Source organism: Oryx dammah, unplaced genomic scaffold, assembly GCF_014754425.2.
Source record: "Oryx dammah isolate SB20612 unplaced genomic scaffold, SCBI_Odam_1.1 HiC_scaffold_29, whole genome shotgun sequence".
Lineage (NCBI taxonomy): Eukaryota > Metazoa > Chordata > Mammalia > Artiodactyla > Bovidae > Oryx > Oryx dammah.
Genome location: NW_024070213.1, coordinates 16,664,078 through 16,735,929, shown reverse-complemented (window position 1 = coordinate 16,735,929; position 71,852 = coordinate 16,664,078). Strand labels below are relative to the sequence as shown.

Below are 71,852 nucleotides of genomic sequence, written 5' to 3'. Positions count from 1 at the left end.
CCAGAAACTATAAAACTCTTAGAGGATAATATAGGAAGAGAACACTTTGACATAAACCACAGAAAGATCCTCTATGACACACCTTCTAGAGTAATGGAAATAAAAATAAGCAAATTGGGCATAATTAAACTTAAAAGCTTTTGCACAATGAAGAAAACTATTAATATAAGCAAGGTGAAAAGACAACCCTCAGAATGGGAGAAAATAATAGCAAATGAAACAACGACAAAGAACTAATCTCCAAAATATACAAGCAGCTCATAAAGCACAATACCAGAAAAAAAACAGAATCAAAAAGTGGGCAGACGACTTAAAGAGACATTTCTCCAAAGAAGACATACAGATGGCTAATAAACATGTGAAAAGATGCTCAACATCGCTCATTATTAGAGAAATGCAAATCAAAACTCCACTTTTAGTATATGATTAAGATAAACAATTATGCATGGTCCTTACTTAAATGTAAAGAAATACAGAGCAACCTTTTTCATAATGGCAAAAACACTGAAAACAACTAAATTTCCAATAGAGACGGTTGCTGCTGCTGCTAAGTCGCTTCAGTCGTGTCCAACTCTGTGCGACCCCAAAGATGGCAGCCCACCAGGCTCCCCCATCCCTGGGATTCTCCAGGCAAGAACACTGGATGGGTTGCCATTTCCTTCTCCAATGTATGAAAGTGAAAAGTCAAAGTGAAGTCGCTCAGTCATGTCCGACTCTTAGCAACCCCATTGACTGCAGCCCACCAGGCACCTTCGTCCATGGGATTTTCCAGACAAGAGTACTGGAGTGGGGTGCCATTGCCTTCTCCGATAGAGATGATTAGGTGAGTATATTGCATTTCAGCCATATAATGAATTAACTGGAGGCAATTAAAATTTTCAATAGTATTTCTATGATATCCTGTATTTTTAAATTCTGCAATAAAACATTTTAGTGTGTAAAAGAATAGGTAATGATATAGAAAAATGTCCAAAATATATTACTGATTGTAGAAACAGTTTACAAAATAATATATATTAATACTAAATTATTTAATACTGAGGGTTTAAGCTTTTGTATCTAATGGCATAAATTGCATCTGTAGGATAATTTTATGCCTACATCCAACATGAATTTCAATAGACTTCTATAACATGTACCCAGCTCAGAAATCATCAGATGCTCAGAAAAGCCAAGACTATCATATTAAAAGGAGCAACTCCAATGTTGTATGAAGTAGAAGACTAAAATTTTAGTAGGATAACTCTAAATGGTATTGTTTCAAAGAAAATGAAGAGTGCTTGCTTTGGTGAAACACTCTTGCTTCTTATAAAGCTACTGAGAAAATGGTCTACAGTTTGCCTAGTAAGGGCAGGGAGCTTGTATTAGAACATCCATTATCTTCCTCCTCATGGAACCAAAACCCACCTCTGCCCACCAGAGGCCCTCAGAAGGAGACTGTTGAGCATCTGCTCAGCACTCAAGGAGTAGATACTAAAAGAGAGGGGGCTTCCTGAGGAGAGCTGTGGACTGGAGGCTGAGGTCTAGGGGACAACAGTGAGCTCTGAGATGAGACAGGGAAGCACTGAGTCTCAGCAGACCAGCACCCACATCTGAGAGCCACCTCCTCCAGGCTGGAGACCAGATTCTCTGCAGCCCCATCCCTGACCCCCGCCATTCTCTCACTCGGGGAAACCAGCTCCAGGGAGGGACAGGAGAGGGCACGAGAGAGAAAGAGCTCTACAGAGTCACAGCAGATCCTGGGAGGGGAAAGGACCATCTCAGTCCCCCAGCACATCAGGAAACAAGTCACAGGAACCAGGGCAGGGACTCGGGAATTTATACACCTGGGGCTGCACATTAACTGATCTCTACAGACAAGAGGTCCCCTCTCCTGGCTGTGGGCTTCTCTGCTCCGTAATGGACACCTGGTGGGGACAGGCGAGGCCAGCAGGCAGAGTCTCTCACAGAGCCCAGTGCTGGGCAGACACTTCAACAAGCAAAGGAGAGCCCAGGGGATGGGGGAGAGGAGCCAGAGAGAGGCAGACAGGTGCAAAATATCTCTGATCTGGTTACATGCAGCAGCCATGACCCCCTGTGGGACCCTGTGTGCTTCACAGACCAATGGCCACAGTCCCTGCTCAGCAGCCCAGTTCCTCTCACACAAACAGGCTCCACCCCCCTTACAGACACATACACACACACACACACTCACCCTCACACACTCCTCACTCACCCTCACACTCTCCTCAGTCACCCTCATACACATACTCTCTCTCTCTCACACACACACACACACACCACACATACACGCAAGCACGCACACAAGCACAGAGCCTACAGGAGCACAGACACAGGAAACACGGGGACCCGGGGGCAGTGCTCACACACCAGGCACGTGGAGCGTGTGGGAACAGCCCAGAGTCCCCGCTGGGGTCAGTCGCTGGACCTTCCACACACTGGGAGCCAATGGGACTCCTAGAAGCTCCCTGAGGACAAGGGAGACAGTGGAGGGGACTCAGGGTGACCCAGCTCGGTCCAGACCAAACCTCACTGCTCTGTAAAATCTGCTGCTATGACCAGTGGACCCCGCACAGGAGACAGACCAGTATTCACAGTCACCGTGGCTCCTTTTTAGTCAAAAACACTGAGGCTCGACTCCAGAACTCCAGACACCTTTCCCTTCACCGAGGGGTCCACTCCCTGCTGTGGACCCAGGACAGAAGGCAGCTCTTAATTGACCACCCACCACAGTGCCGAGGAGGAGGACACAGAGTCCCCGCAGGGAGAGGCCCCTGCCCAGAGCCATCCTGACCCCACGTCCTCAAGGTCACAGTCCCAGCTGCAGGATCAGCCTGAGGAGGCGTCAGGGTGCCGACTGGGGTCTATATAGACCACCCCTTACACCCTCCCTCCTGAGAGCCAATAGCGACACCTCTCACCATTTCAGGCACTATCGGAGGCTGCATCTGCCCCTTTCTGCAGCTCAGACACCAATGAGCTTCTGCATCTTCAACATCTCCTTGTATGAGCAACACAGTCCAATCCTTTGACCTCCTGCTTCCATGTTCCCTGAGAACCAGGTGCCATGACCAGGGTGGTGTAGAAAAGTCACATCAAAAAGCATGAGTGATTCTCTCTCCCCTGATCATCCTGGCCGATCCCCACAAACTATGAGATCTGGTAGGGTCAGGGTGTGTGATTGGTTGGCCTGTGTAGACTATCTCTGGTGGAATCAGGCACTGATATTCCCTGGGACTGAGCTCTGGGTGGAAGCAGAAAACTCCAAGAAGGCTTGAAACTCCAGAATAATCAGGCCAGCAGAAAAAAAAGCATGGGAATTCACAGGTGAGTGTGGAGAGGGAGAGATGGGAAACATCAAGTTGGGGGGATGAAATTGTTGGTCTCTCCCTCCTTCTCAGAATGACCTGGAGACTGGGTCCTGGATCACGTACATGTGGGCTCAGTCATGTCCAACTCTTTCGAGACTCCATGGACTTTGGCCCTCCAGGCTCCTTGGTCTATGGGATTCTCCAGGCAAGAATACTGGAGTGGGTCCCATTTATCCCTTCAGGCAATCTTCCCGACCCAGGGATGGCAACTTCATCTCATGTGTCTCCTGGATTGTCAGGCAGACTCTTTACAATTGATCACCAGGGAAGCCTATACTCTACACAGGTACAATAAAGGACACAAAAGCACAACCACTTGTAGAGGATGCACACGCCTGACAATGTACAACAAACAGGTGAACTACCTTACGTGTTTGGACATGGGAATGCATGTCCACATCTTTCAAAGTTCACAATTTGAAGGTTCATATGTAAGGGATTTACTGTATTAATAGTTAGCTTCATTAATGGTAATAATTTATCAATCATTATCAGAGAGAAGAAGGAAGAAATGAATAAGGATATGAAGGAAGATGGAAAGGAAAATTCCATATCTTCATTTTTATATAATTAATCTAATGGTAAAGAACTCACCGACCAATGCAGGAGACTCAAGAGACATGGGTTCAGTCCCTGGGTCAGGAAGATTCCCTGGGTCAGGAAGATTCCCTGGAGGAGGGCATGGAAATCCACTCCAGTATTCTTGCCTGGAGGATCCCATGGACAGAAGCGTGGTGGGCTATGGTCCACAGGGTCACATAGAATCGGACACAACTGAAGTGACTTAGCATGCATGTCCTGTTACCATAAAAATCGTTTAACATAACTTTTGCCACATTCCAGACTATTTACTTGTAACTGATAACTCAGAATAAGAATTATTATATTTGCAGAATAGGAATTCATTATTTTTCATAAATATTACATTTTTTTTTACCATATTGCCATATAGCACCCAGAAGTCTATATGTTCTCCTGTGAATCACTCAACCTTCTTGAAAAAGGAAAAGGGAAAAATAAGCCTCCCTCTTTCACTTCACTCCAGGTCCAGGTTACTGTCTCTCCCAGGAGTGGTGGGGTTGGAGTTTTCCAGGCAGAGGAGACCTCTGTGCTGATGGTTCCTTTCAATCAGTACCCCTGACATTTTCCAGGGCTCACTGCTGGCCCTCCACTCAGGTAGACATTCTATATAGTCTCTACATAGTTCTCTACATAGTCCTTGGTGGACACTAGCCTTCTGAGTTCTGAATACTTAAAAATTAACTTTTACAACAGAAGTCCAAGGTCAAATCATAGTCCACTCAACTATATCAGTGCACTTGCCCAACACATGAGGGTTTCAGCTTCTTACATGGATATTGATCAGTAGCTAAGTCATGTCCAACTCTTTGCAACCCCATGAACTGCAGCACGCCAGGTTTCCCTGTCCTTCACTATCTCCCAGAGTTTGCTCAAGTTCATGTCCATTGAATCAGTGATGCTATCCAACTATCTCATCCTCTACCACCCTCTTCTCCTTCTGCCCTCAGTCTTTCCCAGCATTAGGATCTTTTTCAATGTGTCAGCTCTTCACATCAGGTGCCAAATTATTGGAGCTTCAGCTTCAGCATCAGTCCTTCCAATGAATATTCAGGATTGATCTCCTTTTGGATTGACTGATTTGATCACCTTGCTGTCCAAGGGACTCTTAAGAGTCTTCTCCAGCACAATTCAAAAGCATCAATTCTTCAAAGCTCAGCCTTCTTTATGGTCCAACTTTCACATCTATACATGACTATTGGAAAACCTATAGCTTTGACTACACAGACCTTTGTCAGCAAAATGATGTCTTTGCTTTTTAGCACACTGCCTAGGTTTGTCATAGCTTTTCTTCAAGAAGCAAGCATCTTTTAATTTAGTGGCCGCTGTCACCATCCACAATGATTTTGGAGCCCAAGAAAATAAAATCTGTCACTGTTTCCACTTTTTCCCCATATATTTGCCATGAAGTGATGGGACCAGATGCCATGATCTTAGCTTTTTGAATGTTGAGTTTTAAGTCAGCTTTTTCACTCTCCTCTTTCACTTTCATCAAGAAGCTCTTTAGTTCCTCTTTGATTTCTGCCTTTAGAGTGGTATCATCTGCATATCTGAGGTTGTTGATATTTCTCCCAGCAATCTTGATTCCAGCCTGTGATTCATCCAGCCTGGCATTCTCATAATGTACTCTGTATATATGTTAAATAAGCAGGGTGACAATATACAGCCTTGATGTACTCCTATCCCAATTTGGAACCAGTCCATTGTTCCATGTCCTATTCTAACTGTTGCTTCTTGTCCTGCATACAGGTTTCTCAGGAGACAAGTAACATGGTCTGGTATTCCTATCACTTTTAAAAAATTTTACAGTTTGTTGTGATTCACACAAAGGTTTTAGCATTGTCAATGAAGCAGAAGTAGATTTTTTTAATTCCCTTACTTTTTCTATGATCCAATGGATGTTGGCAATTTGATCTCTGGTTCCTCTGCCTTTTCTAAATCCAGCTTGTACATTTAGAAGTTCTCAGTTCATGTACTGTTGAAGCCTAGCTTGAAGGATTTTGAGCATTACCTTGCTCAACTAATATCAATAGCTATCAGGTTCCACTTTGTAAGCGTGCAGTTTACAGGAATACCACAAGGCGGCAGAGCTGGGAATGACAAATTCCTGGAAGATATGGTCAAGTAAAATCTAAGTGCATGGTATTTTTTAAACAATCACAATATTATTTTCATATTTAAACATCTTAGAATGGTCTGTTGATGAAGACATTGGAATTTCATTGTTTGAACTATAAAGAAATAAATTACAATAGAAATGTAGATACTAAAGAAATTGATTAGGTGGATTTAAGGATGGATTGATGGTGATAGATTAATATATTGATACATAGATACAGAGACACAATATGTATATATAAGGGGCTTTTTAGACATGCTAAATCTCTTTCCTTTTATTACATTTCAGCTAGTCACCAAATGAGGTTTCAGGGAGAGAAAGAGATTGTTACAGGAAATGAAGAGAAAGTAGGAGTCATCATTCAACTCTAGCCCTCCAAAATACGATTCTGGAGTCCGAAGAATAAAATACATAATTTAGAAAGATGAAGCATTTGTAAACTTCACATTTTCCCCCTTTGTATATTGAGGGTTTGATTTGGTAGGATTCTGAACACAGCTGTACTATAAAGCATACCTAAAGAAGACACAAAATATAAGTTAAAGGAACTGCCCCAGACAGAAAAGTGAATGTGAAAGCATTAGTCGCTCAGTCACTTTGCAACCCCAGGGACTGTAGCCCACCAGGCTCCTCTGTCCATGGAATTCTCCAGGCAAGAATACTGGAGTGGGCTGCCATTTCCTCCTCCAGGGGATCGTCCAGATTCAGGGATCAAACCCACATTTCCCAGTCTTACAGGTGGATTCTTTACCACTGAGCCACCCTGGAAGCCTGTGCCACCATTGTACTGCTCATGAAACTATCTTGCCATCTGTGCACTGTCATGAATTAAGTTGTGCACTTGCTCATTTTGCTTTATAAGCTGGAATATACTTGGTAAAAGTTCTGTGTCTAATTCAACCCCATATCCCCAGTGCCTGGATAATTTGAAATGCGAAACGATGTATGTTGAATAAATGAATGAATGGTACTGAGAAGTGTTTTACATAAATCATCCCTATCAGAAAGAATTGTTTTGAAAACATAATTCAACTTGTTGTGAGGGCTTAATAGCCCAATGCAATTTGCATCATTTGTTGTAATAACATTTCAATACTATTAAATGGTACGAGCTATGTACAGTTTACTATAGCTTTGACATTTCTGCAATGAATGCAGTAAATTCCAATAGCCAGAAACAAAGGTAACTCCATTCTCAGAGCAGTGCTGAGACAGCCAGTTCTAAAACTGTATAGATGCAGCACATATCTGTGTATCCAAATATACAGCTGACAAACCAGAGCTCACTGACAGGTGAAGACCGTGAAGTCTCGTGTTCTGGTCTTAATCAGATATGGCCAAGAGGGCAGGATGTTGATATATTTACCATTTGTCACATTTTCAATCCAAACCACACAAGACTGTAACAGGAAGAAAATTTTGTTTTAAAAAAACATTTCGTTCAACAGTTTCTGTACTGAGAAGTGCAGAAGTAAAGAGCAGAGAGAATTCTGTTCTTTGACTTAGGACAACTTTAACTGGCCTAGTGGATTGGAAGGCAGTACAATATGTTACAACAACACTGCAATGTAGCGGTATTATTCCCAGTTTGCACATTCGAAAATGGAAGTTTAAGATGCTAAGTTAATCTCTTTCCTGGGGAAGGTAATAATTAAGCATCCTTGCGTGAGCAGCATTCCCTCAGGACCAACCAGTGACTAAATTACAAAATAGTTTTGACTTAAAAATGATTTATATAACTTTAAAAGGAAATAATTAATTGAGATATTATACCAAACTATTGGAGACCCTCTTCACCATCTGTGTTCCTTGCATGGATGGTACCAGGATTAGTAAAAGCTCCTTTACCAAAGACCACTTCATCACAAAGGCATGAAGGAAAGAGCAAGGTCATGAGCTGGCTGAGGTCCAGCCCATCATCCTTGTTCAGCCCTTTGCACTCTATGATCAGCAACATCTAACAAAAAGCTTGGCCCTGAATTGACCTCATTCATTTCTCCACAGGTCCAGCATCAGATGCCCAGAGACCAGACCAAATTAAACCTACTAAATCAAGACAAGCAGACTCTAAGTGGAGAGCACGCAGACCAAGGACCCTTCCCCACTGCCAATGGAGAGTAAGAAACCCCCTTGTCCCAGACACCATCTTGGAAGGATAAACAGCAAAGATGTCTGCTGAAAAATTGATTTCAGCAGGGAGTGTGAACCTAGAATCGGCGAGGTAATTATTACCAAAGGAGTCAGAGACACACCAGCCAAAGGAATCATAGAAAATGCCTTCAAATCCTACTCGGGGAGGGTCAGATCATGTTCAATTTCTGCACAAAGTTGTACCTCAGAAGCTTCTCCAAGGCAAGAAAAAGCTGACAGCAGTGCTACCAAGAGTTGTACTGAAGGATGTGGCTTAGACAGTAATGCTCATCAAATAGTTATTTTTCTAGTCCTCGGTGATTCATTCTGGCCAGTGAAACGTGGGTGGTGTCGCCTGTGTCACTTGTAAGTGGAGGCATGAGAAGTCTGAGTATGACTCCCTAGTGTCTCTCTTTTCTGCCCCAGAAATTTACAGCTCATTTTGTTATGTGCCACTTAATCTCCCAAACCAGATATCGAGGAGACTGGCTCTGTATTGCCACTCTCTATAATTTAGTAGATGCTCAACTAGAAGGCAGTGGCACCCCACTCCAGTACTCTTGCCTGGAAAATCCCATGGACGGAGGAGCCTGGTGGGCTGCAGTCCATGGGGTCACTGAGAGTTGGACACGACTCTGTGACTTCACTTTCACTTTTCACTTTCATGCATTGGAGAAGGAAATGGCAACCCACTCCAGTGTTGTTGCCTGGAGAATCCCAGGGACGGCGGAGCCTGGTGAGCTGCCGTCTATGCGGTCGCACAGAGTCGGACACGACTGAAGCGACTTAGCAGCAGTAGCAGCAGTAGCAGCAACTAATGTCGGGGGGCTTCCCTCATAGCTCAGTTGGTAAATCATTTGCCTGCAATGCAGGAGACCTGGGTTCAATTCCTGAGTCAGGAAGATCCCCTGGAGAAGGAAATGGCAACCCACTCCAGTATTCTTGCCTGGAGAATCCCACGGACAGAGGAGCCTGACAGGCTACAGTCTAGGGATTGCAAGAGTTGGACACAACTTAGCAACTAAACCACCACCACCACAACTAATGTCTGTTGAATAACTGAATGGCACTGTGCTAGACATTTAAAAGGAATTACCTTAAATAAGAAGGAATATTTTTAGGACATTACATAGGTTATTGCTATTTTCACTTTAAAAATATAAGATTTCAGGGGCTTCCTGGTGGCTCAGTGGTAAAGAATCCACCTGCCAATGCAGGAGACACAGGCTCTATTCCTGATTGAAAGATCTCACATGCCTTGGAGCAACTAAGCCCGTGCACCACAACTACTGAGCCTGTGCTCTAGAGCCTGTGAGCAGTAACCACTGAGCCCGTGAGCTGCAGCTACTGAAGCCCACAAGCCCTACAGCCCGAGCTCTGCAACAAGAGAAGCCACTGCAATAAGAAGCCCGTGAGAGAGTAGCCCTGCTCACTGCACCTAGAGAAAAGCCTGTGCAACAACAAAGACCCAGCACAGTCCAAAATAAAAATAAGTAAATAATTATTTTTTAAAAAAACATAGTATTTTAGCAATTAATAAGGCAAATTTAATGTTCAAAAACAAGCAGCTTGTTGCTAACATAACAACCAGTTCTGCAAATCTCAGGCTCGAAAGATATACAAGACAAACCGCAATATACCAGAAGGTGGAGGCCATGTGGCTTCTTGTTAAGTCTTATCAGATCTGATAACGGAGACAGGATATTTATATGTGATTTATCATTTGGCTGCTTTTCAAGTAAAAACCACACAGGAACATCACAGGAAGAAAAACTGCAATTAAAAAAGTACTGCAGCCTCGTCTATAAGACATCAGGAAGAAGATGAGCAGGAAGAGTTCTTTTGCTTAAAAACGAAAACAGCTTCATTAGTCTTTCACTTTATGAGAGGAGAGCCCTCTGGATCTGATCTCAAAGGATGCCGTAGAACCCAGACAGCTCAACTGCTCTGCACAACCCATCAGAGGAGGAGCAGGAGGGTCAGGCTACAGAGACAGGACATATTAGTCCTGACAAATTGCTAGGATTTTCCCAGGAGACTCAGTGGCCCAAGAAATCTGGACCTCCCTGATCTGTAACTTATTGCTGTTTTCCCAAGGCAGAAAGAAATTAGTCATTAAAGATGAAATTAAATGCTCATATACACACATCCCTACATTAACTCAGGTCATGTAGCAGGATGTAGCCTTAACTGTGAGAAGGGAAGGAAAGAAATAAAAGTATGAGAGAGGGCCAGGAAACAGGGGCTTTGAGGCATCCATCCAAGTAAGACTGCAGAGACAGGAAATCTTATAGGGAAGTTAATAATTAATTAGTTAGTTAATTGACTGATTGGCTCTATCGTCTGGATTTCACAGATGTTCATGACCAAATACAGGAAGTTTGGGTTCTTTTTTAAAAAAATGATAACCTGTTTTGAAGTCTCATATCCCCTTTTTTATAATTTACTTATTTGGGGTTGTGCTGGGTCTTTGTTGCTACGTGATCACTTTCTCTAGTTGCAGTGAGAACTCTTCATTCTGGTGCGCAGGCTTCTCATTGCGGTGGCTTCTCTTTGCAGAGCAGAGCCCCTAGGTTGCCCAGGCTTCAGCAGTTGTGGCACTCAGGCTCAGTTACCCACGGCATGTGGAATCTCCCCAGACCAGGGATCAAACCTGTGTCACCTGCATTGGCAGGCAAATTCTAACCCTCTTTACCACCAGGAAAGTCCAGTTTCAGTTCTTTTTGGCTATGAATTTGCATGACTTTCCAAAGTTTAGGAAACAGAGTGGCTGGTAAGGCTTTTCTATATAGACTTTTCCAAAATTGGTAAACTTTAAAATTTATATATAGTAACAAGAAACCAACTTAGCTTACCAAAGCATTCAGTAAAAATACCAAGAATACGCCACCATGCCATCCACACTCTTCGCAGAAAGGTACTTGTGGGGTTTGGGGAAAACAGTCAGGGAGATTTAGCACAAAGAATTATGGGTGCTAAATATGACTTTCCAGAGACAAAGAGCTACAAGGACAAAGAAAGAATCAAAATATTGAAACCCAGAAGAGAGCGAATTATAGAATCCAGCTAGAAATCCAGAATCATCTTTTATATGAATTTACCAGAATGATTCCTGTAGGAAGAGAAAGCCCATGGAAATCCTCACATCACACAAAATACATGTTTTAAAGAAAGTAGTATTCCTCAAGTGGAAGGAAGGCAGATGCCTGAATGGTATGGTCAATATGGACAGACTGCAGCTAAAACTGAATCTGCCTCCTCCCACCATAGGACGATGGGCTGAAGCCTGGGTAAACAATACAACCAATGAAGCATCTGTACCAAACCTCATCAATACCAGAAGCTCAAGATTATTTAGAGGATGGTAGAAAAAGTGTCAAGTCAGAGGTAAGAAGGATATAAACTGTGTGTTACAGAAATGGAGTGCTTTAGTCCCTGGAACACAGGTTAATAGTGAAGAACCTCTCTCTGTCCTAAGAGTGCTTCACTGGAAGAAAGTGAGGACGTTGGGAGGAGGCTAGGGTGAGGAATCCAACCTGTAGCTTTCTGGAAGCTGCATGGCTTAGGACCAAATCCGTTTCCTGATGCCCTGAGGATTTCTGAATTATTTTCTGGTGAAATTCTCCAAATGCAATCCACTCTGGTCCCCATACTAAGGAGATTTACCATTGTAACACTTTAAGGAGGAGGGCAACACTTCACCTTCCAGTACTTCAATGATTTTGTCTCACCCATGAAGAGAGGGTCTCTGACCATAGATGCCCCTTCAGCCATTGTCTCTATTCCCTGATTCTTTTATTTTGATTGAGCTACTGAAGAGAGGGTCTCTGACCCTAGATGCCCCTTCAGCCATTGTCTCTATTCCCTGATTCTTTTATTTTGATTGAGCTACAATTAACATATAATAGTATGTTCATTTCATGTGTACAACATAATCATTTGATACACAGCAGTCTCCCCTTATTCTCAGAAGATACATTCCAAGACCCCCAGAGAATACCTGCCACGATGGACAGTATCAAATCCTATTACAAACTGCTTTTTCCTATACATACCTATGTGTGATGAAGTTTAATTTACAAATTAGGCACAGTAAGAGGATATCTGAATTGCAAGCATCATTATTCTTGTGCTGCAGGGCCATTATAAGTAACATAAAATGAAAGTCGCTCAGTCCTATCCGACTCTTTGCAACCCCATCCACTTACACAGCCCATGAGATTCTCCAGGCCAGAATACTGGAGTGGGTAGCCTTTCCCAACCCAGGTATCAAACACAGGTCTCCCTTATTGCAGGCATATTCTTTTCCAGCTGAGCTACAAGGGAAGCCCAAGAACACTAGAGTGGGTGACTTATCCCTTTCTCCAGCGGATCTTCCTGACCCAGGAATCAAACCAGAATCTCCTGCCGTGCAGGTGGATTTTTTACCAACTGAGCTATCACAGAAGCCCTTAAGTAACATAAGGGTTACTTAAACACAAGCACAATGATGTCCAGACAGTCAATTTGGTAACTGAGAATGGTTGTTAAGCGATGAATGGTGAGTAGCACCTACAACTGCATACACTGAACAAAGGGTTGATTCATACACCAGGTTGGAGGAAGGAAGAAGGTGCAAGATCTCATCACCCTACTCAGGACAGTGAACGGTTTGCAACTTATTAATTTATTTATTTATGGTATTTTCCATTTGCTATTTTCTGGTGGTAACTGAACCACCAGAAAGGGAAACTGCAGGTAAGTGGGGACTCCAAAATGTTTAGCACCAGCATGGTTAACATCCATCACATTGTAGTTACAGTTTTTCCCTTGTGATCAGAACTTCTGAGAGCTACTCTCTTAGCAACTTCCAATACACAACACAATATCATTCAGTTCAGTTCAGTTCAGTTCAGTCGTGTCCGACTCTTTGCAACCCCATGAACTGCAGCACGCCAGGCCTCCCTGTCTTTCACCAACTCCCGGAATTCACTTAAACTCGTCCATCGAGTCAGTGATGCCATCCAGCCGTCTCATCCTCTGTTGTCCCCTTCTCCTCCTGCCCCCAATCCCTCCCAGCATCAGAGTCTTTTCCAATAAGTCAACTCTTCTCATGAGGCAGCCAAAGTATTGGAGTTTCAGCTTTAGCATCAGTCCTTCCAATGAACACCCAGGACTGATCTCCTTTAAAATGGACTGGTTGGATCTCCTTGCAGTCCAAGGGACTCTCAAGAGTCTTCTCCAATACCACAGTTCAAAAGCATCAGTTCTTCGGCGCTCAGCTTTCTTCACAGTCCAACTCTCACATCCATACATGACCACTGGAAAAACCATAGCCTTGACTAGATGGACCTTTGTTGGCAAAGAAATGGCTCTGCTCTTGAATATGCTATCTAGGTTGGTCATAACTTTCCTTCCCAGGAGTAAACGTATTTTAATTTCATGGCTGCAGTCACCATCTGCAGTGATTTTGGAGCCCCCAAAAATAAAGTTTGACACTGTTTCCACTGTTTCCCCATCTATTTCACATGAAGTGATGGGACCGGATGCCATGATCTTCATTTTCTGAATGTTGAGCTTTAAGCCAACTTTTTCACTCTCCTCTTTCACTTTCATCAAGAGGCTTTTTAGTTCCTCTTCACTTTCTGCCATAAGGGTGGTGTCATCTGCATATCTGAGGTTACTGATATTTCTCCCAGCAATCTTGATTCTGGCTTGTGCTTCTTCCAGCCCAACGTTTCTCATGATGTACTCTGTATATAAGTTAAATAAGCAGGGTGACAATATACAGCCTTGACGTCCTCCTTTTCCTATTTGGAACCAGTCTGTTGTTCCATGTCCAGTTCTAACTGTTGCTCCTGACCTGCATATAGGTTTCTCAAGAGGCAGGTCAGGTGGTCTGGTATTCCCATCTCTTTCAGAATTTTCCACAGTTTATTGTGATCCACACAGTCAAAGGCTTTGGCATAGTCAATAAAGCAGAAATAGATGTTTTTCTGGAACTTTCTTGCTTTTTCGATGATCCAGCGGATGTTGGCAATTTGATCTCTAGTTCCTCTGCCTTTTCTAAAACCAGCTTGAACATCTGGAAGTTCACGGTTCATGTATTGCTGAGCTAATATCATTAACTATATGTTAATAGTCACCATCCGAATCCATGGGGTTCTCAGCCCTCTTAAGCAGCATGACTAGCCCAGTAAAACCTCCATACCCAGGCTGTCAATACCCAGAAGCTTCTGCCCCATGCAATATAACATTTCCCCATCCTAAAACAAAATAGGAAGTCTTTTTTTCCAGTTCTTTAGACATAAAATTGACATATTTGTAAGTTTAAGATGTACAGCATGATAATTTGATATATGTAAATATTGCAAAATGTCCCTGGTGGCTCAGACAGTAAGGAATCTGCCTGCAATGTGGAAGCCCAGGTTTGATGCTTGGGTCAGGAAGATCCCCTGGAGGAGGAAATGGCAACCCATCCACTATTCTTGCCTAGAGAATCCCATGGGCAGAGGAGCCTGGCGGGCTACAGTCCATAGGGTCGCAGAGAGTTGGATACAACCAAGAGATTTTCACATACATACAATACAATAATTACCATTTTTTAATTTTACAATGATAGCTTTTAAGATCTACTCAGCAGCTTTCAAGTATATAAAACCATATTGTTACCTATAGTCACCATGCTGTCCATTAGATTCCCAGAACTTATTCATCTTATAACAAATGGTACCCATTTGTCAAAATCTCCACATTTCCCCCAACCCCAGCTCCTGTCAGCTAATATCCTATTCTCTGTTTCTATGAATTTGGCTTTTTTAGATCCTACATATAAGTGAGAGAAATTAAATAGATAGTCTTGTTTAGGCTTCAGAGGCAAAGCAGAGCAGGCCTCAGACCTTGCTTCTAACCTGCTTGACCCTGCCCTGACTACTCGTGTGTCAGCCATGCCTGCTGTGAGTGCTGGCTGAGAGGCACCATAGATAGACAGAGGGTGGATCTCGGAGTTTGTTGAGCCCCTGGAGAGAATCTAGACAACTGGGGACTTAACTACATTCCAAGATTTGCAGACCAAAGCAAACAGCATTGTAAAAAAATAATAATAATAATTAACATAATAGCAGAGCTGCAGTTTTGCTCACAAGCTGATGATACCATTTGCAGCCTGGAGATTGTAAGCGGGAGCCCACAGACAGCAGTCTGAAGCCTCACCCGTGGAATGGACAGATCGGCTGCCTAGGACCTTTTCCCAGTGAGGATTCCAGATGTGCTGTGTCACGGGACTTCCCAGCGCTGTTTAAGTCTGGATGTTGGTCAAAACCCAATTTAGTGATGTGTCCTCTTCTATTTCTCTTTTCTTTTAATGTTAGTGTGTTGACAGTAAGCTAGATAATTCTCTAAGAAATATTATTTATTTGTACAGAATGAGTGGCTTATTTTGCTAATAAATCCTTTGAACCTGAGACAAAAGTGAAAACGTTCTGCAAAACAATTGTATTGCATTTTTATTTCTTTATGTGTATATATATATATCAGTTTGTTTAATTTTTGAAAACAATAGTCATAGGGTCTGCTTTGTCCTATTTAACAAAAAAAGTTACACATTTACAAACTGAAGCAAAAATGGATAGTACAGAGATTTAAAGGAAACCTTTAAAAGAATAAAATTGCTTTTCAGTCCACTGTGTTTTCAAAGCTGATTATCATCAAACCAGGAAGAAAGCTGTGAACCCCAGACCACCTACGTCTTTAATAAAAAGAATGTTTAGATTATTAGCAAAGTAATATCTTTAAATATATCTTCACACAGTTGGAATTTTAGTATAAATTTGCATATCAAGTCCCTTCCCATTATCTATTCTACTTTAAAAATATATACAGCTAATGATGTTTAAATAAGTATTCTCAGCCATGTGTCCAAATATAAACATTTGAGAAATTCAAACTATTGCAACAAGTTATCAAAAGATTAAAAAAAAAAAAGATGAGCTACAAATTATATAGGAGAAGGAAAAGCTTACGTAGTAATCATATGTAGGTAGATATGTATTTTCTAATTTTTATATACATACCTATTAAGTATAGACAAGCCATCCAACTTTAACAAGTTACAGACTAGATTAAGTCAGTATTATTTTCTACAACTAACAGTGGTGATTTAAAACTTTTTAATATACCTCAAAGGTTTCATCACAAGTTATTTGTGGTAATAGTCTTTAAATATCATGAAGTTTTGATAGGCACAGATTAAATAAATGCATTATCTATGCCAAACTCAGCACTTTGATGACACCCAACTCTGCTTAATTATGGTGTAACTATCTGAACACAACAGAATAGGCAGGCAACCAGAAAAGGACATTTAACATACTCTCAGGTTTATCACTTTAACTTTACTGTTTAACATTTGCAGATCTAAATATAGAGGGACACTTAAAAAGCTGTAGGACAACTCCAATATAAGAACCCCAACAAAGAAATCTGCAAAATCTTAAACTTCAGTTCTTAATCCATTGATAAATATTGTTCAAGGAGCAGCTATTTGGTCTTCAAACATTTTAGAATTAAAGGGTTGAAAATATGTTCATCCTTTGCTACACTGTAGCATTTTAAATTAGCAAGCAGGACAACCTGAATTCAACTTGCCCTTATATGTAGACGTGTATGTGCATTTTAAGACAACTAAGAATTAAGAGTTAACTTCTAGTGCATGGTGGTAAGTGACTAAAATTGCTGTCCAATCAGTGTTCTCTGGTACATACCAAAGTCCTAACAATATGCCATTCATATTGCCAGCACTCATCACTTCTAGGTGGGGAAGAGAAACATGGAAAAAGTAGTCGTAATTTTTTTAAAAAACAGCATAAGAGCTTTAAACACAATTTTGCATCATCTTGTATTCTATCCTAGAATACTTGGAGCAAAATCTTATTTCAATCAGTTCAATCTATATAAGTTATAAAATACAAACACAGACTAAACCCTATGGTGTACAGAAAATGCACCATTTAATACTCATTAATGCAGTACAACCCAAGGAACCCAATGAAGATTACCAAATAAGAAAACCACATACAACATTCTAAATTATTAAATCATCTTCAGTTCAGTTCAGTCGCTCAGTCATGTCTGACTCTTTGCGACCACATGAACTGCAGCACTCCAGGGCCTCCCTGTCCATCATGAACTCCTGGAGTCCACCCAAACCCATGTCCACTGTGTCAGTGATGCCATCCAACCACCTCATCCTCTGTCATCCCCTTCTCCTCCGGCCCTCAATCTTTCCCAGAATCAGGGTCTTTGCAAATGAGTCAGCTCTCTGCATCAGATGGCCAAAGTATTGGAGTTTCAGCTTCAACATTAGTCCCTCCGATGAACACCCAGGACTGATCTCCTTTAGAATGGACTGGTTGGATCTCCTTGCTGTCCAAGGGACTCTCAAGAGTCTTCTCCAACACCACAGTTCAAAAGCGTCAATTCTTTGGCGCTCAGCTTTCTTTATAGTCCAACTCTCACATCCATACATGACCACTGGAAAAACCATAGCCTTGACTAGACAGAACTTTGTTGGCAAAGTGATGTCTCTGCTTTTTAATATGCTGTCTAGATTGGTCATAACTTTCCTTCCAAGGAGCAAGCATCTTTTAATTTCATGGCTGCAATCACCATCCACAGTGATTTTGGAGCCCAGGAAAATAAAGTTAGCCACTGTTTCCCCATTTATTTGCCATGAAGTGATGGGACTGGATGCCATGATTTTAGTTCTCTAATGTTGAGCTTTAAGCCAACATTTTTAACTCTTCTCTTTCACTTTCATTAAGAGGCTTTTTAGTTCTTCTGCACTTTCTGCCATAGGGCTGCTAAATCAGAGATTGTACACATTACATGTGCAAGACAAAAAACAATAATAACAAAAAGAAAAAGAAAGAAAAAAACACAGAAACTAACTTCTCACACCCACTAGAATAAAATGTATGGCACTTTTACACTTTCACTTTTATATTAACAACTGTCATTTAAGCTTGGAATAACTCCAGACATTAAAGCCGTATTAGAGCAAGAACTAGTCAATTCAAATGTTTACAATGAAACAGATCACCTTTTTTCTTTGTTAAAGCACTGAAAATGTATGTTTTCTCATGTCATTTGCTCCCCATTGTGGTGTCTTAAATTATTCTGTAATTACTCTACCTGTTAACAATAGTCTGATTTTTAAGGTTTATGTAAACCCTATCGTGTTACTGAAACATACTTGCTCCTGTGAGGTCAGAATATCTTTATGAAAAAAAAAAAATAACATAACTGGTTACATAGATCATAGAATAAACCCAAAGAAAAAAAATGACATTTTCCAAGCTACTGAGAAAAAAATTAAACTGTGATGTGTCCGTTTAAAATTTTATCAATATTAACTAACATTTCTATGATAGATTTTTTTCCTCATAAAATTAAACAGTGCAGAATAGGGCTTGGACTACAGTTAATCACATTTGGTTTTCTTAAAAACAAAACTTTATTTACTATAAACAACTAGAAGGTAACTTTCTTCCTCCACAACACATGTTGACATTAAACTAAAGGCTTTTAAAATATCCACAACTTACAAGAAAAGTACTTTTAAATAACTAAAAGGTATCAAAATGATCAAAGTTTAGTGTGCAAAGTGTAGATAGAAACAACCCAGAAAAATGTAGATCATTGTGTTGAATATTTTTGAATAGCCCAAAATAAGCCCCAAAGTTTTTCTACCTTTACAAATAAAAAAAAGTGTCCTTTCCACAGCTTGGGGATATGCATTGTACATCCCTCCCCCTACCCCCACAAATGTATGAGTAAGATTCTAAAAATGTTGCCAGTATTAAGTTCTTCCTACCTAAAGTTAATTAGAGGACAGCAATATTACAGTGGCAATGGTGCATCAATTCTCAAAACGTAGTTAAGATTCAACACAAGTTGTCCTGGTTCTTTTATCTGAGAAAAAGCTTTTCAGAAGAAACACCTGCCCTATGCTAACCACTAGAAGAATGAGGGCTTCTCTTACTAACCAGTAGGCCACTCTTGTATTTAGATCCTCAGCGCTGCTTCGGCCTTGAGCTTCTCTCAGTCGGAAGCGAGTCTGATAGTCAATGACAGATTTCAGAGCTTCATGAATTGAAACACAGACAGATTGCGTCTGGGTAAGAGTCCTGACATTTTTTTTTTTTTTTCTGATGGAATGATGCTAAAGCTGAAACTCCAGTACTTTGGCCACCTCATGTGAAGAGTTGACTCATTGGAAAAGACTCTGATGCTGGGAGGGATTGGAGGCAGGAGGGGAAGGGGACGACAGAGGATGAGATGGCTGGATGGCATCACCGACTGGCTGGACGTGAGTCTGAGTGAACTCCAGGAGTTGGTGATGGACAGGGAGGCCTGGCGTGCTGCGATTCATGGAGTCGCAAAGAGTCAGACACGACTGAGCGACTGAACTGAACTGAAGAGTCCTGACTCGGTTCTCACCAGGAAGCAAAGCTGGATCTTCTCCAACTTGAAAATCAAAATATACAGTTTTATGTGTGAAAGTAGAAAATTCTTTGCTGAAGCAAAATTTGTATGTCCCGTCTTTGGAGGCTGTGAGGGTATAATTATCATACTGTTCCTTCATCTCCTTGTACAAACCGTTACCATCAGGATCTTCTAATCGACAATCTACATCACAGTGACCACCAGTAATTACCTGGAACTGGAGGGTGCACTTGGTGCCCTGCGTGATGTCCTCGTGGAAACACTGCTTGGCATTGTCAGGCAGCTCGAAGGTGCTCTCGGAGGCACTGCTGGAGCCTGGCACCAGGAACAGCAGCGGCAGGAGCAGCCTACAGTACCAACAGCCCATGGCGGCCACCGAGCACTGGGCCGGGCATCCCGAGGGGGTGGCCTCAATGGAGCTGCGGAGACGCGGGGCTGGGTCTGCACTGACTCACTACGTGCTCCAGGCCTCAGCTGGGGTGGCACCACGAAGACGCACCACCAAGATGCTCCGAGCCTTGGAGAGATTCAAGATGCGGAGTGAGTTGCTGGATATGGTGAAAGCAGGATATGGTGAGCGAGCAGGGCCCAGATGCCAGAACAACCTGGGGAGCAGAAGTATAGCCAGCAGAGAACAAGTGGGAAAAAAGCTATTTTTATTTCTTGATCTGACTTATTACATTAGCATAATGCCCTCAAGGTCCCACCATGTTGTCTCAAATGGCAAGATTTCTTTTTTCTATGGCCGCATAATATTCCACTTGGTGTGTATGTACACACACATATATATGTACATGTATGTATTGTCCTTAAAATTCTTCCAGTGATGTACACGCAAGTTGTTTCCCTGTCTTGCCTATTATGAACTATGCTGCAATAAACATGGAGTTGCAAATACCTCTCCAAAATAATAATTTCATTTCCTTTGAATATATATCCAGAAGTGAGATTGCTGAATCACATGGTAATTCTGCTTTTATTTTTTGAGGAAACTCCAAACCATTTTCCATAGTGCTGCAATAGTTTACTTTTTCACCAAAAGTGCTTAAGAGGTCCCTTGTCTCCAAATTCTCACCAACACTTACCTCCTAATTTTTTGATGACAGATATTCTGACAATGTGAGATGATATCTTACTGTGATTTAACGTATATTTCCCTGATGATTAGTGATGTTGAGCATCCTTTTGTATATCTCTTGGCTATTTGTATGTCTTTTTCTGGGGGGAAAAAATGTCTATTCAGATCTTTTAATCAGGTTATTTATTATTTTGCCATGCAATAACATTAGCTCCTCACATATTTTGGATAATAACCTGTTGTCAGATATATGGTCTGAAAATATATTCCTCCCTTCCACAGGCTGCCTTTTCATTTTCATTTAAAAGCAGAAGCTTTTTAGCTGGAGGTAGTCCCACTTGATTTTTGCTTTTGGTGTCATTTCCAGAAAATCATTTCCTAAACCAATGTTATGGGGTTTTCCTCTGTGTTTTCTTTTAGGGTTTTATAGATTCAGATCTTACATTTCAGTCTTTAATATTAATACATTTCAAGTCGATATGCATGTGTTGAGTAAGATAGGGATCCAATTTTATTCTTTGCACGTGGTTTCCAGTTTTCCCAATACCTTCTGTTGAAAAGACTATCCGTTCCCCATTGACTATTCTTAGCCTCCTGACTGTAGTGTAATCTATTTCTCCTTTTAGAGATGTTATACTTGCTTTTATATTTAGATGTTCTGATGTTGGATGTATATATATAGTGATGATTGATTATCCTTGTTAAATTGAACCCTTTATTCTAACATAATAGCCATCTTTGTCTCTTTTTTACAGCTTTTGAATTAAGGTCTATTTTGTCTGATACAAGTATAGGACCTTGGCTCTCTTTTGGTTTCTATTTTCGTGGAATATCATTGTCCATCTATTTAATCAGCCTATATGTATCCTTAAAAGTGAACTGACTCTCTTGTAGCAACATATAGCCGGGCTTTGTTTTTTTATTCATTCAGCCACTCTATTTTGACTGGAGAATTGAATTCATTTACATTTAAAATAATTACTGATAGGTTAGGACTGGACTGAACTGAAGGAATTACTAATGCCGTCCTATTGGTTTCTTGCCCCCAAATTTTAGTTCCTTGCTTCTTCCTTACTTGTGATCTTCCTTTGTGAATTGATCATTTTGGATGATGGTGTACTTTGATGTGCTTCTCTCTACCTTCTCTCTACCTTTTCGGAGAAGGCAATGGCACCCCACTCCAGTACTCTTGCCTGGAAAATCCCATGGATGGAGGAGCCTGGTAGGCTGCAGTCCATGGGGTCGCTAGGAGTCAGACACGACTGAGCGACTTCACTTTCGCTTTTCACTTTCCTGCATTGGAGAAGGAAATGGCAACCCACTCCAGTGTTCTTGCCTGGAGAATCTCAGGGACCGGGGAGCCTGGTGGGCTGGCGTCTATGGGGCCGCACAGAGTCAGACACGACTGAAGCAACTTAGCAGTCTCTACCTTTTTCGTGTCTACTGTAGGTTTTTACTTTTTGGTTTTCAAGAAGCTTACAAAAGACACTTTACAGAGAGAATTGACAGTCAATTTTATTCTGATACCAACTTAATTTCAATCCTCCACAAAATTTACCCTTTTGCTCACCCACCTAAATATTATGCTTTTGCTCTCACAACAGAACTTCTTTTTATATTGTGTGTCCACTAACAAATAACACTTTGAAAGATTATTGTATACAAGAAGCCATTGCCTGTGATTATATGTAAGAATTCACATAATCTTCACAGCAATCCTGCAAGATAGAGCTTTTAACATCCCTATTCTACAAAGAGGAAAACCAAGTTCAAGACTCATCCAAGGTCACCCAGCTAGCAAATGCGGTATTGTGAAGCCAGGCAGTCTGACTCCAAAGTCTATGGACCTTCCCTAGAAATCCTGGGTAGATGGTGTGGGAAATAGAAGGTAATCTTGGAGATGGTAGCAAAGCTATTGGATCCTACTAAAGTCCTCTGGCGCCATCTGCTGTTGATTCGGGGTTGGCACTAGCAAACGGTCTGGATTCCCTCTAATGGTTTTTTTCTTCCTCTTCAGTTCAGTTCAGTTCAGTTCAGTCGCTCAGTCGTGTCTGACTCTTTGCGACCCCATGAATCGCAGCACGCCAGGCCTCCCTGTCCATCACCATCTCCGGAGTTCACTCAGACTCACGGCCATCGAGTCCGTGATGCCATCCAGCCATCTCATCCTCTGTCGTCCCCTTCTCCTCCTGCCCCCAATCCCTCCCAGCCTCAGAGTCTTTTCCAATGAGTCAGCTCTTCGCATGAGGTGGCTAAAAGTACTGGAGCTTCAGCTTTAGCATCATTCCTTCCAGAGAAATCCCAGGGCTGATCTCCTTCACAATGGACAGGTTAGATCTCCTTGCAGGCCAAGGGACTCTCAAGAGTCTTCTCCAACACCACAGTTCAAAAGCATCAATTCTTCAGCGCTCAGCCTTCTTCATAGTCCAACTCTCACATCCATACATGACCACAGGAAAAACCATAGCCTTGACTAGACAGACCTTAGTCGGCAAAGTAATGTCTCTGCTTTTGAATATACTATCTAGGTTGGTCATAACTTTTCTTCCAAGGAGTAAGCGTCTTTTAATTTCATGGCTGCAGTCATCATCTGCAGTGATTTTGGAGCCCCCAAAAATAAAGTCTGACACTGTTTCCACTGTTTCCTCATCTATTTACCATGTACTGGATCATAAACATGTGATGTTTTCTTCTTATGTTTGGATCATTTATTCAAATAAAGAGACTGAGATTAACTGGTTCTCATTTAACCTATGGTGCCTTGAACTGGTTGATTAAACAGGAAAGGATTAAAAGGCAGAAGATGATGATTCCAAAATGAGTTTTCCTCTGTGAGTTTTGGAGATGGTCTGACTTGCACTTACCTTAACCTGGTCCAAAGAACTTGAAATTACTTTGGCTTTGAGAACCATCAGCATGTAAGAGGACTTCAAGTATATAACAGTGGCGCAGTCATAGTTTTTTCTGCACAGTGGGGGTTCCCAGATGTCATTAGTGGCATCAGCACATAAATATTTTGAACGGATGAAGCCTGTGGAGTCAAGTTTAGAGGAATAGTGATCTGAGCTCTGTCCTTTTGAATTGTTTCAAAATTATTTGAAGATGCTATCAAGTTAGATACACTTTTATTCAACTTGAGACAAATAATTTCTTTCTTTGTGACATTTGTGATTTAGTTGCCCAGCAGGAACGAGGTGTGAGTGTTCCCAAACTGCTAGGAGACTTTTACTGGAATATTAATAGAATTCGTTGCTGTTGTTCTTTAGTCACTGAGTTGTGTCCGACTCTTTTGCAACCCCATGGACTGTAGCCCACCAGACTCCTTTGTCCATGGGATTCTCTAGGCCAGAATATTGGAGTGGGTCACCGTTTCCTCCTCCAGAGGATCTCCCGACCCAGGGATGGAACACATCTTCCACACTGGTAGGCGGACTCTTTACCACCGAGCCACCTGGGAAGCCCAAAATAGAACTTAAAGAAGAACAAAAGATGCAACTTTAGGTGACAGCCTTTTCTCACAAGGGCCCCACTGCCTTAAAGTGTGGGATAAATGTGTGATTTATTAGAAATCCTAGGACACTCTGTTTAAGTATTTTTTCCTGAAATTAGGGGCAGGGACTTTCCCCCTGATTGGACTATTTCTTTTCTTTTCTTTGAAACACAAGACTCCCTGTAATGGCCAATGTGACCAAACGTTAATAATTTTCATCTATTATTTGAACAACTGGGAGTTGGTTTCCCTATATGAGTGCCTGGGAACATTGAAAGACAGTGAGCAGAAAACCGCAATTTCAGGACTGCAAGGGAACTCCAGCCTTTGGACTCAAAAGCAGTATCTGCAGTGGTGATATATTTCTGGAGAAAAGAAATGGGTAAATTGAAAACAGAAACTGAATCACAGATATAGAAAATTAAGATAGGGGTATTGGATTAAGAGATAAAACTACACTGTATGAAATAGATAAGTAGCAAGGATATTTTGTACAACACAGGGAAATATAGCTATTATTTTGTGATAACTTTTAATATAGTCCGCAAAAAGATTGAATCACTCTGTTGTACAATATACCTGAAGCTAATAAAAGATTATAAATCAACTACCACTTCAATTTAAATTTTTTTCTCGTGGCTTCACGAGCTCAATAGACATGAGTCTGAGCAAATTCCAGGAGACAGTGAAAGATGGGGAGACTTGGCATGCTGCAGTCCATGGAGTCACAAAGAGTTGGACACGATTTAATAATTGAACAGCAACAATTTTAAAAAATAAGAAATGATAAATTGAACAAAACCCATTTGTATATTCTCCACTAAAGGAAAATTTGATTGAGATTCATTTGCCTGTCTCTAGAATATTTTTTAATTTAAAGGCCAAGAAATGCCTCAATTGCTATGGATGATATAAGAAAGCCCATTAAGCATTCTACATATATGCTGGAAGAAATCTCAAGGGCTACTGTGGTAGATCATTGTAACACAGTCCTCAAAGAAATCACACTTCCTGAGGATTCACATGTGATAGTAACTGCGATTACTATCTTAAATCTGTATTTATATTTCATCCTTTGTAAAAAAAATTTAGAATACAAACTTGAAACTTAATTGTCTTAAATATTATGTTTTCATAGCTAAGTCATTCTTCTGATTAGTTTGGATTTTTTTTAATCTAGCAATGCGTGAATAATATTATTTTTTCTGGAGTTTCTTCTCTGGCAATTATAAAAGACATGTTTTGATTTATAATAAATGTTAATTTTACTCATATTTTTTCCAAACTGTCTGACTATATATTTGGGGACAAAAAATGTCACGCTTACTCAAGCACTGTTTTTTTCTGAATAGCATCTATTAAACTATTGTGGAGTAAATGAAGCAGCTAAGGTATAATGAAAGTTTACTCATGAGTTTGGCTCATAATAAAAATGAGTTATATTGAAAACCAGAAAAGAACTCACACTTCCTGTGTCTATGTCTCTGTAATGTGTCACCGCTTCTCATCGAGAGACAAAGTCTATTTCTTCACACCCTTGAATCGACATTTCACGTATAATTTTGTAAAATAAATGATTTGCCTTGACCAGTAAAAGATGACAGAAGTCAGACTGCGTGAGCCCCAGAGACTTGGTCATAAAAGGTCTTGTAATTCCTATTGGTTCCCTTTTGACACCCTGAACAATCATGGGCCCTACATGAACCATCAGATGACTGTGGGCAGCCCCATGAAGGGACCCAAGTAAGTACAGCAGAACTATCTGGGCTGCCAACCCCCAGACCATGAGAAATAATCAAGCACAGAGCACCTGATTTTAGAGGGGTGGGGTGGGTTGGGACGTGGGAGGGAGGAGACATATTTTAAAAAGAAAAAAAGAAGAAGAAATCAAGCATTGTTGTTGTTTTAAGCCACTGTTTTGGGGTGTTTTTTTGTTTTTTGTTTTTTTGCAGTAAGAGAAAATTAATACATCTTCCAACAAAATCTTTTCCAGAGTTTGTTGTGGTCCACACAGCCAAAGGCTTTGGCATAGTCAATAAAGCAGAAGTAGATATTTTTCTGGAACTCTCTTGCTTTTTCAATGATCCAACGGATGTTGGCAATTTGATCTTTGGTTCCTCTGCCTTTTCTAAAACCAGCTTGAATATCTGGAAATTCACAGTTCATGTACTGTTGAAGCCTTGCTTGGAGAACTTTGAGCATTACTTTACTAGCGTGTGAGATGAGTGCAGTTGTGTGGTATTTTGAGCATTCTTTGGCATTGCCTTTCTTTAGGACTGGAGTCTGACACGACTGAGCTACTGAACTGAACTGACCTGACCTGAACAAAATGTGAATATCCAACCAAACTTTAAGTGCACTGGCTCTTTGAGAAGTTTCCTAGTTGAAAGGGCTTCCCTGATAGCTCAGCTGGTAAAAATATCCACCTGTAATGCAGGAGACCCCGGTTCAATTCCTGGGTCAGGAACATGCCCTGGAGAAGGGATAGACACTCCAGTATTCTTGGGCTTCACTTGTGGCTCAGCTGGTAAAGAATCCGCCTGCAATACTAGAAGACATGGATTCAATCCCTGGGTTGGGAAGATCCCCTGGAAAAGGGAAAGGCTACCCAGTCCAGTATTCTGGCCTAGAGAATCACAGTCGGACATGACTAAGCAACTTTCACTTTCACTCACTTTCTAGTTGGAAAATGAAAGTACGGTCTACATTGCTACACTCCAGTTTGCCCAAATATATTAAATATGTTAGTATCTCCTATGAACTAATAGTTCATAAGACTAACTTGTTTTTTAAATCTTAAGTTCCCCAATCAGGGATAGAACCCAGACCCTGGTAGTGAAAGCGTCAAGTTCTAATCACTGGACTGCCAGGGAATTCCCATAGAACTAAATCTTAAAATGATGAGATTTTCTACTTGGAAAAGAATTTTCAAATGAAATATTGAAATGCTTTGAACTTTAAATCCTTTGATTAGAAGTAAATACTACATTGACAAGAAGAAAAAAACTAGATACATATGGACAAGTGTATATAAACTAACAAATTCTTAATAATTCTCTAAGGAAAAAAAATATCCTTTAAAGGGCTTTTGGATGAAAATAAAGAAATGTTACTTTGGTTTTATGAGCTCAGGGTTCCCACACTGTTCCCAAAAAAAGAGCAAAAGAAATACCAATGGACAATAAGCTAATGGGCAATCAGCCATAAAAGGCTGAAGAGAAAATAAAAATGAATACAGAAGATTTCAGGTCTAAATCCCCTTCAAATGTATTGTTGAAAATTGAAAGATATTTTAAAATCTTCTTGTCCTAAGATCTTAAAATCAAAAAATAGAAGTTACAATAGCAAAAATAAATGAGAATTAAATTTTAATCCAAATTCACTCAAATTGAAGTAAATTGGTATGTGAACTTTGGACATACAAGATTTCTGTATATTTTTGTTCTGATTTTTCCCACATTGTAAAATAAAAATGCAAATATGGCATTAACCCTTATGTAAGACTTTGAATTTTTCTTTCTAAAAGCCTAGATTAAATGAAACATCCTAAATTACTTATACTTGCTTTAGAGATAAAGTAAGTTATTACTTTTGTCATTATTAAGAGTATATAAAAGTATGTAGGTGGGCACATGGATGTTTAAATAAGTTATTCTATTAATATTTAAATTTAATAATTCAAATAATGTCTTTTTAAAAATGATTTTCTTAATCTTAGTCATTAGTATAAACCCCATTTGCACAACCTGAGTAAAACTTTAAGATGCCACATTTGGGGTCACAAAGAGTTGGACACCATTTAACAACTGAACAACAAGGATTAATACCAAGTTAGAGAACACATTGGAATCCAGCAACACTAAGTATGGGGGTAATACAGATCAGTGGGAATTCTTACACACTGCCAGTGGTAATGGAAGTTGGCACACTCAATTTTGAAACAATTAAGCATTATCTTATAGATTAAACATTCATAATTCTACTCCTTGGGATATTCTCAAAAATCTCTTGCCCATGTGCACCAGGAGGGAGGCAGCAACAAGAATATTTTATAGCAATAATTCATTCATTATAGCCCAAAGTGGAAGCAACCAAAATATTAATCAACAGAAGGATGAACAAAGAACTTGAGTAATATTTGTGAACTGCAGCTTTGCACCAAAATAAGAATGGTTGCAAAATACAGTGTTAAATGAAGACAAGCTAATCTCAGAAAACTACAACAGAATATCATTTTTAGAAAACTCTAAAATAAACACATTACTGTTTAGAGAAGCATAGATATGTGATAAAAGTATTTTGTAAAAAGTAGGATAGTGGTTACTTCGGAGGAAAAGGCAGGGAGATAAAACAGAGGGAAGCACAGAGTTTCAATGTCATTGATAGCATTCTTGTGAAGTTAAAAGGAATTTCTTGATTGTGTTCATAAATTATATGTTAAAGTGAATGAAGTCTTTGTAGCAAGAGTTATGTAACTGATCATTTTAAACAATGAATAAGGAAGGCTCAGTTACAATTTAGTAACTGATGGGATGTGGGAGTGAGGGAGAGTTGGGACTGAAGGTTTCCAATCTGGGAAACTAGAGGGGAGGATGGTTTTAGTTATTACCTAATTGCATTAGTCAAGAAAAGCTAGATGCTGAAAGAAACACATTAGACGGACTAGGAAGAAGATTTGGGTCCCAACTCCATTTACTCCCAGCTTCCATTCACTCCTCAGTTTACCAGACAAGGTCACTGACAGCACTGTAGGTCCCTCGAAAATCTGGGTGTTCTCCTTTGTCTAGTATATGAGTACTCTGATATACAGCCATAGGTCTCTTCAGAGAGGATTTGGAGAATATTTATTGAATGTATTTGTGGTAGCATTGCAGGATTCCTTTCAAAAGAAAGCAGCTTTCCTTTCAATCAATAACTAAGACCTTGAACCTGGTCACGGGATCATGCTTTTCCATCGCAGCAACTGACGTCAGCCCGTTTCAATTCTCTCTTGGACTATGCACCACTCACTCCATGGAACGCTACGGTCTGTTGGTCACTGCCCTAGTTTCCTATGGGTCAGGGTCATCTGATTTCCACTCCTACCTTGCCATCTATTACAGTGATTATGGCTGCCTTGCTCTTAGATTAAGTGTCCCCAAACAGCCTCTGCTATTCAGAATCCTACCATCATCCCAACTGACGCTAGGAAGCACAATTTTCAATTAATCTTATATAGGGCTCAGTATAGCTTTTAACATTAATTAAAAATTGTGCTTCCTGGTGTCAGTTGGGTTGGTAGGATCCTGTAAGAGCTTTTTAATTGAGCCATGAGCCCCAGGACAATTTTCATTATTCATTTAATTTACTTATTCATTTATTCTTCTTTTGCAATTTCTAAGTTTTACACATTAGATTTCCTAGATCTGTCAAGCCAATCCCTTGTCTTTCCCCTCATTATTATGTCTACTTTTTTATAACTTTCTACAGTTTTTGCTTGCTTTTCAGACCATCAGTTTGGTTCTCAGTAGTGATCGTCCTCCTTTTGTTTCTCTATTGCATTTTCACTTAGAAAATCGTGTTATTAATCTTATGGTTACCAGGGGCCAAGGGGGAGGATAAATGGGGAGATTGGGATGGACATGTACACACTACCATATACAAAATAGTTAAGTACTAAGCACCTGCTGTATTTGGGCTCCCCTGGAGGCTCAGTGGTTAATGGTCTGCCTGCCAGTGTAGGAAACATGAGGGCAAGCCCTGGGTCAGGAAGATCCCCTGGAGGAGGAAATGGCAACCCACTCCAATATTCTTGCCTGGAGAATCCCATGGACAGAGGAGCCTGGCGGGATACCGTCCATGGGGTTGCAAAAGAGTCAGACATGACTGAGCAACTGAACAACTGTATAGCACAGGGAACTCTACTCGATAATCTGTAATGACCTACATGGGAAAAGAAAAGGGTGTATATATGTGTATGTGTAAATGATTCCCTTTGCTGTACAGCAGAAACTAAGGCAGCACTGCAAATCAACCATACCTCAATAAATTTTTTTAAAAAATAATGTTTATTAGTCCGAAGAAGTCCTTTTGTGCTCTATCGACATTTTCTTGAGAATCCTGTGTGTGTTTTGTGAAGTTCTCTTCTGACTGTCGTCTTATCAGTTGGCCATGGACGAGCTCTGTGCCAATACTCTCCCCCTTCCTCCTAGCCCATGTAAATGAAAGCAGGGCCAACAAGCATGCAACACCCGCAGTCACCAGGGAGCAACTCATCATCTGTCAGTGTCCTCTGCAACACCCCTGATGGTCAAGGCAAGCCCTGCTCCATCAGACTTGGCATGGATCCTGAAGGAGCTTGGCTTCTTGAGATAGAGGCCAGGCTGAGGGTGGGGGTATTCATGGCTGAGAAAAGATTATTTTGTTTGGCTGATTGATCAAGGGATCGGTTCGACTTTTGTCCCGTTTAGCCTGAGAAATAATTGCGCCTGCTTATTTAATGAAATGAAAGAGGCAATTGTTCAGACTCAGACTCGTGTCTGAGTCTTTTGCAACCCCATGGACTTTAGCCCTCCAGGCTTCTCTGCCCATGGGATTTCCCAGGCAAGAATACTGGAGTGGGTCACCACTTCCTTCTCCAGGGGATCTTCCTGGACCAGGGATTGAACCCACATCTCCTGCATTGGCAGGTGATTCTGTACCACTGAGCCACCAGGAAAGCCTAAAAGAGCCAGTAGGGAGGGAGAAATTAGATGAATTTTTTAGGCAAACATATCCAGTCTTGGGGCTTTAAACACCGTCGATATAAATAAGACTGAAATTTTTATACCAAGCCCTGACTTTTCCCGAGACTTACATATACAATTAATCTATCGATACTTGATGTCTATACTTGGAGAGATCTCTGCCTCCCATCTCACGTGTTCCATATAGAACTTGGTATTTTCCTTCCCAAATCTGCTCCACCCAGTTTCCCCTTTCTCTACTGAGGGCAACACCATTCCTGCAGTTGTTGAGGCCAAAAGCCAAGGAGTCAGCCTTCACTTCCTGCCCTCACCCTCTACATCCAGTCCAGCAGCAAGTTCTAACAGCTGTACCTACAAAATCCGTCCCATTTCCTCCTCTCTCTGCCACCCATCCCTATCCTCACACCATTTCCAGCCTAGACCCTGCAACCAGAGCTGTCTTTTTTATTTACTATTTTTGGTTGTGTTGGGTCTTCCTTGCAGCACGGGGTTTCTCTAGTTGTGGTGAGCAGGAGCTACCTTCTAACTGTGGGGCTCGGGCTTCTCATTGCAGTGGCTTCTCTTATTGGGGAGCATGGGCTCCAGGGCACGCAGCCTGCAGGAGTTGCTGCACGTGGACTCAGTAGTTGCAGCTCCCAGGCTCTAGAGCACCAGCTCAATAGATGTGGCGCAGGGACTTAGTTGCTCTGCAGCATGTGGCTTCTTCTCAGATTAGGGATCAAACCTGTGTCCCCTGCATTGGCAAGTGGATCCTTTACCACTGAGCCACCATAGAAGCTCCCAGATTCTAAAACTAAATCATACCATATCACTTTTCTGCTTAAAACTCTCTAGTGTTTTCTTGTGGAATTTAGAATAAACTTGAAATTCTCCACAATTAAAAAGAGCCCAGCTATCATGCTCCTGACCACCTCCGCCCTGTCTGCTACTCCTCTCCCTGCACTCCAGCACCTTCCCCTTGGACTGCACCAGCTCTTCTAGCCTCAGATCAGAGACTGTCATTCCTCCTGGGACCTCGACCAGGCCCCCACCAGAACCCCTCATACCACTGGCTCCTCCCACTCAGACCACCTCGCAACAAAGGCCTTTTCTGACCACACTGTCTAACGTTGCCCCCACAAACCCTCCACTGTACTCTCTAGTGCAATGTGCGATTTTATTTCTTCAAAGCACACTGACTGAGGTTTTCTTTTTATTTGTGCATTTGGCTGCCCTCGGTCTTAGCTGCAGCATGAGAAATCTTTAGTTGCAGCCTGTGGGATCTAGTTCATTGACCAGGGATCAAATCCAAGACCCCTGCACTGGAAGCATAGAGTTTTAGCCACTGAACCACCAAAGAGGTCCCTGAGGTTTTATTTACTTCTTTATTCTGTTGCTCCTTCAACTAGTACATTAGCCATGAGAGCAGGGACCTTGTCTGCCTTGTGAATTGCATCCCTGGTACCCAAAAGCATCTGGTTCATGATGGGGGCTCAATACTGGCTGAATCTGACGTGGCCTCAAGATGCATCTGGCCCTGATGAGAAGAGCATCCACTTGGACATCTTCATGCTGCCAAACACAAGGCAGAGCAGATCAACCTGGAGATTTTGCTTAAACCAGAAGTTAACTCAACTCCTAGGCTATTTACTCTGCCAGACATGTCTCCTTATCTCCACACCACAAACTTCTGCATCAGCCTGCCCAGCCCACTCCCAGAACTGTGGGCCCTGCACCACTGCCCTTCAGAGACCCAGGTGGCAGCAACAGCTGCTCTCCTCCCCATAATGTTGTTTTTTTCTGTAAAAGTATTACACACGCACTAAGGAAATTTGTAAATTACAGAGAAGTATGACAAAACAGGGCAAAAGTTCCTCACAATCTTGACACATTTAACATACTGGGAATTTCGTCTTTTCAATGCATTTTCTTCTTGAGATAACTTGTAAAATGTTTGCTAACCTTTTCTTTCTCATTATATTGTTAGCTTTGTTGTTGGATATTGTTCCCTAAATATAACTAAATAGCTAAATAATATTTTACTGTCTGGATTACTGAACCAGTTCTCTTTTAAACATTTCAAATTCTAACATGGCCATAGACATTTACCTCCAAATATAAATATGCATATTTTAAATTTTTTCCCTAGGATAGAGACCCATCTTGATATGTCTCTAGTTTCTGATAAAACCCGGCAGAGCCCGCATTGAAATGCTGGCATCTCAATGACCTAAGCATTGAAAAAGACTACTGAAGTCTTTCCATGTAATAATTTGTAATAAAAAATACCAAGCAATTATATTGTACCCCATATTTTTCTGTATTGAAGTAACACAAGTAAAAAATGTGTGACTGCTAAACACCTGACTCTCCTGCTAAACCAGCAGGGCCACAAACACAGGGACCCTGACCCTCTCATTCGTGTACCTCCCGTGAATTAAGTGCTGAATAATTACTGGGTAGATGCTGGGAAATCAATGTTCCAGTGAGAATTTGAAAGATAAAGAGAGAAAAACTGTTGAACACCAACTTCCAAACAGCAACTCCCCTCCCACCACACCAACTGCACACCCAATAGCAGGATTCAAAGCCATGTCAGTTTCATTTATTCTTCATACAAATATTTTACACCTTTATTTTTTAAATCATTTACACATATTCATACAAAGAAAAATAAATTTCAGGATGGAACCTTGGGACCACGGTAGTTTAAAAAAAAAAATCTCTCTGGTCATTAGCTACTGAAAACAAGGCAAGCGGCTTCGTGGCCACCTCAGGCATTTTTGGGGTGAGTGTGTCTCCTGGCAGAATCCATGCTCACCCTCCCCCTGTGGAGGTGGTACGGGGGGAGAAGGAAGGCAGAGGCTCAAGGTAAAGCTGAATCCTCTCTTTGTTGGGGATCTGACAAGGTGGCAATTTCTGAACTGGCTTTCCAGAAGAGCTGGCTCAATTCTGACTCGCAGGTCGTTCTAAGCGGAGGGGGATGGCCACACTCGGGACAGTCCTCGACTCTGCTCTGTCCTCCCTCCACAGGCCCCAGACCAGAGCCCTGGACCTGAGCCCATCTGGTCCCTTCGAGGCTCAGTCCACAACAAGCCTTGCTCCCCACTCCCCCCACCCAAACACTCTGCAGCAACTGACCCCAGTAGCCCCTGAAGACCCCTCCTGCAATGATGCCCATCACTATGTGCAGCAGCAACCAGGAAACCCAAGCTGCAGCCAGGGGAGGTCCAAGGATGACAGAACCACAAGTACTCCTAAAAACCCGGCTCCACTGAGCCAGATCAACACTTCAATGTCATATGCCGCCCTAGACACGGTCAGCACAGAGGTGCTCGGTAGGACCTGCCCCACACCACTGCCTGAGGAGGCTGCGTGATTATCAATTCCTGGGAAAGGTCGAGGGAGGACAGATGTTACAAATGTGGCAGACCCATCAGAAAACGGCAGCTGATGACAACAGTTACCCTCTATCTTTGGGTCCTAACCAAAAAGCAGCACCAAGAAAGGGCATGATGAGCAGAGATAGGGAGCTGGACGGACAGCCCTTGAATTACCAAGGGCTCCGATGACACAGCTCCTTTTCCTACAATTATGCAGGAACTAGAATGCAGACTACCCACCCCTACGTGGAGGTGGCCCCTGAGAGGCGGTACCGCTTGTGGTCATCAGCCCGCCCCCTTGGTAGGTCCATTTGGGGAGAGGGAATCATGTCCAGTGCAGGGACCCCTCCAAGCAGACACTCACAGGGCAGCTCATCCCACTGTCACTGGGGCAGGCCGAACATCGCCAGGAGGGTGGGCAGGTCCCGGGCATCGGCTGCCCCATAGGCATCACTCTGGCCTAACATGGACAAGGCCAGACGCAGGGTGCTCCAGATATTCTCTGACATGGCGCCCCCTTCACCCCGAGGGCCCCGACTCTTCCTCTGCATGTTCAGGGCCTCCAGAAAGTGCTCCACAGCCTCCCTGCAGGGCAGAAGCATGAGAGCTGGTGAGAGGACACCCAGGGAAGGAGGCAAGTCAGTGGGTGAGGGGAGAAAGCAAGCTGGGCCTGGTAGTCAAGTAACAGATCAGAGGAGGAGGAGCCAGGGCCCACGGCAGGGAGGAGTTCATTCACTCATTCATTCATTTACTCAGTCACTCGTTCATTTGTTCGTTCACTCATTCATTCATTCATTCATTCATTCCCTCCTCAGCAGACACTCTTACCGGTGGGCCCCAAGGTTGATACAGCTGATGCCCAGGTTGTAGCGAGACCGGATATAGCCAGGCTGGAGCTCAAGGGCCCGGCGGTACGCAGCTACTGCTTCTTCACTCTGGTTTCCATTGGCCAAGGTGGCCCCTAGCTTATTCCACAGCAAATAGTCCTAAGACAGGGATGGCCAAGGGTTAAAAACACCAGCCAGGCTCACATCCAACTCTGCCCCATCTCCCCTGGTTCCCCACTCTATTTCTCTAGCATGTTACAATCCCATTCCTGTCTCCACAGGTCACGACATAACCACTCACCCCTGCAGACTCCCTTAAGCCCAGATGAGCTTGGACTCCCGCCCTTCCCCTCCCAATTCTCCCAAGGAAACCAGGACGCAGAACTGGAAGGAAATGCCCAGTGACACTAAGGTCCCATCAAATGACGCCTCCCTGGGACACGGAGTCAGGGTCTCTCTCCCCTCCTCCCCAGATGCTCACGTCGGGGCGGACGCTGAGCGCAGCGGTGAAGCAGTCCACCGCCTTGTCATACTCCCCACTCAGGTTGAAGAGGACCCCCAGGCCACACTGCACATCAGGGTCGATGGATGTCGGGTCCAGGCGCACAGCCGCCAGGAAGAGCTCTTTTACTTCAAGAAACAGGGAGCTGGGTGAGGAAGACAAAGATGCAGAAAGGCAGGTGGATGGATACGTCTATATTCCCAGTACTCCCTTAACTAGCCCACGATGCATCTGTCCACCTGCACCCTTCCTTCCTTCCAACCCTGAGTCTCCCAACCCCCCAGAACTGAGTGGCAATCTACCCCAACTTCCACTGTCCAGGTCCTCCCTCTCCCTGGTCACCACCCGCCACCCCAGGAGCCCCTCACTCACTCGGACAATAGAGACCCCAGGATGCGCTTGCTGGAGCCCAGGCCCACCCCACCGGCCCCCTCTTCCCCAGGTGCCACCAGGTGGGCATAGGCCGGCGTGTAGCGTAGCCAGTCTCGCAGAGTCTCACAGGCCTGCCGCTGCAGGGACTCGTTGGTGAAGCTCACAGCCAGTGCCATCAGGGCCGTCCGGTTGTCTGGCTTTAGCTCCAGGCACCTGTTTGGACCGAGAAGGACAGGGCTGGTCTCAGCAGCGGCCCCCTGCAATCCAAGCTGAGAGTTACCTGCCAACTCCCTCCATCCAGATACAGAGAATCCCCTACTGGTGGGTCATTAATAAAGTCACAGATCTGAGTAAGGGGACATTTCAGCAGCTGAGGAATCAGCCAGGGTCCCCCAAATAAAACCAAAAGCTGGGGAGGGAATGGAGACAATTATTCCCAAGTTCACTCCAAACCTTAGAGTTTCATCATGAGAAAACACTCATTAGTGGCCAGAAAGAAGACCAGGACCTGTCGTTCTAAACGCTGTTTGCAGAGCTGCAAGACTACCTCACCCCTCCCTGACCCGTGCCCCTCTTCAGAGTACTCACTTCCTCAGCGCACTGATGGCTAAAAGTTCTTGCTCGTTCTCTGCCTGGGTGGTCCCCAGATACTGCCAAGCCTAGAGAGAAGGTGCCAGATTTCATCACCCGTGTAGTCATTGTCCCTTCCTCTGGCTCCCCACAGACTCATCATCTCACTCCCAGGCCCCCACCCTAGGCCGTCACCCAGACCCTAACCCTTGTGCACTACCCACTTCAGGGCCTCCCTCAAGACTGGCGGAGCCCTCTCTAATCAGGTCAGAAGGAGGAGCCGCTCACTTCCATGTGCTTGGGGTCCTGCTGCACGGCTGCCTCGAAAAGCAGCACAGCGTTGGGCAGGTCCCCCTCCTGGAGCCGTCGCAGCCCCTCCTCGAAAGGCTGGGGGTGGTCCCGCAGGGGGTTCTCTTCCTCAAAGTGGTACCCCTACAAGGAAGAGGAGCCAGGTGAGACCCGGTCTCAGAAGGAGCAATCTCAGAGGGAGCCGCTACGGAGCAGTGGGAATGAGAGATGACAACAAAGACAGGCAAGAGGCGGAGAAGAAGCAGAGGGCCTCCACAAAGGGATCCGGAGAAATGCTGGCAAACCCTTCGTGTCATGAAGGAGACTGTCCACAACCACAGTGAAGTCAGCCCATGCTGCTATCCTGCTCCCAGCAGCTGGAAAGCCTGGCAAACTCTGATCTACACTGCAATTAAACTTATTTTTAGGAAGTTTTTATTGGCAGATATTTCCACATCCTTGACTCCTCAGCACTGGACGGAGCACATTTCTTAACAGGATCTGCTTAGGGTATGAGATAAGCTCTCTTTAGCTATTCAAAGGGCATTTCTTGTTATCTTGCAATAGTGAGATAATATATAAAGGAAATGTGATTTGAGGATCTGCTATTCAAATGCAACTCTCACCCAGCTCACAGAGTCCTGTGCGCACTGACAGGATAGTATGAATTCAAGCACTTTGAAAAACTTAATTTATTCTCCAGTTTCATTCTTAAAACTTATTAGTATTAATCTGTATCTGATAGTAAATGAAAGCTAAATTCCAAAATACTGAGGGCAGAAAAGGCTTCAGAGTCCCGTCCTGTTCTAGTGGAAGTGTTCTCATTTGAGGGGTTAGGATGTTATTGTGCTGAGTTCTGACCCGGGGCCGTCCACGCAGCAGAGAGGTGTTAGGTAAACTCAATTCCTAGCAAGCATGTGACTGTGACAAGGGAACAAAACGCTCCTTTGAGGAGAGCAGGGGTCACCACCACAAAACGACATACCAGAATGAAAACAAGATACAAAACAGAGGGCAAGGCCCTTTCTGAATACAGTTAAGGACAAACCAGAATAAAACTACGAAATAAGAACATAGATGAGGCCCTTCTTCACTATCATTGTGAAAGAGCTCAAGAACCAGAAATGCTTAAATCCTGCCAGCAAAGTTCTAAACCACTATAAGCCATCAGATGCAAATTATTTGTGACAGATAAAAATTAAATAATAACAGCGGAGATTCAAGAAACAGGACATACAGGAGATGGACTTGGGATGTTGCTGTTGCTCAGTCACTAAGTCATGTCCGACTCTGTGTGACACCATGGACTGTGGCCCGCCAGGCTCCTCTGTCCATGGGATCCTCCAGGCAAGAATACTGGAGTGGGCAGCCATTCCCTTCTCCAGGGATCTTTCCTACTCAGGGATCGAGCCTGGTTCTTCTGCACTGCAGGCAGATTCTTTACTGTCTGAGCCACCAGGGAAGCCCGTAGCAACCCACAAGATACAGGATAAGCCTGGGGTCACTGTTACAGCCTAAAAAGTCTCACCATTAGGCCTGATCCTCTGTCTGGTCTGCTCAAACTTTCACAGGATCATACTGCAAACACAGGATCACTACCAAGTAGAGTGTACCCCATCACAGAATTTTCGCCTTCATTTTAACAGTCTACTACAATAGCTGCTCAAGGTATGGCTGCAGTCTTGCAAATTTAAGGACCAAGAATTAAAAAATTTACATTCAGAGACCCATGAATTTACTTGACAGAGTCAGAACCACATCTGAAAAAAAAAAAAAAAAAAAAAACTACTACTGACATATAATTCAATAACAGCAAAAGGCAGATAAAATCCAGATTGTTCATATGTGATAATAAAGTTTAGCATATTTCTGTGGAATGTTAATTCAAATGCTTCTAATCCTAATTTTGCAATATCCCACCCAAGGTATCAGTGATGTCAAAACAGGGTTCAAGAATCTAAAAACAGGGACTTCCCTGGCTGTCCAGAGGTTGAGAGTCTGCCTTCCAGTGCAGGGGACCTGGTCGGGGAACTAAGGTCCCACATGCCCTGCAGCATGGCCAAAAGAATAAATTAATTTTTTTAAACAAATAAGTAAATAGATACTAAGTTGGAGGGCAGAGATGGCCTACTTCCTAACATTTTCTACCAAAGGAGATATCAATGTTCTTAAAATGCTTTCAACCAACCTCCAAAGCAGAGCTCCTTCTTCTGTGCTCTTAACGCATCACATGCAAACCTGTTTCAGGTACTATGTCACTTATTATTGTTATTATTATTAACTTTTATATCCCAAGAATAAAGAATACTTTCAATGACTGGAGAAGAACATGGAGTGACCCTAATGGTAAAGAATCCACCTGCCAATGCAAGAGATTTAAAAGACGCAGGTTCAATCCCTGAGTCGGGAAGATCCCCTGGAGAAGGGAATGGCTACCCACTCCAGTATTCTTGCCTGGAGAATCCCATGAACAGAGGTGCCTGGCAGGCTATAGTCCATGGGGCCACAAAGAGCTGGACACCACTGAAGTGACTTAGCACGCTAGGGAGTAATCCAGGCTTCCTTTTCATGGAAGGGGGCTCAAGAAAATGATTATTTAAACTGTGGGTACCCTTCAAATTCAGGATTAAAGGAGAGACAATAAAAGAAGGAAACCCTGCAATGTGAAAACAGCTACTTCTCACCTTGTCATAGGAAGCGGACGTGAGGTCGTCATGGTCAGAGAGCCAGGGGTGGGCCTCAGCATCACGCTTTGCCATCTCCTCCAACTCTGCCTGCAACTTGTCCCAGAAATCGACATCAGACTGTAAGGGAGGGAGGGCAGATAGGGAAGAAGGTCCATTGTGACGGCCCCGCCTCGCTCTCAGTGCCACTACAACGGGCTCCCCGTGCAGTAGCTCTTCCTTTCCCACGTGTCTCAGATCATCGGAAAGCTTTCCTTTGCTGCTCTTCCCAGATGCTATTTCCAGATCCTGACTCAGTGGTCTGGGAGGCCCAGGAACTAGTGTTTTTGACAGGCACCCACACCATCCCATGATGAAGGAAATGGCAACCCACTCCAGTATTCCTGTCTGGAGAATTCCATGGACAGAGGAGTGTGGCAAGCTACAGTCCACTTAGTCGCAGAGTCAGACACGACTGAGTGACTCTCACTCACACCTCATCCCAAGTAATCCTGACCCAGATGATCTAGAACGTTATGAAATACAACATCCGTCATCTCCAGCGGTAGGACACCCACTCTCTCCACAGGAGCACTTCCTCCTGGTTTGGCCACACTTTGCCAGCTGTTCTCACCTCTATGGCCGACTTGGCTCGCTCAAACTCCATATCGAGGGCAGACGTGTTTACTGGTCTTGTGAACTGGTCAACCCAGGCCTCTGACGTGCCCTGTAACAAAGCAGGCTGGTCATAGCACCACCACCGATTTTCTACCCACTAAACACTCAATGAACACCCACTGGACACCACCAATCTGGGCACTTCTGAGAAGAACATTCTCAGAATCTCTTTCCCGCCCACTCAGGACCTGGATGCTACCAAACAAGCTGGCAATAGGTTCCCTTCACCCTCTGGGACCCCTGAGCCCACGGCCGGGGACACCAGCAGCTCCGGGATGGGGCTAGGAGGTGACAGGAGCCTACCTGCTGCTGAATAAACTCTGCCGCCCACTGCTCTGCCTGAGCTCGGCCTGACCCTGCGCCGGACTCCAGGGACACCTGCCCCTCGCCAATCTGCCGCACGAATTTCAGGAACTGGGGCACAGAGATACACACAGGCCACTTGGGAGAGGACTTGCAGGTATGCCCTCTCGACCATGCCCAGAGGAGCCTGCCCTGACCCCTCCCCCTGAGGACCACCTCTAGCTTCAGACAAGATACGCTAAGGACCCTGGAAAAAGCAGAGAGCAAAGAGAGGGGGATCTCTGGCTCTAAAAATGGGAGACGGCACAGAAAGGACAGAGGGTTAGCAGGCAAGGAAGTGCAAGCAAGAAGACTCGGGAGAAGAGGCAGGGCCCCAAGTCTCTGCTCCCCAGAGAGGAAGGACGGGACCCCAGGTCCCAGCTCTTTCTGTTTAAACTAAATGGGGGTAAGGAAAGGGTTCCCCTGACTTCTCAGATGAAGCAGCAGTGGTGAGATGCAGCTCACCTCAGAGTTAGCCAGCTTGGGGTCATCCACCTTGGCCACAAAGTCACTGGCTGTGTGCTGCAGGTCCTCCTCAGGCTGGTACTCATCATACCTGGAAGAGGCGAAGATGCGCTAACTGTACACGTGGGTCTGCCACTACCTTGCCCTCGCCATCCCCACTTCCCGCCCACGGTAGTTAAAGAGTTCTCATCGGGGAACAGAGAGGGTGACCACAGTCCTACAAATTCCACTTTACATTAAAGAAGGACCTCTGGGCAGGAGGGGCAGAGCACCAGCTACGCACTTCTACCTCTCTCTTCCCCCAGCCACCTTTGGGACAGAGAGAAGGAACAGACAGTAGCAGGCTCCAAATTAAAGGAAAACAGGTGCGTCAGATAAAGCTATGAATTCTTGGTACAATACTTAGGGTTCTTGATTCAGTCTCATTTGAAACATAAATGAACTGGGGTAACAGTACAAGTGGAAGCCTTAGGGTAGGTAATGAAGGGGCTACAAGTAGGTTTGAGGATGTGGATGGAGGAGCTTGGGGGGCACAGGAGCAGACAGGGGGTTAAGGGAGGGGACTGTCCAATGCTTGTTCCACGGAGCCCATCCAGAGAGAAGAAGCTGGACTCACCAGCGATCAGCGGCAGCATTTCCCTCCGGCTCTCCCAGCCACAGCTTCTCCTCTGACTGCTCCAGGTACTCCTCAGCCCAGCGGGCCGGGGACACGGACAAAGGGTCTGCAAGGAGCAGAGAGGTGGGCAGTCAGCAAGGGAGCAGGGAGGGGAGAATATGAACCAAGTCAAGGCAGAATCCCACAGACGCCCCTGGTCAAAAGAAAACACTACCAAGTTTTCAATATCCAACCTACTCCCCAGGGGCCTGGGGGACAAATGTACTGAGCTGGGGACAGGAGACCAAACGAGGCAGCGCAGGAGAGGGGTATGGACCAAACCCGTTTTGTTTGAAATACAAGAGTGCTCACTAAGACACCAGGCGCTGGGCCTCTGGCTTCCTCAGAAGTGATGCGGGGACCTCAGGGGACCGGGGAGACAAGGGCGCTCCCACTCCTTAATCAAGCCTCTGTCTGTCCTCTGTCTATACAGTTCACGCCCTCCAGGCCACAGGAGGCTCGTATTTCATCCTAACATAATGTGCCACCAAGAGAATCTGAGGAGCAGAATGCTGAGCCAGACCTAGAGATGTATGGGTCCACTCTGCCCACTGGACCTTTTTTTGAGATGTAACATACAGACATGAAAGTATGTAGAGCGGGCCAGACTTAGGTGTGATGCTTCATTAATTTCTACCTATGAACACACTCCAGACCACGGCATGGACCGTCTCCAGTTCCCTCGCGGGTTCTCGCAGGCCCCCACAACCACCCGACCCCGGGATAAACACTATTCTGACTTCTGTCACTTCTGACTGGTTTTGAGAGCTACGTTTTTCAGTCTAATTCCAGAAATTGTCTCAGAAGCTCTCGTGACAAAGGTTGCACCAAGGCAATCTCAGAATAAACAGAACAAATGAGGCTGCTGAACTTTTCTCAACCTGCAGGACTTTGCTCTTTACTACTCTGAGGCCAGAAATAAAGAGAGAGAAAGAGACAGATTAAAGGATTTAAAGGAGCCCTAAGGAATTAGTACACGAAGTGAACGATGGGCCTGTGGTCTTCTTCCCTTCTGCTCTGCCCTCTTGCCCTTACACACGGTCATCCTGTCTTTTGAAGCTCTGTCACCACTTTTAACACCAAGGAGGCAAGGTGACCTTCTCAGTATGAATTTATAACAGAACTTTCTATTCCACTGAACTGACACTCTGTCTGAATAATTTCAACAAGCTAATCTCAACATCTGAGAAAACAATGCCAAAATCTGAAAAAGAAAAAAAAAAAAAATCAAGACTCACAGATATCACCTAATCATAAATAATGAGTGACTTATTAGCAATAAAATGAAAGATACGGTTGACAACTTTTTTGATCATGGACTTGGTCTCTTAATTTCAAGAGCTCCTAATATTTATATCCTGACTTCCCTCACTGGCTTTTACAGGCAACATTTCTCTTTCCTTTGCCCCAGCTAGACTGTTGGCTCAAGTCTGGAGACCTAATAAGGAAATGCCTAATACCCCTATCCTGTTCTGTTGAAAAATAACCAGTCCTTCTCCTCACCCTCCAGTCATGCCTTCAGCTGCAATGTTTCGCAAAAGCATATTATGGCCACAAATACCCCTTGAATTACAGAGAACACCAGTTCTGTGCAATCCTCCTTTATAGGACAAGAAGCGACAGAAAAAATACAAAATGACCCAGACTCTACAATGGACAAGAAGAAGTTTAGGGGAAAAAAAAAAAAATCCCAGAGATGCATCATCATCAAAGAGCCATAATTTGGTATTTAACCATAGCCATGAGATTCAGGATTTTCTGGCATTGGGAATCTACTCCAACAAAGGACGTAAAATAAAATAATCAAAAGAATACTACCTGGCCTTCAATGCTTTTTGAGAAAATCTTATAGAAAACCAGATCCATCTGCTTGCCTGCACGATTGAAGGAACTAAGGTCTGCTGAGTGGGAGGGACTATCCAAAGTCAGGAGATCCTAGAGTGATACCCAGCAACCTAACCTAGATACCAGACATCTGACTCAGAGCCTCCACCTCACTTCAATTCTCAGTGTGTGTTCATCTCATCTAGAAACATGAACACCAACTCAACAGTCAAAAACTCAGAATTTCCTACCTCTATCTATGGAAGTTTCCACATCTGCTAAATAACACAGTGGTCCAGAGGCAGGTTCTAGGGCCTTCCCTGGTGGTCCATTAAGAGTCCGCCTTCCATCGCGCAAGACACAGGTTTGATCCCTGATTCGGGAAACGAAGATCCCACACGCTGCGCAGCAACTAAGCCCGCATGCCACAGCTACAGACCCCGCACTCTGGAGCCCTCTCAATATGACCAGAGAGAAGCCTGTGTGCGCGAGCTAAGACCTGACACAGCCAAATTAACTCATTAAACTTAAAAAACAAAAAGAAAGAAAGAAGGCAGGTTCTAGGGTCAGCCTACCTGCACTCGGATCCCAACTCTATCACTGACTCACTGTGCGTCTGTCTCCTGCCCCACATCTCCCTCCCCACGAATCAGTCAACCCCCTAAGTTTCTAAGTCCTTATCTGTGAAATAGAGATAATAATAGCTACCTCACCAGGATTCTTGTGAAGACCAGATGGGATAATGCCAGTGTAAAGCACAGAGTAACAAGTATTAGCTACTATCATCATTTCTGCCTGTTCAAGGCAAGGCCATACAAAAGTGGAAACATCACAATGAGATTGTTATTCCTTTTATTCCACAGCCTTTCTGCTGCCATCAAGGGGAGATCTGTCGCCAATCACCAGCTGCTAATTCTGGCCACTGGTCTTCCTATGAAAGAGCAGCTTTATCTCTCATGACTGTCATGTAAACCCCACACACCATGTTACCTGAGGCAGTCTAAACTCAAAACCCCTTAAAGATGTTTCTCTTCTCTAGAGCTGAGCAATCACAAGATGGATAGTTATGTGGCCCAGAAGATTGCCAAATAAGAGGGGAGGGTTGGAGTTCCATCAGGAAATACATCAGACTAAAAAATGAGCTTCATGTGGTAATGGAATAATTCTGAATCTTGATTGCAGTGATAGTTACACAAATCTGCATGTGATAAAACTACACAAAACTATAAACACACAAATAAAAGTATGTAAAACTGGCGAAATCTAATAAGATACATGAATCATGGCAGTTTTCTGATTTTGATATTGTACATAACGAACAAATGCAAAATATGACCAATGGTGAAAACAGAGGGAAAGACACACAGAAACTTTCTGTACATGTTTTTTGCAACTTCCATAGGAACTATATTTCCAAATACAACATTAAAACAAGAAAAAACGGTTTCCTTTTAAACTAGATTCTGGAATCCTTACAATGGAGACTTAAGAATAGTAAGCATTTAAAGAATATAACCTTCTCTCATCTTGAAGTCTACTTATCCACAAAGAAACAGGCTATGTCACTATTCTGAAAATATCAGCCATAAATGCTATGAGGTTAGTGTCCAGGGATTCCACGTCCACGGATTCAACCAATTAGAGATGGAAAATATTCAGAGGGGGTGGGGGGGCAGGGGAATTCCAAAAAGTTCCAAAAAGCAAAACGTGAGTTTGCCCCATGCTGGCGACTATTTACAAAGTATTGGCACTGTATTAGATATTATAATTAATCCAGAGATTTAAAGCATATGGGAGGTTAGGTTCTATGCAAATATGACTCAATTTTATATAAAGGACTTGAGCATCCACAGGGGTCCTGAAACCAAATCTCTGCAGATACCACAAAGGACTGTACTAGGAAGTCAGTTCCTTCTAGTTCTTTCTGCCAAATCTCAACTCTTTCATTCAATAAATCCTGAAGGGCCACTACATACAAAGCAATATATTACTGCAACAGAGCATTTATACGAAGACAGATCCCACACTCCTCAACTTTCCAGTTTTCCACATCCTTGCCTCCAGAAAACAAGAGGAGGAAGAGAGAGATCTCCCAAAGAGAATTTAACACGTAAGACAGGTCCAACACGTTTTCTAAAGTAGCTCTTTATTTATAGGATAAGGAAGATTTCAGTGGCTCCAAGCACTTGAGTAATTGTAATAACAAAAATCTCATCAATAATAACTAAAAACTCATCCTGAGTTATCAAAAATGACTGATGCTCATGAGTTATAACAGAAGTATCTCTGTAATAAGAGACAGCACTTAAAGCTAAAGTTTGTACAAAAAAGGTGAGTACTAGTCTGGTGGAGGGAACTTTATGGTTAAAGCTCAGATTTTCCAGTTGGGGCAATTCCAAAGAAGATTCTCAATGATAGTGTAATGGTTCTAAGTACGGAGCCTGGAGTCAGACATAAGTTTGAATATCATCTCTGTTACTGAATGATAATCAGACAAAATATTAACCCTTTCAAAACTCAATTTCCATGCCTATAAAATGCGGGCAGAATATCTACCTTTTGTCACTGTGAAGCTCAACTGGCTTTGAGAATATTAAGTGCCCAGAAACCAAGAACACTCACGGTTCTTCCTTAAACTCCAATTTAAAAGAGGGAAAGGGAGTCATGATAAAAGAGACCAGCAGCTTTATTTTATTTCAGTTGCTAGATCTGGGGGGTTTTCTCCTGTGTGTAGAGGAAGGTCTATCTTTAGGACAATAAAAATGATTGGGGGTGGGAGGTACCCATTAGGTCATTAATTGTGTCATGAAAATTCAGTAACTATGATGACAGGAGGACCCTGAGAGGCCAGAATCTTTGTGACTTTCTCCCTTTATCTCTCCTGTTATTCTTGATTTCTTAAATGGAAATAGCCTAACAGTGCTCACTTTGAGAGCAATCAGGAAAAGCAAAGCTGAAGAGAAGGCCCTTGCTCAGGCCTGTCCTCAGACAGGCTGAGGGGAGAAAAAGCAGACCCACAGGGTGCGATGACCTTGGACAACTCAAAGATGGAAAATTAGGCTGGGACCCTGAAGAGCTTAAGATGCAGGCCTGGTATGGGTAAGCCCACCAACTCTGGAATTATTCAAACCCAGAGTCAAATTCCAACTCCACCACTTACAAAGCCATGATTCCTTGGGCAAACTAATTAATCCCCCAGCCTCAGTTTTCTTATCTATATACTAAGAATAAAAACAGTAACAATCTCAAGGGTTTTCAGGGTGATTAAATGGACAATGCATTTAAAGCACTAAAACAAAGCCTAGCTCATGGCGAAGTAAACATTAGCTAATATTATTAATTTTTATTATCATCACCAAGACCGTACACTTCAAGCCTTTGAACTCCACAATTCCACTTTCCAAGGCTCCAACACTGCTCAGGACGACTTAATGTCAGAATCCCCAGGGATCCTGTGAACAGCTCTTTCTTCCTCGGCAACATTGCTACCCATCCAATCCGTGGATCCTCTCCACCAAACTACAATAATAAAGTTCCAGGTAACAAAGAAGAAAACCTAACTAACTCCTCGTGTTCTCTCTCTCCTCCCAGTCTCTCAACCAGTTCAAACCCACTCCTCTGCATAACTTTCAATTCCCTATTACCATCTAAGAGAAACCTGGTTCAGTGCCCTATAGAAAAGAGTCATAAAGGTTCAAAAAGGTCATAAGCAGCTGAAATCACTCTATATATTAAAATGAATGAGGGTTTAAAAAAAAAATATATGAATGAGGATAACAGTGTAGAACTCTGCGCCGCAGGAACTATTTTAGATTTTCCCATGACAAGCCTCACCTGTAACTTCAGAGATGAACTCTTGGGACCAGTCAGTCTCATTATACTCCTGAGTGACATCCACAGCATCTCCAGCTGCGAGAAACTCCTGGGCCCAGTTCTCAGACAAGGCCAAGTCTGCCACACCAGGAGCTTCACAGAGAGAGAGAGAGAACTGAGGAAAATACACATCATTCCATCAGGCCTCAGGAACCCTGCTGTTGCTCTTGTTTAGTCTCTAAGTCGTATCCGACTCTTTGCAACCCCATGGACTGTAGCCCGCCAGGTTCCTCTGTCCATGGGATTCTCCAGGCAAGAATATTGGAGTGGGTTGCCATTTCCTCCTCCAGGGGATCTTCCAGATCCAGGAATCAAACCCACGTCTCCTGCATTGGCAAGCACATTCTTTACTGTCTGAGCTAACAGGGAAGCCCTGAGTACATGTGAAAACACTCTACTCTATTTGTCTCCTTCTATAACTCAGTTCCCCAATATCAACAGCTTCCAAATACAAAATCCCTTTGTCTCCATCTGCCCAGAAAACGGTGATTCCCCTCCCTAACACCAGAACCTGGACCCACCTCTCTGGGGTGCCTGGCGGAAGTTTGACTGTTCAATCTCCTGCATCTCGGCCAGGAGGTCATCCATCTTGAAGGTCTGAGGGGCACGGGACATGAGAGGTGCATTCTGGTCCTGGAGGAACTCAGCCACCAACTGTCAGAAGAGAGATGGTAAAGCGAACCCAGCAAGAAACAGGGGCCCATTCCATGAGGGACACAAACGTCAAACACAAGGAAAGGGAAACCCAGAACCCATAGATTTGGAAACGCTCAAAGAATACGTAAAGCGACAAAATTCTGTAAAGCAATTATCCTTCAGTTAACAAATAAATAAGTTTAAAAAAAAGAATAAGCAAAAACAAGAAAGCTGAGGCAACTCTCATTGGATCAGGGAAGTCTGAAGACTGAAATACGTGTGAGCCAAGTTTAAAGTAAAAATACAGCGAGCAAACAAAAAATGAGACAGGAGAGACTGGTATATTTACCTCATCTTCAGAGGCTACCCCCAAAGGCTTAGAGACCTAAGACAAAAGAAAGAGAGATGATATGGTACAGTAGGGAAGACCACAGACCCATAACTCAGCCCTGGGTAAAAATTCCAGCTCTTCCATTCACATGACCTTGGGCAAGTGACAAAACTTCTCTGAGCCTCAGTTTGTTCATCTACAAAATGGTTGCCTTCTGCTATACAAAGTCGTTCAATGCCTAATACAGTAAAGCTGACTCATCAGTAACTGCTATTATTTGAAACACAATAAAGCAAGCATTTATCCCAAAGCGTGCATCTGGACAATCCATCCCAGGTCCCGACTGGGGTTTCCACCTCAAAAGCACTCACCGCTTCCGAGGCTGGGGCTCCTGGAGGCCAGGGGCCGGGCCTCAAGCCCTCCTGTCGAAGGGCCTTGTCCTGGGTGAAGTGGCCGGCCAGCTTCATGAGTGGGTTGGCACCCCCACATTCCGCCTCCACCAGCTCCCGCATTGCCATGGTGACCGCCGGCTCTCTGATGGGCAGAGGTTTGGAAATGAGGTCCAAGAGCCAAACCCTTCCCTACCCACAACTCTGCCCGGATCTGGGGAAGGCAGACAGACATCCGTCCCAAGTGATTGGTCGCGGGCCACTGCGCCTTCTCGGCTTGCCCCCACCTCTGCCAGGAGTCGGGGGGCCGGTGCCCTCCTGCCGCCCCTCTCAAAGGCTGCCGCGCTCTGCCGGGGCCTCTCCAGCGGCCTCCACGGCTGCGGTCTCAGGCAGGGGGACGGACGGCGACTGCCCCCCACAGACGGGCCTGGACCCCAAGGAACCAAGGGTGACCATTCCGCAGCTGAGCTGTACGCGGACACTGGCCGGGCAAGGAAGAGGGGGCACGCCGCGGGGCAGTCAGTCCAGGCTCCCACAGCCCCGCCGCCAGGCGAGCACCGCGGGGGGGCCATTCCCGCCCCCTAAGTCACCTGGGCCCCTCCCCCTGTTCGGCCGGTCGTGGCCCACCCCTTCCGCGCTCCTAGCACCCCGTCTCTCCCGCCCCGATAGTAGCTCAAGCCCCGCCCCCGCGCCCCGCGAGGACACCGCAAGGGCGGGGGGAAGACAAGGAAGGTGTCCTCGCGCCCCTCGGGGCCCAGAGCTCACCGCCGCGCGCGGAGCCGCACGATGAGGCCCGGCACCTGGTGCTGGCCGGAGGGGACCGGAGCCGGGGGGGCGGGGAGCCAGGGGCGGGGCTAGGGCTTAAAGGGGCAGTGACCGTCGCGCGGCCGCCGCTGCCCTGCGGAAGCTGTTGGAGGGGGGCGGGGCCTTAAGTCTGCGGCGCAGCGTAATGGGCGGAGTCATGGGTCTTAAAGGGGAAGAGCGCCTTAAAGGGGAAGTCTTGGAGCGTCGACTAGGCGAGCGTTCGAAAAGATCGTGGACGGTAGGACTTATTTGATGTAAATCTCAAAGAAGAATGGAGCTAGGAGGGCTTCCTGGGCTTTGTGGGGAAGCCGAGCACGCGGATCGTGGGCTCAGATCGTTCTGCCTCTTCCCGGGGGGCGCACTGTGACCCCGGCATGTTCCCTCCCTTTCTGGGTCTCGGTTTTAAAGAAAGGCTCTAACGCAGGAATAGTGGAGGTCAAATCCGGGGCCTTCCCCAGCCTTCCAGGCCTTCCCCAGCCTTCCAGGCCTCCCCGCTTCCAAACTGCCCCTAGCAGGACAGCGTCACAGTTTCCATGGTGACAGAGGCCTGCCCCCGAATCCCTCAGCCACATCTGCGTTTTGGGGAAAATAGCACAAAATGACGGCAAATTCCGGTGACTAAAATAGCGTCCAACACATCCTGAGACTTCAAGCTGGTAACCTACAGGGAAGGTGCACAGTGAGTCACTTCTCTCCCCTCCTTCCTCTGTCGCCACCTGTCAAGGTCACCGTGGTGACCTATTCCCACGGTCCCAGACTGGGAAAGCACAACTGTCAATGCAAGAAACGATTTTTAATCACAGAATAAGCCTCAGGTCCCACCATCTGCCACAAAATTGACTCTGGTGTCAAACCTCAAGGATACTGGAAGACAAACCCTGAAATCCCACCGGCCTCCAAGTCCCAGGGTGTCCTGACGTCATGAAGAAGGGCAGGAGGTGCTCAAGGCTGTGGGCAGTTGAGCAAGGACAATTTTGTGCCAAAAGGAGAAAAAAAGAGTACCATTCCAGCCTAGGGTGCAGGAGAGGAAGGTTATCAGCAGGTGGCGCCCAGGACCAAGCTTGCTTCCTGGCTGTGCTGCTGCTGCTAAGTCACTTCAGTCGTGCCCGACTCTGTGCGACCCCATAGACAGAAGCCCACCAGGCTCCCCATTCCCTGGGATAGATTTCAAAGGTGGAAGCCCCAACGGACCATAAGGGCAAGGCTGTGTAAACATGTCCCTGATGGTAGAGAAGCTACTCTGACACCTCAGGGGAACAGAATGGCACGGAAAATCTGAGACTGAAAATTTTGTCCTTTTCCTTACCTTTTTACCAGAGATCCCAGCCCTTGCCTGGACTCTGTTCTCAGGCTGCCACTGTAAAGCAAATACCTGTACCATCACTGCAGATTGTGACTGTAGCCATGAAATTAAAAGACGCTTACTCCTTGGAAGGAAAGTTATGACCAACCTAGATAGCATATTGAAAAGCAGAGACATTACTTTGCCAACAAAAGCCCGTCTAGTCAAGGCTATGGTTTTTCCAGTGGTCATGTATGGATGTGAGAGTTAGACTGTGAAGAAAGCTGAGCGCCAAAGAATTGATGCTTTTGAACTGTGGTGTTGGAGAAGACTCTTGAGAGTCCCTTGGACTGCAAGAAGATCCAACCAGTCCATTCTGAAGGAGATCAGCCCTGGGTGTTCTTTGGAAGGAATGATGCTAAAGCTGAAACTCCAGTTCTTTGGCCACCTCATGCGAAGAGTTGACTCATTGGAAAAGACTCTGATGCTGGGAGGGATTGGGGGCAGGAGGAGAAGGGGATGACAGAGGATGAGATGGCTGGATGGCATTATTGACTCGATGGACGTGAGTCTGAGTGAACTCCAGGAGTTGGTGATAGACAGGGAGGCGTGGTGTGCTGCGATTCATGGGGTCGCAAAGAGTCAGACACGACTGAGGAAATGAACTGAACTGAACTGAAATAAACTAAACCATGCCAAGGAGGAAGGGATGCCCCTTTGAAAAGTGCATACTTTAAAAAGAGGATCGCTCAGGAATTAACAGCATTGTAAATCAACTCTACTTCAATGTTGCTGTTGTTTAGTCACTAAGTCGTGTCTGACTCTGTGACCACATGGCCCGCCAGGCTCCTCTGTCCACAGGATTTCTCAGGCAAGAATACTGGAATGGGTTGCCATTTCCTTCTCCAGGTGATCTTCTCGACCCAGGGATCAAACCCATGTCTGCATTGGCAGGTGGATTCTTTACCACTGAGCTACCAGGGAAGTCCATCATACTTCAATAAAAATAAATAAGAAAAAAAAAAAAAAGAGGATCCCTGGACAGAGCAATGTTTAACTGAAAGCACATTGATACAGTAGAATGTCAGAAAATCAAGGCAACCAGACCCCAGTACCATTCAATGAATAACACACACATAACCTTCAGCTCTGCTAGGCATTTAGTAACTGATTAGCAATAACTCACTATGTATGCCATTTACAGGAGAATGGTAACAATGATCATTACTGATGTTTACTGAATGTTTACTAAAATCCAGGCATCCCACTAAACATTTTATGTGCATTAACACTTCTAATCTGCATAATACCCCTATGAAGTAAGAATTGTGGTCTCACTTCACAAATAAGACCTGGCCAAAAACACACAGCTAAATTTTCTCCAATTTTTAAACACTTACATTGTATTTACTATGCACCAGGCATTATTCCAGAGAAGGCAATGGCACCCCAGTCCAGTACTCTTGCCTGGAAAATCCCATGGACGGAGGAGCCTGATAGGCTGCAGTCCATGGGGTCACTGAGGGGACTGAGTGACTTCACTTTCACTTTTCACTTTCATGCATTGGAGAAGGAAATGGCAACCCACTCCAGTGTTGTTGCCTGGAGAATCCCAGGGACGGGGGAGCCTGGTGGGCTGCCGTCTATGGGGTCGCACAGAGTCGGACACGACTGACACAATTTAGCAGCAGTAGCAGTAGGCATTATTCTGAAGCATTTTTCAAATACTGATTATATAATTCTCATGGTAATAACTATTGTCATCCCCATTTTACAGATGAGGAAACTGAGGCACAGAGAAGTTAGGTGATGTGCCAAGCTTGTACTAGTAAGTAACAAAGCTGTGCTTTGAACCTACACCAGGGTCATCAAAGTTTATCTGTAAAGGGCCAAGCAGAAAATACGTTCATCCTGGCAAGTGTATGTCTCTGTCACAGCTATTCAATTCTTCAGTTGTATCATGAAAGCAGCCATTGACAGTACATAAAGGAATGGCTATGGATGGTGACAACCATGAAATTAAAAGACTATTGGTTTCTTGGCAGGAAAGCTATGACAAACCCAGACAGTGTATTAAAAAGCCAAGACATCACTTGGCTGACAAAGGTCCATATAGTCTTTCCAGTAGTCATGTACAGGTATGAGAGCTGGAACATCACAAAGGCAGAGAACCGAAGAATTGATTTTGAACTGTGGTGTTGGAGAAGACTCTTGAGAGTCCCTTGGACAGCAAGAAGATCAAACCAGTCAATCTTAAAGGAAATCAACCCTGAATACTCTGGTAGGACTGATACTGAAGCTGAAGCTCCAATACTTTGGCCACCTGACACAAATAGCCAACTCATTGGAAAAGACCCTGATGCTGGGAAAGATTGAGGGCAGAAGAAGAAGAGGGCAACAGAGGATGAGATGGTTGGATGACATCACCGTTTCAATGGACATGAACTTGGGCAAACTCTGGAAGATAGTGAGGGACAGGGAGGCCTGGAGTGCTGCAGTTCATGGGGTGGCAAAGAGTTGGACATGACTTGGCAACTGAACAACAAATGGCTATAATCCCATAAAACTTGTTATGGACACTGAAGTTTGAGTTTTATATATTATTTTTTAATGTCACAAGATATTAGTCTTCTTTTGATTTTTCTCAACCATTTAAAAATGTCAAAACCATTCTTAGCTTACAGACTGTACAGAAACAGACAATAGGACATAGTTTGATGATCCCTGACCTACAAACCTGCTCCCAGAATCCCTGCTATTAAGCATTATGCTAGATTTACCCTTTGGGGGAAAAAAAAAAACTCAATTATTTCCTTAAATATTTTAAATTACATGGCATTTAATATACATATTTTAAAGCACATTTTTAAAATTTGTATTTAATTTTGGATGTTCTGGGTCTTTGTTGCTGCTCAAAGGCTTTCTCCAGTTTCAGCAAGTGGGAGCTCCTCTCTAGCTGCGTTGCACGGGCTTCTCACTGCAGTGGCTTCTCTTGTTGCAGAGCACAGGCTCTAGGGTGTGAAGGCTTCAGCAGCTGTGCCACATAGGCCAAGTTGCCCCGAGGCATGAGAAATCTTCCTGGACCAGGTATCAAAACCATGTCCCTTGCATTAGCAGGCAGATTCTTAACCACCAAGCAAGTCCCTTTTAAGCACTTTAAATGCCTGAGAGTTCACACAACCCTACAGGCAAACTTTCTAAACCCATAGTCAACCTTGTAAGTCTAATAGATCACACATAAACATCTTTCAAATTATCTTAGTCATCTTAAAATCTCAAGTCTAAAACTTTACTTCCCACATTGAAGGTTAATACATTAGACTCTCTTATACATCAAACACTTAAATTCATAATGTCACATACATACATCTGTAAAGCAAATTTACTGATTCAGGTAGGTCAAAATTACCGGGTTAAATTTTAACCACTGTACAGGTACTTAAAGGTCAGAGATCTGAGACCAAGACAAAACTTCAGTTCCATTCAGTCAGTTCAGTTCAGTCGCTCAGTCATGTCCGACTCTTTGTGACCCCATGGACTGCAGCACGCCAGGCCTCCCTATCCATCACCAACTCAGAAGTTTACTTAAATTCATGGCGTTTGAGTCGGTGATGCCATCCAACAATTTAATCCTCTGCCGTGTAGGGCCACCCAAGATGGACAAATCATGGTAGAGAGGTCTGACAGAATGTGGTCCACTGGAGAAGGAAATGGCAAACCACTTCAGTATTCTTGCCTTGAGAAACCAATGAACAGTATGAAAAGGCAAAAAGATAGGACACTGAAAGATGAACTCCCCAGGTCAGTAGGTGCCCAATATGCTACTGGAGATCAGTGGAGAAACAACTCCAGAAAGAATAAAGAGATGGAGCCAAAGGAAAAACAACACCCACTTGTGGATGTGACTGGTGATGGAAGCAAAGTCCAATGCTGTAAACAGCAATATTGCATAGGAACCTGGAATATTAGGTCCATGAATCAAGGCAAATTGGAAGTGGTCAAACAAGAGATAGCAAGAGTGAACGTTGACATTTTAGGAATCAGCAAACTAAAATGGACTGGAATGGGTGAATTTAACTCAGATGGCAATATACCTACTACTTGGGCAAGAATCCCTTAGAAGAAATGGAGCAGCCATCACAGTCAACAAGAGTCCAAAATGCAGTACTTGGATGCAGTCTCAAAAACGACAGAATGATCTCTGCTTCCAAGGCAAACCATTCAGTATCATGGTAATCCAAGTCTATGCCCCAACCATAGGGGCCCAATGCTGAAGAAGCTGAAATTGAACGTTTCTATGAAGACCTACAAGACCTTCTAGAACTAACACCCAAAAAAGATGTCCTTTTCATTATAGGGGACTGGGATGCAAAAGTAGGAAGTCAAGAAACACCTGCAGTAACAGGCCAATTTGGCCTTGGAGTACAGAATGAAGCAGGGCAAAGGCTAATAGACTTCTGCCAAGAGAACACACTGATCATAGCAAACACCATCTTCCAACTACACAAGAGAAGACTCTACACATGGACATCACCAGATGGCCAACACCGAAATCAGATTGATTATATTCTTTGTAGCCAAAGATGGAGAAGCTCTATACAGTCAGCAAAAACAAGACCGGGAGCTGACTGTGGCTCAGGTCATGAACTCCTTATTGCCAAATTCAGACTTAAATTGAAGAAAGTAGGGAAAATCACTAGATCATTCAAGTATGACCTAAATCAAATCGCTAATGATTGATGGAAATGAAAAATAGATTTAAGGGACTAGATCTGATAGTCAGAGTGCCTGATGAACTATGGATGAAGGTTCATGATATTGTACAAGAGACAGGGAGCAAGACCACCCCCCAAAAAAAGAAATGCAAAAAAGCAAAATGGCTGTCTGAGGAGGCCTTAAAAATAGCTTTGAAAAGAAGAGAAGTGAAAAGCAAAGGAGAAAAGGAAAGATATATCCACTTGAATGAAGAGTTCCAAAGAATAGCAAGGAGGGATAAGAAAGCCTTCCTCAGTGATCAATGCAAAGAAATAGAGGAAAACAATAGAATGAGAAAGACTAGAAATCTCTTCAAGAAAATCAGAGATACCAAGGGAACATTTCATGCAAAGATGGGGTCAATAAAGGACAGAAATGGTATGGGCCTAACAGAAGCAGAAGATATTAAGAAGAGGTGGCAAGAATACACAGAAGAACTGTACAAAAAAGATCTTCATGACCCAGATAACCACGATGGTGTGATCGCTCACCTAGAGCCAGACATCCTGGAATGTGAGGTCAAGTGGGCCTTAGGAAGCATCACTATGAACAAGCTAGTAGAAGTGATGGAATTCCAGTTGAGCTATGTCAAATCCTGAAAGATGATGCTGTGAAAGTGCTGCACTCAATATGCCAGCAAATTTGGAAAACTCAGCAGTGGCCACAGGACTGGAAAAGGTCAGTTTTCATTCCAATCCCAAAGAAAGGCAATACCAAGGAATGCTCAAACGACCGCACAATGGCACTCATCTCACACGCTAGTAAAGTAATGCTCAAAATTCTCCAAGCCAGTCTTCAGCAATACGTGAACCGTGAACTTCCTGATGTTCAAGCTGGTTTTAGAAAAGGCAGAGGAGCCAGAGTTCAAATTGCCAACATCCACTGGATCATTGAAAAAGCAAGAGAGTTCCAGAAAAACATCTACTTCTGCTTTATTGACTATGCCAAAGCTTTTGACTGTGTGGATCACAATAAACTCTGGAAAATTCTTCAAGAGATGGGAATACCAGACCACCTGACCTGCCTCTTGAGAAATCTGTATGCAGGTCAGGAAGCAACAGTTAGAACTGGACATGGACCAACAGACTGGTTCCAACTAGGAAAAGGAGGACGTCAAGGCTGTATGTTGTCGCCCTGCTTATTTAACTTATATGTAGAGTACATCATGAGAAACACTGGACTGGTTGAAACACAAGCTGGAATCAAGATTGCCAGGAGAAATATCAATAACCTCAGATGTGGAGATGACATCACCTTTATGGCAGAAAGTGAAGAAGAACTAAAGAGCTTCTTGATGAAAGTGAAAGAGGAGAGTTAAAAAGTTGGCTTAAAGCTCAACATACAGAAAACAAGGATCATGGCATCCAGTCCCACATTTTAAGGCAAATAGATGGAGAAACAGTGGAAACAGTGCCAGACTTTGGGATGGGGGTTGGGGGCAATATCACTGCAGATGGTGATTGCAGCCATGAAATTAAAAGATGCTTACTCCTTGGTAGAAAAATTATGACCAACCTAGACAGCATATTGAAAAGCAGAAACATTACTTTGCCAACAAAGGTCTGTCTAGTTAAGGCTATGGTTTTTCCAGTAGTCATGTATGGATGTGAGGGCTGGACTATAAAGAAAGCTGAGTGCCAAAGAATTGATGCTTTTGAACTGTAGTATTGGAGAAGACTCTTGAGAGTCCCTTGGACTGCAAGGAGATCCAACCAGTCCATCCTAAAGGAAATCAATCCTGAATATTCATTGGAAGGACTGATGTTGAAGCTGAAACTCCAATACTTTGGCCACCTGATGTAAAGAGCTGACTCATTTGAAAAGACCCTAATGCTGGGAAAGATTGAAGGCAGAAGGAGAAGGGGACGACAGAAGATAAGACAAAACTTAGGACCTGCATACTCCCAAGATGATGCTGTTTCAGTCACAAGCGAACACTCTCAACCCATTTTTAAAGATGAAGTTGTCTCCTGTGTCTTAGATTCCCCAAAGCCATTTGCTTCAACTGATAATGTTACAAGTTACAATCTTATCTAGTTTTTATTGTCTCATTCACTGTGCAACTAATTTCTTTCACAGCTTCACTTGGGTATATGAATGTCCTTACTTTGTAGGTGTTGAGTTACTTTGTAGCTTTTTGTTGAGAGAAAAGTTGGAAAAGAGGAATTTCCTTATCTTGTTTGAGTCTTTGGTTTTTTGATGACATAGTTCACTTCAGTTCAGTTGCTCAGTTGTGTCCAACTCTTTGTGACCCCATGAACTGCAGCATGCCAGGCCTTCCTGTCCATCACCAACTCCCGGAGTCCACTCAAACCCATGTCCATTGAGTCAGTGATGCCATCCAACCATCTCATCCTCTGTCATCCCCTTCTCCTCCTGCCCTCAATCTTTCCCAGCATCAGGGTCTTTTCAAATGACCCTCAAACGATGTTCTTTGCATCAGGTGGCCAAAGTATTGGAGTTTCAGCTTCAACATCAGTCCCTCCAATGAACACCCAAGACTGATTTCGTTTAGGATGGACTGGTTGGATCTCCTTGCAGTCCAAGGGACTCTCAAGAGTCTTCTCCAGCACCACAGTTCAAAAGGATCAATTCTTTGGTGCTCAGTTTTCTTTTTAGTCCAACTCTCACAACCATAAATGACCACTGGAAAAACCATAGCCTTGACTAGATAGATCTTTGTTGGCAAAGTAATGTCTCAGCTTTTTAATATGCTGTCTAGGTTGGTCATAACTTTCTCAGCAAGCATCTTTTAATTTCATGACTGCAATCACCATCTGCAGTGATTTTGGAGCCCAGAAAAATAAAGTCAGCCACTGTTTCCACTGTTTCCCCATCTATTTCCCATGAAGTGATGGGACCAGATGCCATGATCTTCGTTTTCTGAATGTTGAGCTTTAAGCCAACTTTTTCACTCTCCCCTTTCACTTTCATCAAGAAGCTCTTTAGTTCTTCTTCACTTTCTGTCATAAAGGTGGTCATCTGCATATCTGAGGTTATTGATATTTCTCCCGGCAATCTCGATTCCATCTTGTGCTTCAACCAGCCCAGCATTTCTCATGATGTACTCTGCATGTAAGTTAAATAAGCAGGGTGACAACATACAGCCTTGACATCCTCCTTTTCCTATTTGGAACCAGTCTGTTGGTCCATGTCCAGTTCTAACTGTTGCTTTCTGACCTGCATATAGGTTTCTCAAGAGGCAGGTCGGGTGGTCTGGTATTCCCATCTCTTGAAGAATTTTCCAGAGTTTATTGTGATCCACACAGTCAAAAGCTTTGGCATAGTCAATAAAGCAGAAATAGATGTTTTTCTGGAACTCTCTTGCTTTTTCAATGATCCAGTGGATGTTGGCAATTTGATCTCTGGTTCCTCTGCCTTTTCTAAAACCAGCTTGATGACATAAGATGCAGTGTAATTGAAATGTCCATGCTCTGGAAGTTGCAAATCAAGGTACAGCCTTCACATATGTACAGTTGGAAGGGCTTATTGAGTGTGTTTACCCATGATCCTTTCTCCCTCAATTGACATCACTGGTGGAGACAACTGGGCAAGGGAAGAAAGCTGTTTGTGTAGATGGAGCCAATCAAAAACCTGGATTCATCTAAGCTTTATCTGTCTCCATCTAATATACCTGGACAAAGCTCACTTTGCTTTAAAATTATTCCGAGTAATGAAATCTAGATATGGCCAGCACTACCAGTTTAGGTTTGGGTATAAATCCAATGTACATTTGGATACCTAACTCCATCGCCTGGACACATAGCAGGGAATTCCTCTCAGACAGCAATATGGACTGTGCATCTGGTCCCTTTATTCCCCCTTGGAGCAGAATCTTACGATTTTTAGCAACACAGGGAGGATTCAATCTGTCACCCTTGTGTGTGTGTGTGTGTGTGTGTGTGTGTGTGTGTTAGTTGCTCAGTCGTGTCCAACTCTTGTGACCTCATGAACTGTAGCCCACCAGGTTTCTTTGTCCATGGAATTTCCCAAGCAAGAATACTGGAGTGGGTTTCCATTCCCTTCTCCAGGGGATCTTCCCAACCCAGAGATTGAACCTGGGTCTCCCGCATTGCAGGCAGATTCTTTACAATCTGAGCCACCAGGCAAGAGGCCTGTCACCCTTGCCAAAATCCAATTAGAAAATCTTTGATCCTGTTTCCCCCAAAGAATGGAAGAAAGGAAAAAACAATTCAAGGTTTTTTGACTTGGGAGTATTTCCCCAAATTAGTGGTTTTTCTCCCTTTTCAGGATTTTTCCTAAACATCTATAGCATACACAGATATACAATATGTTTGTATGTTGACTTGTTTGTTTGGACTAAGACTTCTGTTTGGAAGAAGATGGCATAGACATACTTTTCTCTGTTTCTCCCATTAAATACAACTGAAAACCCTGGATATTATATGTAGAACAAACATAAGAAGAATTCTGAAAGGTGGAAAAAAGAAAGCACACTGGCTAGGACCCAACAAACAAGAAGGTAGTGAATTCCATGGGTTCTCTTGTGCATCCCAGACTTGATACTAGGTCAGCAACCTGGAAGCACCAGCATGCATAGGGCAAAAAATAAGCTCTGATAAAGTCTGCCATCTAGCCAAAAAACCAGAAAAGGGGTAGTCTACAAAAAAAAAAAAAAAAAAAAACAGAAAATAAACACTCTGTTCCAGCCAAATGCCCACTGAAAAACTGTGGAGCCATTCATATCCACACCAGCAAAGGCTAAGAGGGAAGCCTAGACTTCCAACCTCATGAGTCTGTAACAAGACACCCCACGCTGGGGTATGTCAGAGAGGCCAGGTAGGGAGCCCATTCCCACAGACCAGTCATTAGGCTCTTCCCCATTCCCTGCAGTGTCAGTGGGGACCAGTGGGATGGTCTGCCCAGCAGAAGGAGAAGCCCCAGCCCTTCAGGTGTCAACAAAGGCCAAATGGGGATTCTGGACTTGAATTTCCAAGTAGTAATGATAAGGCAGTGCTCCTCTTCTCCCTGCAAAAGTAGTGTAAAAATAACCCATTCAAACCCAGTCAAACAGAAAACACAGGGCTTCCCTGGTGGACTAGAGGTTGGGGATTCGCCTGCCAATGTAGGGGACACAAGTTCAACCACTGGTCCGGGAAGACCCCCCCATGCCACAGAGCAACTAAGCCCTTGCACCACAACTACTGAAGCTCACACACCCAGAGCCTGTGCTCCACAACACGAGAAACCCCCACAGTGAGAAGACAGCACACCACAAGGAAGCGTAGCACAACCAGAACCCGTGCGCAGCAGTGAAGACCCATCGCAGCTAAAAACGAATAAACCAGTCTTTAAAAGGTGAAGATCCAGAGTCTATAACAAAAGGCAAAAAGTATCCAGGTGTCAATAAGAAATCACTCATCATATCCAGGACCAGGCAGGTCTCAAACTGAATGAAAAATGTCAACCAATAGATGCCAACACTGAGATGATAGAGATATTAGAGTTATTTTCAGGCAGCCACGATAAATATGCTCAAACAAGCAAATACAATACAAATTACAAATGAAAACTTTTATAACTTAAAAATACAGTAACCAAATTAAAAGCTGAGCAAATGAGCTTAATGGTAGAATGGGTAGGACAGAGGGGGGAAAAAATCAGTTAACTGGAAGATAAAACAATAGAAATTACAACAGGAAAAAAGTTAGACCAAAAAGAAATAATAGAAAGAAAAAACAAAAAAACCAGAGCCTCAGGGATCTTTGGGCCTATAACAAAAGATTTAATGTTTGTATGTTTGTATCATCACAGTCCCTGAAGATAAAGAGGGCAGGGCTGAAAAAAATAGTCAACATAATAATGGCTGAAAACTCAAATTTGCCAAGAAACATAATCCTACAGATTATGAAACTGAGCAAAGCCCTGACAGGATTAACCCACAGAAATATACCAAGATACATCAAAATTAACCTTCAGAAAACCAAAGACAAAGAAAAATTATTCAAAAACTACCAGAGGAAAATGACCTCTTGCCTATAGGAGAAATTAATTATCTTACCATCCTAGAGGTCAAAAGCCTGAAATGGGTCTCTGCAGGATCAAATTAAGGTAACCTGAATGCTTGTGCGTGCATGCTCAGTCGTGTCCGACTCTTTGAGATTCTATGGGCTGTAGCCTGCAAGGCTCCTCTGTCCATGGAATTTTTCAAACAAGAATTTGGAGTGGGTTGCCATTTCCTGTTCCAGAGGATCTTCCAGACCCAGGGATGGAACCCGCATCTTCTGTCTATTTCCTGCCTTGGAGATGTTTTGTTTACCACTAAGCCATAACCAACAGAGCTCTATTCCTTCTTGGGAAAGCCTGTTTCCTGGCTCTCGAGACACTACAGGCTACCCATATTATTTGTTTCATGGCCTCCTCCCTCCATCCTCCGTTCAGCCAGCAAGTTCATGCCAAGTTCTTCTCACACTACCACCCCTCTTTCTCTCCTTTCGGCCTCCTTCTTCTAATTATAAAGACCTCTGTGAGTGCTATGGGCTCATTTGGATAATCCAGGATAATCTCCCCATATTAGGATCAGCTGATTATCAACCTTAATGCATCTGCAAACTTAATTCCCCTTTTGCCTAAAATATCCATAGGTTCCAGGGATTATGACATAGACATCTTTCAGGGGACATGATTCTGCACCACACTATTGAAAATATGCTTCAGAAATGAAGGGAAAATCAGGACTTCCCTGGCGATCCAGAGGTTAAGAATCCACCTTGCAGTTCAGGGAACGTATGTTTGATCCCTTGGTCGGGAAACTAAGATCCCACATGCCATGGAGTAGCTAAGCCCAACGTGCTGCAACTACTGAGCCAAGGCACCACAACTAGAGAGTCCATGCACCACAGTGAAGGGTCCCACATGGCCACAGCCGAGACCCAGAGCAGCTAAGTAAATACATACATTCTTTTTTTTAAAGAAGGGAAAATCAAGACAATCTCAATAAAGGAAAACTACAGAGAATCTGTCACAACAGACTTGTCTTAAATGAAGGACTAAAAGGAGTTCTCTAAGAAAAACTCTTGGAACATCATAAAAGTAGGAAGAATACACTAAGCAAAAATACAGATCAATACAATAGGCTTGGGTTTTCTAAAATGTGCTTGACAGTTGAAACAAAATTATAGCACTGCTGTTTGGAATAAGCACTAACTAAAAGCATGAAACCTGGATTTGAATCACAATTCTCCTGCTGGTTGGTTATATTCACTGTCTATGAGTTGCAGTAACTTTGACCTGACCCCTCATTTTCTCGTTTACAACCTGGGAGAGATAGAACTCGTTAGATATCTGAAAGACCTCCATCTAGAAAATCTGTGATGTTAGGCCGAGACTGTCTTTCAGTGAATAATGTCAAATGCCCTATGTAAAAGCCAGTGTGATAGTCCATTTTAATTCAGTACTTCAGAAAATATGCATCAAACACAAGCCCTTATGCTAATTCCCTAATTCCTTATTATTTACACTGGTAAATGGCCTTGACCAGATACTTACATCACCTATAAATCCTGCTCCCGGGCCTTAACCTTTCCTATCCCACCACCGGCACCACACCCAACACTTCCTGCCCTTAGAAGCATCATCCAAAAGAGTCTGCTCCCACCCAGCTTCCCAACCTGACTTCCATCGAGGCCCCTAAGGCATTCATTGACTCTAAAAAATATCACTTCAAGAATATGAGAAGACGAGCCACAGACTGGAACAAAAGATTTGCAAAACACATGTGTGATAAAGGAGTGGCATCCAGTGGTAAAGAAACCTCCTGACAATGCAGGAGATTCAAGTTCGATCCCTGGATCAGAAAGATCCCCTGGAGAAGGAAATGGCAACCCACTCCAGCATTCCTGCCTGGGAAATCCTACAGACAGAGAAGCCTGACAGGCTACAGTCCATGGGGTCTCAAAGAGTCAGACAGGACTAAGCGGCAGAACAGCAGCATCTAAGATATGAGAACACTCAAAACTCAATAGGAAGATGACAACCCAATTTTAAAATGAGCAAAAATTCTGAAGAGACCCGTTACCAAAGACAATATACAGATGGAAGATAAGCATTTGAAAAGGTGCTCGACATCAAATGTCATTGCTGCTGCTGCTGCTGCTGCTGCTAAGTTGCTTCAGTCGTGTCCGACTCTGTGTGACCCCATAGACAGCAGCCTATCAGGCCCCATCCCTGGGATTCTCCAAGCAAGAACACTGGAGTGGGTTGCCATTTCCTTCTCCAATGCATGAAAGTGAAAAGTAAAAGTGAAGTCACTCAGTCATGTCCTACTCTTAACGACCCCACAGACTGCAGCCTACCAGGCTCCTCTGCCCATGGGATTTTCCAGGCAAGAGTACTGGAGTGGGGTGCCGTTGCCATTTCCTTCTCCACAAATGTCATTAGGGAAATGCAAATTGAAACAATAATACACTACTACACACTTATGAAACTCCAGTACTTTGGCCACCTCATGTGAAGAGTTGACTCATTGGAAAAGACTCTGATGCTGGGAGGGACAGGGGGCAGGAGGAGAAGGGGACAACAGAGGATGAGATGGCTGGATGGCGTCCCTGACTCAATGGACATGGGTTTGGGTGAACTCTGGGAGTTGGTGATGGACAGGGAGGCCTGGCGTGCTGCAGTTCACGGGGTCGCAAAGAGTCAGACACAACTGAGCGACTGAACTGAACTGAACTGACACACTTAGAATGGCCAACATCTAAAACTCTGAGAACACCAAATGCTGGTGAGGTAGTGGAGCAAAAAGAACTCTCATTCATAGCTGGTGGAAATGCAAAATGGTATCGTCACTTTGGAAGACAAAATTAAGCATACTCTAACCCTATGAACCAGTAATAAAGACACACACAAGGAAGAACAAGGTGAGAGAATTTGCTTCACCAGATATCAAGAGTTATAAACAATATGGTATTTGATACAGGAACAGATAAATTAATGTACTGACAAATAGATAAATTGATTTACTGAGCAGAAATCAGTTTGTCATGGGACTTCTCTGGTGGTCCAGTTGTTAAAACTCCACACTTCCACTGCAAGGGGCACAGGTTCAACCCCTGGTCAGGGAACTAAGATCCTGTATATAAAAAAATTTTTAAAAAGTCAGTTTATAATTACACAGTAAGGCATACATGACCAAACTTCTATCATGCTTACCTAGGAACACTCTTACACACAGATGTCTGGAGGTACACAGGTATAAAAATGTACACAATGGCATTGCCTATAATATTCAGTCCCTCAGTCGTGTCTGGCTTTTTGTGGTCGCATAGACTGTAACCTGCCAGGCTCCTCTGTCCATGGAATTTTCCAGGCAAGAATACTGGAGTGGGTTACCACTTCCTCCTCCAAGGGATCTTCCTGACCCAGGGATCACACCTGAGTCTCTTGCATCTCCTCCCTTGGCAGGTACATTCTTTACCACTAGCACCACCTGGGAAGGTCATAATATTCCCAAATTGGAAACAAACAGACAAAAAAATTGAACTCCAGTGCATTCATGGCAAAGGTTGTGGGGAGGAGACAATGTTCAGATAACTTGTGTCTTTAGCTCATAAGTCACCAGACAATGAAGAGTCATATGGAGAAGACTATGCACTATCCAGAAATCCTAGATGGGACTCGGATGTGTCTCTTGGGAAGGAGGGGTATGTATTCTCCATGTGGGAAGAAGGGTGAAATGGATATTGCACCCAAAACACCAGGAGGATGGACTGCTGCAGAGACTGCCAGCTGATTACTGAAACACTCCACCTCATCCTGGGCACACAGCTGAACTACATTTCCCAGCCTCCCCAGCTGTGTAGGTGGCCAAATGACTGGACAGTCGCTAATGGAAACTGAGCAGAATGATAATCACCTCTTCCAGGCCTGGTCTGTGAAATCCCCCCATGTGCCATCCTCTGATACTTGCTCTTTCCAGCTTGATACAGCCAACCGTACATGGTGACCTTGGAAATCCTGTGTTGGAAAGGGCTGAGGCACAGATGGATACAGCCTGGGTATCTAATTCAAAATGATTGGACCAAGCAAAGCAGTGTTCCCAGAATCTGGAACAATACATAATACAATCCAGACATGTATATTTGCTCAGGTCCACATTCCTTCATCTTAAACTCTTGGGACCAGTTATGTTTCAGTAGGGCTTCCCTGGTGGCTAAGATGGTAAGGAATCTGCCTGCAATTCGGGAGACCTCGGTTCAGTTCCTGGGTTGGGAAGATCCCCTGGAGGAGGGAATGGCAACCCACTCCAATGTTCTTGCCTGGAGAATCCCATGGACAGAGGAGCCTGGCGGGCTACAGTCCATGGGGTCAAAAAGAGTCAGCCATGACTAAGCACAGCACAGCACATGTTTCAGTATCCTGATCTCTGGGGATTTTATTGATGTAAACATAGGCTATATATTATACACCAGTGTATGTGAATTACATACCTTCCCCGGCCAGCTCTGGGGCAGCCCCTCAGAATCAAGCACATTAATATTTCCTCTGGGGACCTCCCTGGTGGTCCAGGGGCTAAGACTTCTCGCTCTCAATGCAGGGGGCCCAGGTTTGATCCCTTCAGGGAACTAGATCCCACATGCGGCAACTAAGAGTTTCTATGCCTCAACTGAAAAAAAAAAAAATAGATCCCACATGCCAAAACTAAAAATCACATTTGCCACAACTAAGACCTGGCACAGTGATATTAATTCAGTTCAGTTCAGCTGCTCAGCCATGTCCTCTTTGTGACTCCGTGGACTGCAGCACGCCAGGCCTCCCTGTCCTTCACTGTCTCCCGGAGTTCACTCAAACTCACATCCATCGAGTCAGTGATGCCATCCAACCATCTCATCCTCTGTCATCCCCTTATCCTCCTGGCTTCAATCTTTCTCAACATCAGAGTCTTTTTCCAATGAGTCAATTCTTTGCACCAGGTGGCCAAAGTATTGGAGTTTCAGCTTCAGTATCAGTCCTTTCAATAAACACCCAGGACTGATCTCCTTTAGTATGGACTGGTTGGATCTCCTTGCAATCCAAGGGACTCTCAAGAGTCTTCTCCAACACCACAGTTCAAAAGCATCAAATTAATTAATTAATTAAAATACTTCTTCGGAAAAATATGAATATTTACTTTGAAATGAAGTCTATAAATAGTTTCACCTGTTCAGGACAGGATGAATTTTGGCATTAGACTACCTAAAAACACTTTTAGTTTTCAAAATTTTGTGGATTTCAGGATTGCAAGTGAGAGACTCTGTGGCTATGCAGCCAAATCCCATAGTAAAATAAAGGTTTAGAAGTAACTAGAGAAAATGAATAATGGGGGAAGTATTGGTTTCAGGGTCAGGCTATGCCAGTGACAATGAAATTAAACTTTGTTGAAGGGATTCTCCAATCAGGAGGCTGATGTGATATCAAGCCCACACTCCACTGGCTCAGCCTTTTGGGCACCTTAGTAGCAGAGGAGGCAGGGAAATATAATTTAGCTGAATGACTACAGTGGGCTGGACTAAGGTTTGGTGAGAAGCTGACGATCTCTACAACAGTCCACCCTTCTGGTTACCATTGTGAGGTTGTACCAGAGATGATGAAATTAAACTCCACTGAAAGGATTTTCCATCCAAGAGGTTGGTAGGGCTATTTCGATCATCTAGTTTTCAGTTGTTCCCTTGTGAACTGTACTGCAGATCTGAGGGACCCGCTCCTGGATGGGGAAGATCCCCTGGAGAAGGGCATGGCAACCCACTCCAGTATTCTTGCCTGGAGAGTGCCATGGGCAGAGAAGCCTGGTAGGCTACAGTCCACAAAGTTGCAGAGTCAGACACGACTAAAGCAACTTAGCACAGCACAGCACTCAGTTGTGTCCTGGATGGGAGCGTCCTTCTGGCACACCCTGTCTTGTCTGGGCCATGCCTTCTCCATCTCAGATTTCTTTGGGTCCATCAGTTTCTGACCCAATCACTGATACCAGCTCCACAAATACCCCATCATTGTGAATATTCGTGATGTCTGGTGTGCATAGAAAAGTCTATTACCAGTTACCTGGGGTTTAAATTAATGTTTAATTTATTAAAATTGTGAGTATAAAACACTGTTTTGCTCAAACCTTGAAATTCAACTTACAAATCTCGAAATTCTATTTCTAAATGTACTAATTTTTTTAATTGCTTCCACTTGTTCTTTGATTGATGTTTAAATCAACTTGAACAGATTTATATTTCTTTAGCAATTAGTCTCATCCACAAAGTTAGTAAAATTTACGTAACTGTTTTACACCATATTCATATGCTTGATATATCTGATTTTTTTTCCCCTTGTGCACTTCAATTGCCTGACAAGGTAGACTTAAAAATACTCACAAAATCGTTCTTATAACATATGCAGCTCTTGTGAATCTAATTACTTAATTCACTATGTTCTGCTGTTTGATTTCTCTTAAATGTTCTAATACTTTATTTATTTGTTTATAGTTTAAATTTGTTTATTTATTTATTTGTTTATAAACTTGAACCTTTCAACTAAAACTCATAATTCTGAAATTAACAGATATTTCAAGTTAGAAACACAAACCTTACCTTAACATCAAAATATTACGATTACTTCACTGTCTCTATACTAAATTCTACACCTCCTCAGGAGACCAGTTTGACCTTGTTGGAAAGGCTGAGATTAGTAGGTCAAAAAATTAGTGCCATAAACAGTTGGCTGTCAGATTGAAGAGCAGAGCAGGAGAGCTCAGGGGCTACAGGCAGTCACAGTAACCCCCTACCTCCACCACCGTGAACTTACTGAGACTTCTCCAGGTGGAGTTACCTCTGCTGACCAGAGGGCGAGCTTTCAGCTGGACTAGCTCGCAGTTCACAGCAGCAGGTCATCTTTAATCCCACCTTGGGTAGATGGACTGCTACCACGCTCCCACCTAGAGGTCAGCGAATTTCCTTCACTTATTAAGTCCGCTGTATGTTTCTTTGGGGGGCTTTCCTGGTCACTCAGCGATAAAGAATCTGCCTGCAATGCAGGAGACATGGGTTCGATCCCTGGATGGGGAAGATTCTTGCCTGGAAAATTCCATAGACAGAGGAGCCTGGAAGGCTGAGGTCCATGGAACTGCAAAGTCAGATGCAACTGAGCACCCTTTTTTTTAACTTGATCCTGTCAATGGCCCCTTTTCTCTAAGCCTCTAATTAAGGGTCATCAGACCCACCCACATAAACCTCCTATACCTTTTCAAACCTGCCTGACCTCTAAGACCTCACACTCCTCCCATACCTGCCTAGCTTGTCTTTAAAGACCACAGACCTTTCTTCCAAAGAAATCGACATCTTCCTCCAGCTCAATCAGCCTTGCATTGCATTGGCCAAAGAGTTCAGTCGAATTTTTTCTATAACATCATACAAAAACTCTGAATGAACTTTTTGGCCAACCCAATATTTTTCCTTCAAAAGTTTCACCTTTCTTATTCCAGGAGAAAGGTCAAATCCTATATTGTTATTTTGTCGTTGTTGTTTTTAAGCAGTTCTTTCTTGACTCCTTGAGCAAGCATGCTTCTTAGACTCAGAATATCCCAGACACTGCCCTATTGAATTGCCTTCACAAGCCCTTGTATATAAGGGTAATAAGTTCAGTTATTTTTCTATCTTCACATGAGAATGGCATATCCTCTATTAAATAAGCAATCTTCACTCCTTTTGATATCTTCATTGGAAAAAAATATATCACCCTTGGTAGCTAAAACCACAGTCCAAAATTCAAATTCTTGGCCAAGGACTATATACTTGACCAAAGGCTGATAAAGGTTACAATTCCAGAGCCACCTGGAGATAGTTGTGGGTATCTCTTGAGAGCTTGTGGATAAGCCTAATGACCTGAGATACTGAACTCTCCACATTTCATTCCCTTGTCCCTGACTGACACAGTTCACAAGGACAGGTATGGCCTACCTGGGCCTGCACAGGCTCACAGACACACAGTCAGGAGTGAAACATGAAACTCAGCTCCTTTTGAGGTCTGAGCTCAACCTAAAAACCTGACTGAAAACCACTACAGAACAAAAAACTATTCCATACCAGAGTCTTACCTGGAAAGCATTTACAGCTAAGATCCTGCCCATTTTGAGGAAAGACCATCTACTGGTGAACTAACCTCTATTTTTGCTTTATCTATAGTACCACGTCACCTCTGACCGTGAAGTCAGCACCTGAAACCCAGTGAGCTCTTGCTTATAGAGACCTTAGCCACTCCTGTGGCTAAGATCCCCCACCTATTAAAAAAAACAACCCTGTGCTTATTTAAATCAGCCTGAAGACTATGAAAATAGCCACTCTCCTATGGGCATTGGCCACAGTAATCTTCTGTAAGCTGCCAAGTGAAGAAAAAGCCAGGCATGTCTAGCTCCAAAGCATGTGTTCAAAACCACAAGCCCAGGGACTTCTCTGGCAGTCCAGTGGTTAGGACTCTGTGCTTCCAATGCAGGGGTTGCGAGTTCCATCCATAGTCAGGGGAACTAAGATCTTACATGCTGCATAGCACAGTCTAAATAAATAAATAAATACACATTAGAAATAAATGCAATCACCGTTTGTTTTTTTTCTACAAGCCATACTGTCGGAGTCTGGGAGTGGTGGCGGAGGGGCAAGGAACTTCAGCGATCCTGCCATCCCCTAGAGGCCATGTTTTAAAGACCCCTTCATCACCTTCCCATCTTCCAATAATTAATGATAACCATAGCTCACGTATATTATGCCGATTCTGAGTTGCGTCAGAAAAAGTGATTTTTTTAAACTAAATATTACAATTTATTCCATTTTCATGATTACAGGCATTACAGGGCAGGGTGAATAAACAAGGCAAATAAAGCAACCTCTTTTCCATCCCACCCCACCCCCATTTAATCATAGGCAGCATTTTGGCATTTTTACGATATACAGGTTGACTTAATTCATTGACTTAGGTTGGAAGCTGGCAGCAGCAAATCTTTGTAATTTAGGCTCTTTCTCCATAGCCACTTCAAGAATTTTAATTCCTGAACTACACCATGAACTCTGACATGCAGCATTCATGAAGCTTTTACATCTTAATATGAGCTCTGACACCTCTTGTTAAGATAGGGAACTGTCTTAACAGGAAGACTGAAATCCATCTTCCTCTTGGCTAACCCAGTCTACCAGCAACCTTAACAGTCAAATTACTATATAAAAATAAAACTGTGCTCCCAAGCATTGACTGAAACTATTGTGCTGGGAACCCTTTCTGGAGCACTAGTTCCCTCAGAGAAAAGAGATCTTAAGTGAAGAAGGCTGAGCGCCGAAGAATTGATGCTTTTGAACTGTGGTGTTGGAGAAGACTCTTGAGAGTCCCTTGGACTGCAAGGAGATCCAACCAGTCCATTCTGAAGGAGATCAACCCTGTGATTTCTTTGGAAGGAATGATGCTGAAGCTGAAACTCCAGTACTTTGGCCACCTCATGTGAAGAGTTGACTCATTGGAAAAGACTCTGATGCTGGGAGGGATTGGGGGCAGGAGGAGAAGGGGACGACAGAGGATGAGATGGCAAGATGGCATCACGGACTCGATGGACATGAGTCTGAGTGAACTCCTGGAGATGGTGATGAACAGGGAAGCCTGGCGTGCTGCAATTCGTGGGGTCGCAAAGAGTCGGACACGACTGAGCGACTGAACTGAACCAGTTACTTCCAAGAACAAATAACCCCAGTAGAGTGTCTGTAAAGTTCTTCAAAGAATGACTCAAGGTCAGGCAATCTTAGACATCCTGAAAAGGTTACGAGTGTTTTCATACAAGACATATTTAAAACTGACCCCAGACCAAGTATTACAACCATAATCCCCCCAAATCCCATTATTTAGAACACCGAGTTCCTGCTGAGATGCCAAAGCCAGAAATCTCAAAGCAAAGAGTGACGGTCATCTTTTACAAGTGAGAGAAAAATATCAAGGAGGAAAGGAAACGCCTCTCTCCTAAATTAATCAAATCGATGCTATCTTCAGTTCTAACTGACAAGAACCAGAGTCCCAATTTCCTGATTTGAGACGTCCATTTTCAAGGTGACTGTCAAGGTCAAGAAGAGCTTTCAGGCTTTTCTTTGCGATGACCCATGAACTCCCGTCCTTCACCAGGAATCTCCTTCTCCTTTATTGCTTTCTGATCTGAACACACTGATGGTAGTGCTTGAAGAGGTCAGTGCATGGGTCCCTGGAGCAGTGCGCCCTGGGAATTTCTTGGCAAACCAGTGACTGAAGTACT

General features: G+C 43.6%; 3 protein-coding genes and 1 pseudogene across 6 annotated transcripts in view; all 4 read right to left on the bottom strand.

Annotated features, from left to right (window-relative positions):
• The window catches only part of LOC120858762 (antigen WC1.1-like), a 78,191-nt gene extending 75,403 nt beyond the window's left edge, over positions 1–2,788 (bottom strand). Inside the window, 1 exon segment of the mRNA XM_040235065.1 lies at positions 2,701–2,788. Within this exon segment, the coding sequence (XP_040090999.1) occupies positions 2,701–2,788 (88 nt within the window).
• Positions 2,789–19,114: 16,326 nt separating this feature from the next.
• On the bottom strand, positions 19,115–34,649 carry LOC120857782 (transmembrane emp24 domain-containing protein 7-like). The gene is made up of 4 exons (XM_040233518.1): positions 34,585–34,649; positions 20,139–20,288; positions 19,653–20,102; positions 19,115–19,364 (listed from the first exon to the last, which is right to left on the bottom strand). The coding sequence occupies exons 1-4, from the start codon at positions 34,647–34,649 to the stop codon at positions 19,115–19,117; spliced, it is 915 nt and encodes a 304-aa protein (XP_040089452.1).
• PEX5 (peroxisomal biogenesis factor 5) lies at positions 33,669–50,555 on the bottom strand. Of its 4 annotated transcripts, none has more exons than XM_040235063.1 (16): positions 50,448–50,555; positions 48,736–48,898; positions 48,383–48,418; positions 47,919–48,051; positions 47,359–47,490; positions 41,662–41,767; positions 41,046–41,136; positions 40,542–40,652; positions 40,195–40,287; positions 39,582–39,701; positions 36,898–37,041; positions 36,628–36,698; positions 36,040–36,252; positions 35,647–35,812; positions 35,167–35,324; positions 33,669–34,923 (listed from the first exon to the last, which is right to left on the bottom strand). In XM_040235063.1, exons 2-16 carry the CDS (start codon positions 48,880–48,882, stop codon positions 34,722–34,724), a joined length of 1,923 nt encoding a protein of 640 aa, XP_040090997.1. In that variant the 5' UTR covers positions 48,883–48,898; positions 50,448–50,555; the 3' UTR covers positions 33,669–34,721. The 4 variants fall into 4 exon arrangements, with proteins under 4 accessions (XP_040090997.1, XP_040090996.1, XP_040090995.1 ...); XM_040235062.1 differs by lacking the exon at positions 50,448–50,555 and adding an exon at positions 49,519–49,588; XM_040235061.1 differs by lacking the exon at positions 50,448–50,555 and adding an exon at positions 49,041–49,340.
• Positions 50,556–71,284: 20,729 nt separating this feature from the next.
• The window catches only part of LOC120858759, a 679-nt pseudogene continuing 111 nt past the window's right edge, over positions 71,285–71,852 (bottom strand).

Excerpts from the sequence above, each read along its gene's own strand:
- LOC120857782 (XM_040233518.1), bottom strand. The coding sequence starts at position 34,649 with ATGGACCTACCAAGGGGGCGGGCTGATGACCACAAGCGGTACCGCCTC. Across the intron at positions 20,289-34,584 it reads CTCTCAGGGGCCACCTCCAC|GTTGTTCTGGCATCTGGGCC; the intron begins GTAGGGGTGGGT and ends TCTGCTCCCCAG. Across the intron at positions 20,103-20,138 it reads GCTGAGGCCTGGAGCACGTA|CTCCATTGAGGCCACCCCCT; the intron begins GTGAGTCAGTGC and ends GCGTCTCCGCAG.
- PEX5 (XM_040235063.1), bottom strand. The coding sequence starts at position 48,882 with ATGGCAATGCGGGAGCTGGTGGAGGCGGAATGTGGGGGTGCCAACCCA. Across the intron at positions 40,653-41,045 it reads CCAAGCTGGCTAACTCTGAG|TTCCTGAAATTCGTGCGGCA; the intron begins GTGAGCTGCATC and ends TCTGTGCCCCAG. Across the intron at positions 39,702-40,194 it reads GAGCCAAGTCGGCCATAGAG|TCTGATGTCGATTTCTGGGA; the intron begins GTGAGAACAGCT and ends CCTCCCTTACAG.